This window comes from Musa acuminata, chromosome BXJ3-4 (genome assembly GCF_036884655.1).
Source record: "Musa acuminata AAA Group cultivar baxijiao chromosome BXJ3-4, Cavendish_Baxijiao_AAA, whole genome shotgun sequence".
NCBI lineage: Eukaryota > Viridiplantae > Streptophyta > Magnoliopsida > Zingiberales > Musaceae > Musa > Musa acuminata.
Genome location: NC_088352.1, coordinates 9,910,335 through 9,981,377, shown reverse-complemented (window position 1 = coordinate 9,981,377; position 71,043 = coordinate 9,910,335). Strand labels below are relative to the sequence as shown.

The following is a 71,043-nucleotide window of genomic DNA, read 5'->3' as shown; positions in this document are numbered from 1 at the left end:
AGCCCATCTTTTAAAGACCGTAAACAGGTTTATGGTAAGGAAATTATTTAGAGGAAATCAGATTACTCTGTTTGATGATTTAGGTCCATATTGTTGGTGAACCCTTACGCTGTTGTGGCTGAGGAATAAGTACGGCTCCGTCTAATCCCGGATGTGCATGGTTGCCCACGCGGAGACTCAGGTAGCAGAAGTGAGTGTCGGGTCAGATTGGGTCATGGTCCTCGTTGCTTGCTTCGTCATTGCCAGCCCCCTGCACTCAGGTCGGGGTCGGGAGAGAGATTTCCCGACTCGACCCCTTCGAAGCTTAAGTTAGAGTTGAGTGGAATAAAAGCGAGTTGAATGTATGAAGTCCTCTCTCATTGGTCAAAGGGTTGACTTTTATATCTGCAAAGGGGGTGGTTAGTCGTACATGGTCCTTTAATGGTTGTCAACTCCTCGGGAGGGTGGCTTGTACCTAGCGGACGGGTGCCGACTAACCCGTATGGGTTGGCGCCGTGTAGTGCCACTCTGAGTTTTGTGGTATGACTCACCGAGCAACACTACTCGAGCACTGGGAACTGGCCTGCCCGAGAAATGTGGCTCGGGCACTGGCTTGGTCGAGCAGCACTACCCGGGCTCTTATTTGGCCGAGTAGTTGCTCTGATAATGATCGAGCCAAGCAACGATGGACTGCACGTGATTGGCCGAGCAACACTGCTTAGGCACTGGCTTGGCCAAGCAACATTACTCGGGCATTGGGAATTGGCCTCGCCGAGCAATGTGGCTTGGGCACTGGCTTAGTCGAGCAACACTACTCGGGCCCCTATTTGGCCGAGCAACACTATCCGAGCACTTGGGACTGGCCTGACCAAGTAATGTGGCTCGGGCAATGGCTTGGTCGAGCAGCTGCTCTGATAATGATCAAAACAAGGACGATGACTGCACTTGACTGGTCGAGCAACACTACTCGAGCACTGGGGACTAGCATAGCAGAGCAATGTGGCTCGGGCACTAGCTTGGCCGAGCAACACTACTCGAGCACTAGGGACTGGCCTGGCTGAGCAATGTGGCTCGGACACTGGCTTGGCCGAACAACACTACTCGGGCACCTAGGACTGGCCTGGCCGAGCAATGTGGCTCGAGCACCGGCTTGACCGAGCAATGTGGCTCGGGCACTGGCTTGGTTGAGCAACACTACTCGGGTACTAGGGACTGGCCTGGCTGAGCAATGTGGCTCGGGCACTGGCTTGGTTGAGCAACACTATTCAGGCCTTTGTTTAGCCAAGCAACTACTCTTATAATGATCGAGCCAAGCGACGATGGACTACACATGTCTGGTTAAGCAACACTACACGACCATTGGCTTAGTCGAGCAACACTACTCGGGCATTGGGGAATGGCTTGACCGAGCAATGTGGCTCGGGCATCGACTTGGCCGAGCAGCACTACTCGGGACCATGTTTGGCATAGCAACTGCTCTGATAATGATCGAGCCAAGCGACGATGGACTATACAATACTAGCCGAGCAACACTACTTAGGCACTAGGGAATGGCATGGCCGAGTAATGTGGCTCGAGCATTGGCTTGGCCAAGCAGCACTACTCGGGCTCCTGTTTGGCCGAGCAACTACTATGATAATGATCGAGCCAAGCGACGATGGACGACACATGATTAGCTGAGCAAAACTGCTCGGGCATTGGCTTGGCCGAGCAGCACTACTCGAACCCCTGTTTGGCTGAGCAACTACTATGATAATGATCGAGCCAAGCGACGATGGACTGCACATGACTGGCCGAGCAACACTTCTCAGGCACTGGCTTGGCCGAGCAACACTACTCGGGCCCCTGTTTGGCCAAGTAGCTACTCTGATAATGATCGAGCCAAGCGACGAAGGACTACAAATGACTGGATGAGCAACACTGCTCGGGCATTGGCTTGGATGAGCGAGGGGAAGGTACCGACCCCTACAAGATGCCTTCGAGCGAGAAATTTTTGATTTTCGGCTTTTTGGGAGACAAAGCGAAAGTTGACTTAGACTTTGGCTTTGGTGGGAATTTTAGTTTTTGACCAAATCTTGGATCTTTTGGGTGGGATTTTTGAGTTTTTTTGCTTATCTTCCCACCGCCATGCTTGAGAGTTTGGGTTTGGGAGTCGACTTGTACAACGCCGAGTAGGATGACGCATTTCCTGTAGACGAGCACCGACCGACCCATACGGGTTTCGATCGTGCGGCGCCATTCAGAACTTTCTGAAATGGATCCGTAGTGTTCAGCTACGACTTGTACGATGCCGAACAACGTGGAGGACGTATGATCGCCTATGCGGATAATGCTAAAATGAGCCATATCTTATATTCGACAATGATTAACTAACGTAGTTGACGAGATAAAAGAAAAAAAAGGATCCCAATTCCACTTTAACAATGCTTTTGCCGTCATCAAACAGCCGAAGACAAAAGGACTTTTGTTTTTGTTTTCCTTTGGAAGCATCATCACAGTTCCGGTGGCTCCATCCAGGTGCGAAATCTCATATGGCAAATTACTAAGAGTGATCCATGCTTCATCGTAATACCATGACAGCAACCATTGATCACCACATTATTAAACTGATAATATAAACAGGAAATAGGAGAATCTTACTGCACACATTTCACGGACATCTGTTATCTTCTGTGATCCATTCTTGATTAACGAAGTGCTTTTCTAATGTAGCTACTGGGCCTCTCCTGCAAGTACTGGTCTCCGAATGAGTGTGCTGTGTTAGAAGTCCATCTCACCAAAGTGTGGGCAAACATGAATTCAACATAGATTTCTTCTCTGTGAAATAAATCAACATTGACTGCATTGTTGATCGATTGTGTTGACCCCCACAAAATATGATTTGACCATGGGTTCGAGAATTGGACATGTTTATTAGGTGTTAGAAGCCCAGCCCAAAGTTGTGCATCGAAGCTTGCTCAACCAAGTCAACCAAGCTTTACGATCTGGGCGGATGAGAAAGGACGGCTTCGATGCGTTTGGGGATTGTTCGAGGAGGATGCAGTCGATCAGTTATACAGATGCCGTTCGTTCGACAAAGCGACGGTTTAGATTTGGGCACGTGGTAAGAATATTTATTTTTAATCCCATATCGGTAATGAGGCGATTGCTTCGCGTATTCTTATACCGCAGAGTTGGCAGTGAGATTGTCTCTTCGGAGACATCCGATAAAATTGGAACGATACAGAGAAGATTAGCATGGCCCCTGCGCAAGGATGACACGCACAAATCGAGAAATGGTCCAAATTTTTTTTCGCTCTCGGCATTCTTTCCTTGTTCGATCGCGATCGGGCTGCTCTTCTTATGCTCTTTTGTTCTTTCTTGCTTCGCGTTCTTCTGCTCTCTCTGTCCCAAAATCTTCATCTTTTTCTCGTTCTTTTCCTTCTTATTTCCTTGATCAAGGCACAGGGAGGAAGAAAGCTGCTTCTTCGGAGTGCGGTCGTGTTCCTTGTCCTCGTTGGTCAGTCCATGGACGCTGGTCCTCTTCCTCGCTCGCTGATCCACACCAATGCGGACGCCTCCGGTGCATTTTTCTCTTTTCTCGATTCATAGAGTTTGATCCTCCGATTCTTCCCTAGTATCCGAGTTAGGGTTAGGTTTAGCGTTTGATGCTGGGTTTGCTTGCCTTATAGTAGAATCAAATCGCATGATGAAAGCGCATGATGTGCTGCCCTTGGTCCGAAGCGCCGCTGCGAGGAAAAAGATTGTCCGACATCACCAACACGGTGAGTTCGGGGACGGCCGGAATGATGGGTGCCGATGTCGATCGAGGTAACTCCAATGTGATTTCTTGCCGGATCTCCAAAGATTGCATCGTCCAGCTCATGAAGGTACCTTTGGAGATTTTCTTTTTGGTCTCCCTTTTTCATCTTTCTTTCATTCTTCATCTGCATTTAGTGTTTGTTTCTAAAAAAGATGTTTGAAAATGCTTTTTTCTTTACATGATCAATATGAATTCCAGGAAAATACTGCCTTGTTGAACCTTCCTGCAGAAAATAAGTATGTAAATTGTAAAACACAAATTACTTCTTGACTGAAAAATAGTCCGTCGAAATTCTTGGACCAGCTATCGATTGATATGGTTTGATCTGTTGTTCGTTTTGGCAGCAAAATCATAGAACTGAGTAGCACTGAGTTGCAAAAACTCCAATTTGAATTGCAGAAAACCAGTCAACAAAACTGGCAATTGGCCCGGGCTAACTCACACATGCTAGGGGTTGATTCCTTGTCCATTTTCTTTATTGTTTCAGTTTGCAAACAAGATGCATTCTTTATCTGTTTCGTCTTTTGATTCGCAGGAGCTCAACTTAGGGAAAGATAGAGTATGTTTTCTTGCCTTATGGTTTGGCTCATTTGTGATTTTCGTTTGCTATAATAGGCGATTTAATTTGATTTACTTTGTGTCAATCGATTGAAGTTGCATGTCAAGTTATTTTGACTGATAATATTTATTTGTTTATTTCATGTTGCAGCTAAAAGTATTAACAACATGAGCTTGGTTGTACCTTATCAATCCTTAAACTAAAGACTTCAGAATTAGAGGTAAGGGGGATTATTATAGTTTCATAATTTGTTTTCTCCTCTCTTAATCTCTATGGTGATATATATTTTTTCTTTACTCTAACTTAGGAGAAAGAAAAATTGATCAAAGATCTCCTTAACAAAATTGGCTCAGAGGTATCCAATGGTTTGTTTTGTTTACATTCAGGCTGCCCTTTTTTTGCTCATACTGTTATTTTTCTTTCTACAAATTGCAAAAGGTAGGAACCACCAAGTGTGAGGAGGTTGAAGCAAATGCAACTCAACTTGCTAATGACAAGAAAATCTGCAATCCCAATAAGAAGCGCAAGTTAAAACCACAGTGTAATTCAACTCACCACTATGAGTGAAATTAGTGGTTCTGCATCTGATTTCAAATCTCTGTGTTTGTTCTTCATTCTTATATCAGTTTTATGGTTCTGCAGCTTTAGGCCCTACCGCTTTGGTTCATCAAGTGGCATCAGAGGGAAAGGTTGATGGTAGAAGGTAATTCATGTTTTGGATAAGCTTTGAATAATTTGTTAATCTTTAACGACAATGTAAATTCTGATGCATTCTAATTAATGAAGAAGGAGGTCCTTACGAACAAAATCCAGTGGCTTGAAGTCTGAATCATGTGAATTTGTGAATGACTTGCTCAAAAGAGATGATGGCGGATCTCCAGTGACCCATCAAGTGGGCCTAGAGGAAAAGGTTGTGGGAAGAAGGTAATGCACATTCTGATTAAGCTATAGGCCCCCCCTTTTTTTTCTCTGGAGAGCATCATTGAACTCATACCTATTTTATTTTTCTAGAAGTTCCTTCCGAACAAGATCCTGTAGTTTGAAATCTGAATCACATGAATCTATGGAGTTGCACAAGATTGATGATGCCATACTTCCAGTGACTTGTCTGGTGCCATCAGAGGAAAAGATTGATGGAAGAAGGTAATCCATGTTTTATATGGCTTTGGAATGGTTCCTGCTTTTTAGTATTTAAAATTTGAGCATTTTTTTCTAAAGCAGAAAATCCTTGCGGAGGAGATCCGATTATTTAAAGTCTGAATCATGTGAGCCTACTGAGAACTCAGTCAAGATGGAGGATGCCAAGTTTTTAGTTTATACGATCAAGAATGAACGAGTAAGCTATTGGTCATGGAGATTGTTATACTTCTTCCGTATCAAATATTTCTGTTGAACGAGTAAAGAATGAGAAGCATAATTCAATTGGGTCTTCAGAACTCGGGAATCGGGAGTGCCAAAGAAGATCCTCTGTTGGAAGGCCATTGCGGAAGGCGGCTGAGAAGGTCGGTTCTTGCAAAGAAATGAATCTGAATGTAAAAATGTGAAGATCATAGTACGATTCTGGGTTATCTGCTTACATCACTAAAATTTCAGATGGTGCTAGCTGAGAGCTGCTGATATTCTTGGATCCACTTAATATATCTGCTAGATGAGAGCTGGACATGCCAATGTTTTCTATGTTCTTGATATTTTGTGTTGACATGGTGAAATGTATTACTGTATTGTAAGATTAATTAGTAGGAACCCATAGCTTAGTTTTGCAGCTTCTTTCCTTTCTTTTAGTTTGCCCTGCACAAAACAGGGATATTTTGAGACAAAATAGTAGTAGCATTATATGTTGTATGATTTGCTACGATTGAGATTTATATTTGTCTCAAGGAAAAAATGGTGCTTTGTTTTTTCTTGTTTAGTGATTTAGTTGTTTGGCATACTACATCCAACATGAGAAGTTTTACATTATGATAAAATATTGATTGATGAACCAATAAAGTTGACTTGTCCCCTGTTGTCTTTGGAATGTTATTGTCTCTAAAATTTGAATGCTCCTTGAGAATATCTAGAAGAGTTTGTCCTTCTTGTTTGGTATCCTCAAGAATTTATTTGTTAGCATATAAAATTAGTTATTTTTAAAATTTTATAAAAAAATATATAAACATGTTTTAATATAAATATCATAATTTAAAAGGAGTTTATGATTTAGATAAGAATATTTATCACTCCTCAATTTATTGATTTAGATAAAAAAAAATCCATAATAAGATAAAAATTATTGAGAGAAAAGAAAAAGCATGCAATTACAACAAATAGTTTATGGAAGTATTGTTTGAGTCGAGACCTAATAAATGATTAATGAATTTTCTCTAAATGTACATTAAAAATATAAATATATTCTCTATATAAACCACGAGTTGCAGTTGTGGTTGTTCTACTGATATGACTATATTGAGGGCACATGACTAACTTAAGGAAAGCACAACAACTTTGAGCCAAACTGCGGTCGCCTTGATGATGTATCGTTAAGTTAGAGAAGCATGGCTAACTTGGAGTTTCAATCGTCATGATGCGATCGACTTGAAAATGCACCTTTTAAAGCCTTGGTTGACCTAGAGTCACAATCATCTTGAGGATTTATAATTGACTCGAGGAAGCAATCGTCTTGAAGAAGCATGATCGACTTCAAGTCAAGACCTCGTCTTATTGACGTGACTTCCTTATGGCTTGACCAACTTAAAAATATGGCAAGTTTGACCAACATAAAGTTGCAACCAACTTAAAGAGGCAATGTCATCTTAGAGTTGTGATTGTCTTGTCGATGTGGCTCTACCATTTTGAGGACACATAACCGACTCGAAGAATCAAAGCGGGCTTGGAGGTTAAGGTGCATATATCTTGATGATGCATGAGAGATTTGATGAAAGAATCAACTTGAAGAAGTATGCCTAACTTGGAGTTGCGGATGCCTTGACAACACGACTGCCTTTAAGGCTCGACCGACTTGAAGATGCAATTGACTTGAAGAAGCATTGCCGACATGAGTTGCAAATAACTTAAGGATACATGATTGACTTGAGGAAACAATTGACTCAAAGAAGCATTACTGACTTGAGGAAACAATTGACTCAAGTCATGGCTATTTTTATGATGTGATTGCCTTGAAGGCTCAACTGACTTGGTCGCATGACTGGCTTAAGAGGCACAGTCGACTTAAGAGGAAAAACCAACTTTAAACTAGGTTAGAAGCATTGTTTAGAGTAGCTCTCAGTTGGGACTTGTAAGGATCTTCTATGAAGCATGACTTCTTATATTCCCCTCACTTTCTAAATCTTATCTAGCAATGGCAATCTTATGCACCTGTTTAAACTAGTACCAGTTATATCTCACTCACCTATGACTTCTTATGAAGTCAAGGATATGAATTCAAAGGACCTTGAGGCTGCTACACATCTTGTATTTTAGTATGGCACACATCAAGGGAGCTAAAGAATAACAGGGTTGAGGCAGTATTTTTCTTCATGTGTGAAGAAGAAGAGAATAATGGAAGAGTAGAGAAGAAGAAAAAGATCTAATTCTGATACAGACTGAGATAGAAGGCCACTTCATTTTTTATATTCTTTGGATGATGCTATGTTTTACTCAGATTTCATCTCCTCTTTCCAATTCTCCCACTCTGAAGTGTAATCTGATCTGAGACATCTGTATCTGCCTATGCCAACCTCCCATATGTTTCTGCAACCTCCCTCCATCAACTAAGCCTGTTTTGGACCAGATATCCTATGATCATGATGAGAAGAACATTAGAAGAATCCTCTCTCCATGTTGCCTCTAGTGAACATTAACAAGACAAGGACATGCATCCAATCCACTGTGACTCATCAATGTGGAAAGCTCTGTTGAGTGCTTTGCTGGATAAGGCCTTGGCTTGGATGGAAAGTTCTCTTTTCTTATTCTGATATGCTTGTATCGCAGGGAATCATCAGCCATTAGCAAATGTTAATAAGACTACTAGAATCTTTAATGCTAGAACTTGGAGGACAACTTGAATGATCTGAAGTTTGCAGGGCCATCTCTAAGTTCAGTTGCTGCACATCTGAAGCTTTGTCTTCTTCATGTCAAGTAAAGTTGCTAATCATAGTGATTTGAGCAGTATAAGCAAAAGAGACATCGGAGCCCATCTTTTAAAGACCGTAAACAGGTTTATGGTAAGGAAATTATTTAGAGGAAATCAGATTACTCTGTTTGATGATTTAGGTCCATATTGTTGGTGAACCCTTACGCTGTTGTGGCTGAGGAATAAGTACGGCTCCGTCTAATCCCGGATGTGCATGGTTGCCCACGCGGAGACTCAGGTAGCAGAAGTGAGTGTCGGGTCAGATTGGGTCATGGTCCTCGTTGCTTGCTTCGTCATTGCCAGCCCCCTGCACTCAGGTCGGGGTCGGGAGAGAGATTTCCCGACTCGACCCCTTCGAAGCTTAAGTTAGAGTTGAGTGGAATAAAAGCGAGTTGAATGTATGAAGTCCTCTCTCATTGGTCAAAGGGTTGACTTTTATATCTGCAAAGGGGGTGGTTAGTCGTACATGGTCCTTTAATGGTTGTCAACTCCTCGGGAGGGTGGCTTGTACCTAGCGGACGGGTGCCGACTAACCCGTATGGGTTGGCGCCGTGTAGTGCCACTCTGAGTTTTGTGGTATGACTCACCGAGCAACACTACTCGAGCACTGGGAACTGGCCTGCCCGAGAAATGTGGCTCGGGCACTGGCTTGGTCGAGCAGCACTACCCGGGCTCTTATTTGGCCGAGTAGTTGCTCTGATAATGATCGAGCCAAGCAACGATGGACTGCACGTGATTGGCCGAGCAACACTGCTTAGGCACTGGCTTGGCCAAGCAACATTACTCGGGCATTGGGAATTGGCCTCGCCGAGCAATGTGGCTTGGGCACTGGCTTAGTCGAGCAACACTACTCGGGCCCCTATTTGGCCGAGCAACACTATCCGAGCACTTGGGACTGGCCTGACCAAGTAATGTGGCTCGGGCAATGGCTTGGTCGAGCAGCTGCTCTGATAATGATCAAAACAAGGACGATGACTGCACTTGACTGGTCGAGCAACACTACTCGAGCACTGGGGACTAGCATAGCAGAGCAATGTGGCTCGGGCACTAGCTTGGCCGAGCAACACTACTCGAGCACTAGGGACTGGCCTGGCTGAGCAATGTGGCTCGGACACTGGCTTGGCCGAACAACACTACTCGGGCACCTAGGACTGGCCTGGCCGAGCAATGTGGCTCGAGCACCGGCTTGACCGAGCAATGTGGCTCGGGCACTGGCTTGGTTGAGCAACACTACTCGGGTACTAGGGACTGGCCTGGCTGAGCAATGTGGCTCGGGCACTGGCTTGGTTGAGCAACACTATTCAGGCCTTTGTTTAGCCAAGCAACTACTCTTATAATGATCGAGCCAAGCGACGATGGACTACACATGTCTGGTTAAGCAACACTACACGACCATTGGCTTAGTCGAGCAACACTACTCGGGCATTGGGGAATGGCTTGACCGAGCAATGTGGCTCGGGCATCGACTTGGCCGAGCAGCACTACTCGGGACCATGTTTGGCATAGCAACTGCTCTGATAATGATCGAGCCAAGCGACGATGGACTATACAATACTAGCCGAGCAACACTACTTAGGCACTAGGGAATGGCATGGCCGAGTAATGTGGCTCGAGCATTGGCTTGGCCAAGCAGCACTACTCGGGCTCCTGTTTGGCCGAGCAACTACTATGATAATGATCGAGCCAAGCGACGATGGACGACACATGATTAGCTGAGCAAAACTGCTCGGGCATTGGCTTGGCCGAGCAGCACTACTCGAACCCCTGTTTGGCTGAGCAACTACTATGATAATGATCGAGCCAAGCGACGATGGACTGCACATGACTGGCCGAGCAACACTTCTCAGGCACTGGCTTGGCCGAGCAACACTACTCGGGCCCCTGTTTGGCCAAGTAGCTACTCTGATAATGATCGAGCCAAGCGACGAAGGACTACAAATGACTGGATGAGCAACACTGCTCGGGCATTGGCTTGGATGAGCGAGGGGAAGGTACCGACCCCTACAAGATGCCTTCGAGCGAGAAATTTTTGATTTTCGGCTTTTTGGGAGACAAAGCGAAAGTTGACTTAGACTTTGGCTTTGGTGGGAATTTTAGTTTTTGACCAAATCTTGGATCTTTTGGGTGGGATTTTTGAGTTTTTTTGCTTATCTTCCCACCGCCATGCTTGAGAGTTTGGGTTTGGGAGTCGACTTGTACAACGCCGAGTAGGATGACGCATTTCCTGTAGACGAGCACCGACCGACCCATACGGGTTTCGATCGTGCGGCGCCATTCAGAACTTTCTGAAATGGATCCGTAGTGTTCAGCTACGACTTGTACGATGCCGAACAACGTGGAGGACGTATGATCGCCTATGCGGATAATGCTAAAATGAGCCATATCTTATATTCGACAATGATTAACTAACGTAGTTGACGAGATAAAAGAAAAAAAAGGATCCCAATTCCACTTTAACAATGCTTTTGCCGTCATCAAACAGCCGAAGACAAAAGGACTTTTGTTTTTGTTTTCCTTTGGAAGCATCATCACAGTTCCGGTGGCTCCATCCAGGTGCGAAATCTCATATGGCAAATTACTAAGAGTGATCCATGCTTCATCGTAATACCATGACAGCAACCATTGATCACCACATTATTAAACTGATAATATAAACAGGAAATAGGAGAATCTTACTGCACACATTTCACGGACATCTGTTATCTTCTGTGATCCATTCTTGATTAACGAAGTGCTTTTCTAATGTAGCTACTGGGCCTCTCCTGCAAGTACTGGTCTCCGAATGAGTGTGCTGTGTTAGAAGTCCATCTCACCAAAGTGTGGGCAAACATGAATTCAACATAGATTTCTTCTCTGTGAAATAAATCAACATTGACTGCATTGTTGATCGATTGTGTTGACCCCCACAAAATATGATTTGACCATGGGTTCGAGAATTGGACATGTTTATTAGGTGTTAGAAGCCCAGCCCAAAGTTGTGCATCGAAGCTTGCTCAACCAAGTCAACCAAGCTTTACGATCTGGGCGGATGAGAAAGGACGGCTTCGATGCGTTTGGGGATTGTTCGAGGAGGATGCAGTCGATCAGTTATACAGATGCCGTTCGTTCGACAAAGCGACGGTTTAGATTTGGGCACGTGGTAAGAATATTTATTTTTAATCCCATATCGGTAATGAGGCGATTGCTTCGCGTATTCTTATACCGCAGAGTTGGCAGTGAGATTGTCTCTTCGGAGACATCCGATAAAATTGGAACGATACAGAGAAGATTAGCATGGCCCCTGCGCAAGGATGACACGCACAAATCGAGAAATGGTCCAAATTTTTTTTCGCTCTCGGCATTCTTTCCTTGTTCGATCGCGATCGGGCTGCTCTTCTTATGCTCTTTTGTTCTTTCTTGCTTCGCGTTCTTCTGCTCTCTCTGTCCCAAAATCTTCATCTTTTTCTCGTTCTTTTCCTTCTTATTTCCTTGATCAAGGCACAGGGAGGAAGAAAGCTGCTTCTTCGGAGTGCGGTCGTGTTCCTTGTCCTCGTTGGTCAGTCCATGGACGCTGGTCCTCTTCCTCGCTCGCTGATCCACACCAATGCGGACGCCTCCGGTGCATTTTTCTCTTTTCTCGATTCATAGAGTTTGATCCTCCGATTCTTCCCTAGTATCCGAGTTAGGGTTAGGTTTAGCGTTTGATGCTGGGTTTGCTTGCCTTATAGTAGAATCAAATCGCATGATGAAAGCGCATGATGTGCTGCCCTTGGTCCGAAGCGCCGCTGCGAGGAAAAAGATTGTCCGACATCACCAACACGGTGAGTTCGGGGACGGCCGGAATGATGGGTGCCGATGTCGATCGAGGTAACTCCAATGTGATTTCTTGCCGGATCTCCAAAGATTGCATCGTCCAGCTCATGAAGGTACCTTTGGAGATTTTCTTTTTGGTCTCCCTTTTTCATCTTTCTTTCATTCTTCATCTGCATTTAGTGTTTGTTTCTAAAAAAGATGTTTGAAAATGCTTTTTTCTTTACATGATCAATATGAATTCCAGGAAAATACTGCCTTGTTGAACCTTCCTGCAGAAAATAAGTATGTAAATTGTAAAACACAAATTACTTCTTGACTGAAAAATAGTCCGTCGAAATTCTTGGACCAGCTATCGATTGATATGGTTTGATCTGTTGTTCGTTTTGGCAGCAAAATCATAGAACTGAGTAGCACTGAGTTGCAAAAACTCCAATTTGAATTGCAGAAAACCAGTCAACAAAACTGGCAATTGGCCCGGGCTAACTCACACATGCTAGGGGTTGATTCCTTGTCCATTTTCTTTATTGTTTCAGTTTGCAAACAAGATGCATTCTTTATCTGTTTCGTCTTTTGATTCGCAGGAGCTCAACTTAGGGAAAGATAGAGTATGTTTTCTTGCCTTATGGTTTGGCTCATTTGTGATTTTCGTTTGCTATAATAGGCGATTTAATTTGATTTACTTTGTGTCAATCGATTGAAGTTGCATGTCAAGTTATTTTGACTGATAATATTTATTTGTTTATTTCATGTTGCAGCTAAAAGTATTAACAACATGAGCTTGGTTGTACCTTATCAATCCTTAAACTAAAGACTTCAGAATTAGAGGTAAGGGGGATTATTATAGTTTCATAATTTGTTTTCTCCTCTCTTAATCTCTATGGTGATATATATTTTTTCTTTACTCTAACTTAGGAGAAAGAAAAATTGATCAAAGATCTCCTTAACAAAATTGGCTCAGAGGTATCCAATGGTTTGTTTTGTTTACATTCAGGCTGCCCTTTTTTTGCTCATACTGTTATTTTTCTTTCTACAAATTGCAAAAGGTAGGAACCACCAAGTGTGAGGAGGTTGAAGCAAATGCAACTCAACTTGCTAATGACAAGAAAATCTGCAATCCCAATAAGAAGCGCAAGTTAAAACCACAGTGTAATTCAACTCACCACTATGAGTGAAATTAGTGGTTCTGCATCTGATTTCAAATCTCTGTGTTTGTTCTTCATTCTTATATCAGTTTTATGGTTCTGCAGCTTTAGGCCCTACCGCTTTGGTTCATCAAGTGGCATCAGAGGGAAAGGTTGATGGTAGAAGGTAATTCATGTTTTGGATAAGCTTTGAATAATTTGTTAATCTTTAACGACAATGTAAATTCTGATGCATTCTAATTAATGAAGAAGGAGGTCCTTACGAACAAAATCCAGTGGCTTGAAGTCTGAATCATGTGAATTTGTGAATGACTTGCTCAAAAGAGATGATGGCGGATCTCCAGTGACCCATCAAGTGGGCCTAGAGGAAAAGGTTGTGGGAAGAAGGTAATGCACATTCTGATTAAGCTATAGGCCCCCCCTTTTTTTTCTCTGGAGAGCATCATTGAACTCATACCTATTTTATTTTTCTAGAAGTTCCTTCCGAACAAGATCCTGTAGTTTGAAATCTGAATCACATGAATCTATGGAGTTGCACAAGATTGATGATGCCATACTTCCAGTGACTTGTCTGGTGCCATCAGAGGAAAAGATTGATGGAAGAAGGTAATCCATGTTTTATATGGCTTTGGAATGGTTCCTGCTTTTTAGTATTTAAAATTTGAGCATTTTTTTCTAAAGCAGAAAATCCTTGCGGAGGAGATCCGGTTATTTAAAGTCTGAATCATGTGAGCCTACTGAGAACTCAGTCAAGATGGAGGATGCCAAGTTTTTAGTTTATACGATCAAGAATGAACGAGTAAGCTATTGGTCATGGAGATTGTTATACTTCTTCCGTATCAAATATTTCTGTTGAACGAGTAAAGAATGAGAAGCATAATTCAATTGGGTCTTCAGAACTCGGGAATCGGGAGTGCCAAAGAAGATCCTCTGTTGGAAGGCCATTGCGGAAGGCGGCTGAGAAGGTCGGTTCTTGCAAAGAAATGAATCTGAATGTAAAAATGTGAAGATCATAGTACGATTCTGGGTTATCTGCTTACATCACTAAAATTTCAGATGGTGCTAGCTGAGAGCTGCTGATATTCTTGGATCCACTTAATATATCTGCTAGATGAGAGCTGGACATGCCAATGTTTTCTATGTTCTTGATATTTTGTGTTGACATGGTGAAATGTATTACTGTATTGTAAGATTAATTAGTAGGAACCCATAGCTTAGTTTTGCAGCTTCTTTCCTTTCTTTTAGTTTGCCCTGCACAAAACAGGGATATTTTGAGACAAAATAGTAGTAGCATTATATGTTGTATGATTTGCTACGATTGAAATTTATATTTGTCTCAAGGAAAAAATGGTGCTTTGTTTTTTCTTGTTTAGTGATTTAGTTGTTTGGCATACTACATCCAACATGAGAAGTTTTACATTATGATAAAATATTGATTGATGAACCAATAAAGTTGACTTGTCCCCTGTTGTCTTTGGAATGTTATTGTCTCTAAAATTTGAATGCTCCTTGAGAATATCTAGAAGAGTTTGTCCTTCTTGTTTGGTATCCTCAAGAATTTATTTGTTAGCATATAAAATTAGTTATTTTTAAAATTTTATAAAAAAATATATAAACATGTTTTAATATAAATATCATAATTTAAAAGGAGTTTATGATTTAGATAAGAATATTTATCACTCCTCAATTTATTGATTTAGATAAAAAAAAATCCATAATAAGATAAAAATTATTGAGAGAAAAGAAAAAGCATGCAATTACAACAAATAGTTTATGGAAGTATTGTTTGAGTCGAGACCTAATAAATGATTAATGAATTTTCTCTAAATGTACATTAAAAATATAAATATATTCTCTATATAAACCACGAGTTGCAGTTGTGGTTGTTCTACTGATATGACTATATTGAGGGCACATGACTAACTTAAGGAAAGCACAACAACTTTGAGCCAAACTGCGGTCGCCTTGATGATGTATCGTTAAGTTAGAGAAGCATGGCTAACTTGGAGTTTCAATCGTCATGATGCGATCGACTTGAAAATGCACCTTTTAAAGCCTTGGTTGACCTAGAGTCACAATCATCTTGAGGATTTATAATTGACTCGAGGAAGCAATCGTCTTGAAGAAGCATGATCGACTTCAAGTCAAGACCTCGTCTTATTGACGTGACTTCCTTATGGCTTGACCAACTTAAAAATATGGCAAGTTTGACCAACATAAAGTTGCAACCAACTTAAAGAGGCAATGTCATCTTAGAGTTGTGATTGTCTTGTCGATGTGGCTCTACCATTTTGAGGACACATAACCGACTCGAAGAATCAAAGCGGGCTTGGAGGTTAAGGTGCATATATCTTGATGATGCATGAGAGATTTGATGAAAGAATCAACTTGAAGAAGTATGCCTAACTTGGAGTTGCGGATGCCTTGACAACACGACTGCCTTTAAGGCTCGACCGACTTGAAGATGCAATTGACTTGAAGAAGCATTGCCGACATGAGTTGCAAATAACTTAAGGATACATGATTGACTTGAGGAAACAATTGACCCAAAGAAGCATTACTGACTTGAGGAAACAATTGACTCAAGTCATGGCTATTTTTATGATGTGATTGCCTTGAAGGCTCAACTGACTTGGTCGCATGACTGGCTTAAGAGGCACAGTCGACTTAAGAGGAAAAACCAACTTTAAACTAGGTTAGAAGCATTGTTTAGAGTAGCTCTCAGTTGGGACTTGTAAGGATCTTCTATGAAGCATGACTTCTTATATTCCCCTCACTTTCTAAATCTTATCTAGCAATGGCAATCTTATGCACCTGTTTAAACTAGTACCAGTTATATCTCACTCACCTATGACTTCTTATGAAGTCAAGGATATGAATTCAAAGGACCTTGAGGCTGCTACACATCTTGTATTTTAGTATGGCACACATCAAGGGAGCTAAAGAATAACAGGGTTGAGGCAGTATTTTTCTTCATGTGTGAAGAAGAAGAGAATAATGGAAGAGTAGAGAAGAAGAAAAAGATCTAATTCTGATACAGACTGAGATAGAAGGCCACTTCATTTTTTATATTCTTTGGATGATGCTATGTTTTACTCAGATTTCATCTCCTCTTTCCAATTCTCCCACTCTGAAGTGTAATCTGATCTGAGACATCTGTATCTGCCTATGCCAACCTCCCATATGTTTCTGCAACCTCCCTCCATCAACTAAGCCTGTTTTGGACCAGATATCCTATGATCATGATGAGAAGAACATTAGAAGAATCCTCTCTCCATGTTGCCTCTAGTGAACATTAACAAGACAAGGACATGCATCCAATCCACTGTGACTCATCAATGTGGAAAGCTCTGTTGAGTGCTTTGCTGGATAAGGCCTTGGCTTGGATGGAAAGTTCTCTTTTCTTATTCTGATATGCTTGTATCGCAGGGAATCATCAGCCATTAGCAAATGTTAATAAGACTACTAGAATCTTTAATGCTAGAACTTGGAGGACAACTTGAATGATCTGAAGTTTGCAGGGCCATCTCTAAGTTCAGTTGCTGCACATCTGAAGCTTTGTCTTCTTCATGTCAAGTAAAGTTGCTAATCATAGTGATTTGAGCAGTATAAGCAAAAGAGACATCGGAGCCCATCTTTTAAAGACCGTAAACAGGTTTATGGTAAGGAAATTATTTAGAGGAAATCAGATTACTCTGTTTGATGATTTAGGTCCATATTGTTGGTGAACCCTTACGCTGTTGTGGCTGAGGAATAAGTACGGCTCCGTCTAATCCCGGATGTGCATGGTTGCCCACGCGGAGACTCAGGTAGCAGAAGTGAGTGTCGGGTCAGATTGGGTCATGGTCCTCGTTGCTTGCTTCGTCATTGCCAGCCCCCTGCACTCAGGTCGGGGTCGGGAGAGAGATTTCCCGACTCGACCCCTTCGAAGCTTAAGTTAGAGTTGAGTGGAATAAAAGCGAGTTGAATGTATGAAGTCCTCTCTCATTGGTCAAAGGGTTGACTTTTATATCTGCAAAGGGGGTGGTTAGTCGTACATGGTCCTTTAATGGTTGTCAACTCCTCGGGAGGGTGGCTTGTACCTAGCGGACGGGTGCCGACTAACCCGTATGGGTTGGCGCCGTGTAGTGCCACTCTGAGTTTTGTGGTATGACTCACCGAGCAACACTACTCGAGCACTGGGAACTGGCCTGCCCGAGAAATGTGGCTCGGGCACTGGCTTGGTCGAGCAGCACTACCCGGGCTCTTATTTGGCCGAGTAGTTGCTCTGATAATGATCGAGCCAAGCAACGATGGACTGCACGTGATTGGCCGAGCAACACTGCTTAGGCACTGGCTTGGCCAAGCAACATTACTCGGGCATTGGGAATTGGCCTCGCCGAGCAATGTGGCTTGGGCACTGGCTTAGTCGAGCAACACTACTCGGGCCCCTATTTGGCCGAGCAACACTATCCGAGCACTTGGGACTGGCCTGACCAAGTAATGTGGCTCGGGCAATGGCTTGGTCGAGCAGCTGCTCTGATAATGATCAAAACAAGGACGATGACTGCACTTGACTGGTCGAGCAACACTACTCGAGCACTGGGGACTAGCATAGCAGAGCAATGTGGCTCGGGCACTAGCTTGGCCGAGCAACACTACTCGAGCACTAGGGACTGGCCTGGCTGAGCAATGTGGCTCGGACACTGGCTTGGCCGAACAACACTACTCGGGCACCTAGGACTGGCCTGGCCGAGCAATGTGGCTCGAGCACCGGCTTGACCGAGCAATGTGGCTCGGGCACTGGCTTGGTTGAGCAACACTACTCGGGTACTAGGGACTGGCCTGGCTGAGCAATGTGGCTCGGGCACTGGCTTGGTTGAGCAACACTATTCAGGCCTTTGTTTAGCCAAGCAACTACTCTTATAATGATCGAGCCAAGCGACGATGGACTACACATGTCTGGTTAAGCAACACTACACGACCATTGGCTTAGTCGAGCAACACTACTCGGGCATTGGGGAATGGCTTGACCGAGCAATGTGGCTCGGGCATCGACTTGGCCGAGCAGCACTACTCGGGACCATGTTTGGCATAGCAACTGCTCTGATAATGATCGAGCCAAGCGACGATGGACTATACAATACTAGCCGAGCAACACTACTTAGGCACTAGGGAATGGCATGGCCGAGTAATGTGGCTCGAGCATTGGCTTGGCCAAGCAGCACTACTCGGGCTCCTGTTTGGCCGAGCAACTACTATGATAATGATCGAGCCAAGCGACGATGGACGACACATGATTAGCTGAGCAAAACTGCTCGGGCATTGGCTTGGCCGAGCAGCACTACTCGAACCCCTGTTTGGCTGAGCAACTACTATGATAATGATCGAGCCAAGCGACGATGGACTGCACATGACTGGCCGAGCAACACTTCTCAGGCACTGGCTTGGCCGAGCAACACTACTCGGGCCCCTGTTTGGCCAAGTAGCTACTCTGATAATGATCGAGCCAAGCGACGAAGGACTACAAATGACTGGATGAGCAACACTGCTCGGGCATTGGCTTGGATGAGCGAGGGGAAGGTACCGACCCCTACAAGATGCCTTCGAGCGAGAAATTTTTGATTTTCGGCTTTTTGGGAGACAAAGCGAAAGTTGACTTAGACTTTGGCTTTGGTGGGAATTTTAGTTTTTGACCAAATCTTGGATCTTTTGGGTGGGATTTTTGAGTTTTTTTGCTTATCTTCCCACCGCCATGCTTGAGAGTTTGGGTTTGGGAGTCGACTTGTACAACGCCGAGTAGGATGACGCATTTCCTGTAGACGAGCACCGACCGACCCATACGGGTTTCGATCGTGCGGCGCCATTCAGAACTTTCTGAAATGGATCCGTAGTGTTCAGCTACGACTTGTACGATGCCGAACAACGTGGAGGACGTATGATCGCCTATGCGGATAATGCTAAAATGAGCCATATCTTATATTCGACAATGATTAACTAACGTAGTTGACGAGATAAAAGAAAAAAAAGGATCCCAATTCCACTTTAACAATGCTTTTGCCGTCATCAAACAGCCGAAGACAAAAGGACTTTTGTTTTTGTTTTCCTTTGGAAGCATCATCACAGTTCCGGTGGCTCCATCCAGGTGCGAAATCTCATATGGCAAATTACTAAGAGTGATCCATGCTTCATCGTAATACCATGACAGCAACCATTGATCACCACATTATTAAACTGATAATATAAACAGGAAATAGGAGAATCTTACTGCACACATTTCACGGACATCTGTTATCTTCTGTGATCCATTCTTGATTAACGAAGTGCTTTTCTAATGTAGCTACTGGGCCTCTCCTGCAAGTACTGGTCTCCGAATGAGTGTGCTGTGTTAGAAGTCCATCTCACCAAAGTGTGGGCAAACATGAATTCAACATAGATTTCTTCTCTGTGAAATAAATCAACATTGACTGCATTGTTGATCGATTGTGTTGACCCCCACAAAATATGATTTGACCATGGGTTCGAGAATTGGACATGTTTATTAGGTGTTAGAAGCCCAGCCCAAAGTTGTGCATCGAAGCTTGCTCAACCAAATCTACCAAGCTTTACGATCTGGGCGGATGAGAAAGGACGGCTTCGATGCGTTTGGGGATTGTTCGAGGAGGATGCAGTCGATCAGTTATACAGATGCCGTTCGTTCGACAAAGCGACGGTTTAGATTTGGGCACGTGGTAAGAATATTTATTTTTAATCCCATATCGGTAATGAGGCGATTGCTTCGCGTATTCTTATACCGCAGAGTTGGCAGTGAGGTTGTCTCTTCGGAGACATCCGATAAAATTGGAACGATACAGAGAAGATTAGCATGGCCCCTGCGCAAGGATGACACGCACAAATCGAGAAATGGTCCAAATTTTTTTTCGCTCTCGGCATTCTTTCCTTGTTCGATCGCGATCGGGCTGCTCTTCTTATGCTCTTTTGTTCTTTCTTGCTTCGCGTTCTTCTGCTCTCTCTGTCCCAAAATCTTCATCTTTTTCTCGTTCTTTTCCTTCTTATTTCCTTGATCAAGGCACAGGGAGGAAGAAAGCTGCTTCTTCGGAGTGCGGTCGTGTTCCTTGTCCTCGTTGGTCAGTCCATGGACGCTGGTCCTCTTCCTCGCTCGCTGATCCACACCAATGCGGACGCCTCCGGTGCATTTTTCTCTTTTCTCGATTCATAGAGTTTGATCCTCCGATTCTTCCCTAGTATCCGAGTTAGGGTTAGGTTTAGCGTTTGATGCTGGGTTTGCTTGCCTTATAGTAGAATCAAATCGCATGATGAAAGCGCATGATGTGCTGCCCTTGGTCCGAAGCGCCGCTGCGAGGAAAAAGATTGTCCGACATCACCAACACGGTGAGTTCGGGGACGGCCGGAATGATGGGTGCCGATGTCGATCGAGGTAACTCCAATGTGATTTCTTGCCGGATCTCCAAAGATTGCATCGTCCAGCTCATGAAGGTACCTTTGGAGATTTTCTTTTTGGTCTCCCTTTTTCATCTTTCTTTCATTCTTCATCTGCATTTAGTGTTTGTTTCTAAAAAAGATGTTTGAAAATGCTTTTTTCTTTACATGATCAATATGAATTCCAGGAAAATACTGCCTTGTTGAACCTTCCTGCAGAAAATAAGTATGTAAATTGTAAAACACAAATTACTTCTTGACTGAAAAATAGTCCGTCGAAATTCTTGGACCAGCTATCGATTGATATGGTTTGATCTGTTGTTCGTTTTGGCAGCAAAATCATAGAACTGAGTAGCACTGAGTTGCAAAAACTCCAATTTGAATTGCAGAAAACCAGTCAACAAAACTGGCAATTGGCCCGGGCTAACTCACACATGCTAGGGGTTGATTCCTTGTCCATTTTCTTTATTGTTTCAGTTTGCAAACAAGATGCATTCTTTATCTGTTTCGTCTTTTGATTCGCAGGAGCTCAACTTAGGGAAAGATAGAGTATGTTTTCTTGCCTTATGGTTTGGCTCATTTGTGATTTTCGTTTGCTATAATAGGCGATTTAATTTGATTTACTTTGTGTCAATCGATTGAAGTTGCATGTCAAGTTATTTTGACTGATAATATTTATTTGTTTATTTCATGTTGCAGCTAAAAGTATTAACAACATGAGCTTGGTTGTACCTTATCAATCCTTAAACTAAAGACTTCAGAATTAGAGGTAAGGGGGATTATTATAGTTTCATAATTTGTTTTCTCCTCTCTTAATCTCTATGGTGATATATATTTTTTCTTTACTCTAACTTAGGAGAAAGAAAAATTGATCAAAGATCTCCTTAACAAAATTGGCTCAGAGGTATCCAATGGTTTGTTTTGTTTACATTCAGGCTGCCCTTTTTTTGCTCATACTGTTATTTTTCTTTCTACAAATTGCAAAAGGTAGGAACCACCAAGTGTGAGGAGGTTGAAGCAAATGCAACTCAACTTGCTAATGACAAGAAAATCTGCAATCCCAATAAGAAGCGCAAGTTAAAACCACAGTGTAATTCAACTCACCACTATGAGTGAAATTAGTGGTTCTGCATCTGATTTCAAATCTCTGTGTTTGTTCTTCATTCTTATATCAGTTTTATGGTTCTGCAGCTTTAGGCCCTACCGCTTTGGTTCATCAAGTGGCATCAGAGGGAAAGGTTGATGGTAGAAGGTAATTCATGTTTTGGATAAGCTTTGAATAATTTGTTAATCTTTAACGACAATGTAAATTCTGATGCATTCTAATTAATGAAGAAGGAGGTCCTTACGAACAAAATCCAGTGGCTTGAAGTCTGAATCATGTGAATTTGTGAATGACTTGCTCAAAAGAGATGATGGCGGATCTCCAGTGACCCATCAAGTGGGCCTAGAGGAAAAGGTTGTGGGAAGAAGGTAATGCACATTCTGATTAAGCTATAGGCCCCCCCTTTTTTTTCTCTGGAGAGCATCATTGAACTCATACCTATTTTATTTTTCTAGAAGTTCCTTCCGAACAAGATCCTGTAGTTTGAAATCTGAATCACATGAATCTATGGAGTTGCACAAGATTGATGATGCCATACTTCCAGTGACTTGTCTGGTGCCATCAGAGGAAAAGATTGATGGAAGAAGGTAATCCATGTTTTATATGGCTTTGGAATGGTTCCTGCTTTTTAGTATTTAAAATTTGAGCATTTTTTTCTAAAGCAGAAAATCCTTGCGGAGGAGATCCGGTTATTTAAAGTCTGAATCATGTGAGCCTACTGAGAACTCAGTCAAGATGGAGGATGCCAAGTTTTTAGTTTATACGATCAAGAATGAACGAGTAAGCTATTGGTCATGGAGATTGTTATACTTCTTCCGTATCAAATATTTCTGTTGAACGAGTAAAGAATGAGAAGCATAATTCAATTGGGTCTTCAGAACTCGGGAATCGGGAGTGCCAAAGAAGATCCTCTGTTGGAAGGCCATTGCGGAAGGCGGCTGAGAAGGTCGGTTCTTGCAAAGAAATGAATCTGAATGTAAAAATGTGAAGATCATAGTACGATTCTGGGTTATCTGCTTACATCACTAAAATTTCAGATGGTGCTAGCTGAGAGCTGCTGATATTCTTGGATCCACTTAATATATCTGCTAGATGAGAGCTGGACATGCCAATGTTTTCTATGTTCTTGATATTTTGTGTTGACATGGTGAAATGTATTACTGTATTGTAAGATTAATTAGTAGGAACCCATAGCTTAGTTTTGCAGCTTCTTTCCTTTCTTTTAGTTTGCCCTGCACAAAACAGGGATATTTTGAGACAAAATAGTAGTAGCATTATATGTTGTATGATTTGCTACGATTGAAATTTATATTTGTCTCAAGGAAAAAATGGTGCTTTGTTTTTTCTTGTTTATTGATTTAGTTGTTTGGCATACTACATCCAACATGAGAAGTTTTACATTATGATAAAATATTGATTGATGAACCAATAAAGTTGACTTGTCCCCTGTTGTCTTTGGAATGTTATTGTCTCTAAAATTTGAATGCTCCTTGAGAATATCTAGAAGAGTTTGTCCTTCTTGTTTGGTATCCTCAAGAATTTATTTGTTAGCATATAAAATTAGTTATTTTTAAAATTTTATAAAAAAATATATAAACATGTTTTAATATAAATATCATAATTTAAAAGGAGTTTATGATTTAGATAAGAATATTTATCACTCCTCAATTTATTGATTTAGATAAAAAAAAATCCATAATAAGATAAAAATTATTGAGAGAAAAGAAAAAGCATGCAATTACAACAAATAGTTTATGGAAGTATTGTTTGAGTCGAGACCTAATAAATGATTAATGAATTTTCTCTAAATGTACATTAAAAATATAAATATATTCTCTATATAAACCACGAGTTGCAGTTGTGGTTGTTCTACTGATATGACTATATTGAGGGCACATGACTAACTTAAGGAAAGCACAACAACTTTGAGCCAAACTGCGGTCGCCTTGATGATGTATCGTTAAGTTAGAGAAGCATGGCTAACTTGGAGTTTCAATCGTCATGATGCGATCGACTTGAAAATGCACCTTTTAAAGCCTTGGTTGACCTAGAGTCACAATCATCTTGAGGATTTATAATTGACTCGAGGAAGCAATCGTCTTGAAGAAGCATGATCGACTTCAAGTCAAGACCTCGTCTTATTGACGTGACTTCCTTATGGCTTGACCAACTTAAAAATATGGCAAGTTTGACCAACATAAAGTTGCAACCAACTTAAAGAGGCAATGTCATCTTAGAGTTGTGATTGTCTTGTCGATGTGGCTCTACCATTTTGAGGACACATAACCGACTCGAAGAATCAAAGCGGGCTTGGAGGTTAAGGTGCATATATCTTGATGATGCATGAGAGATTTGATGAAAGAATCAACTTGAAGAAGTATGCCTAACTTGGAGTTGCGGATGCCTTGACAACACGACTGCCTTTAAGGCTCGACCGACTTGAAGATGCAATTGACTTGAAGAAGCATTGCCGACATGAGTTGCAAATAACTTAAGGATACATGATTGACTTGAGGAAACAATTGACTCAAAGAAGCATTACTGACTTGAGGAAACAATTGACTCAAGTCATGGCTATTTTTATGATGTGATTGCCTTGAAGGCTCAACTGACTTGGTCGCATGACTGGCTTAAGAGGCACAGTCGACTTAAGAGGAAAAACCAACTTTAAACTAGGTTAGAAGCATTGTTTAGAGTAGCTCTCAGTTGGGACTTGTAAGGATCTTCTATGAAGCATGACTTCTTATATTCCCCTCACTTTCTAAATCTTATCTAGCAATGGCAATCTTATGCACCTGTTTAAACTAGTACCAGTTATATCTCACTCACCTATGACTTCTTATGAAGTCAAGGATATGAATTCAAAGGACCTTGAGGCTGCTACACATCTTGTATTTTAGTATGGCACACATCAAGGGAGCTAAAGAATAACAGGGTTGAGGCAGTATTTTTCTTCATGTGTGAAGAAGAAGAGAATAATGGAAGAGTAGAGAAGAAGAAAAAGATCTAATTCTGATACAGACTGAGATAGAAGGCCACTTCATTTTTTATATTCTTTGGATGATGCTATGTTTTACTCAGATTTCATCTCCTCTTTCCAATTCTCCCACTCTGAAGTGTAATCTGATCTGAGACATCTGTATCTGCCTATGCCAACCTCCCATATGTTTCTGCAACCTCCCTCCATCAACTAAGCCTGTTTTGGACCAGATATCCTATGATCATGATGAGAAGAACATTAGAAGAATCCTCTCTCCATGTTGCCTCTAGTGAACATTAACAAGACAAGGACATGCATCCAATCCACTGTGACTCATCAATGTGGAAAGCTCTGTTGAGTGCTTTGCTGGATAAGGCCTTGGCTTGGATGGAAAGTTCTCTTTTCTTATTCTGATATGCTTGTATCGCAGGGAATCATCAGCCATTAGCAAATGTTAATAAGACTACTAGAATCTTTAATGCTAGAACTTGGAGGACAACTTGAATGATCTGAAGTTTGCAGGGCCATCTCTAAGTTCAGTTGCTGCACATCTGAAGCTTTGTCTTCTTCATGTCAAGTAAAGTTGCTAATCATAGTGATTTGAGCAGTATAAGCAAAAGAGACATCGGAGCCCATCTTTTAAAGACCGTAAACAGGTTTATGGTAAGGAAATTATTTAGAGGAAATCAGATTACTCTGTTTGATGATTTAGGTCCATATTGTTGGTGAACCCTTACGCTGTTGTGGCTGAGGAATAAGTACGGCTCCGTCTAATCCCGGATGTGCATGGTTGCCCACGCGGAGACTCAGGTAGCAGAAGTGAGTGTCGGGTCAGATTGGGTCATGGTCCTCGTTGCTTGCTTCGTCATTGCCAGCCCCCTGCACTCAGGTCGGGGTCGGGAGAGAGATTTCCCGACTCGACCCCTTCGAAGCTTAAGTTAGAGTTGAGTGGAATAAAAGCGAGTTGAATGTATGAAGTCCTCTCTCATTGGTCAAAGGGTTGACTTTTATATCTGCAAAGGGGGTGGTTAGTCGTACATGGTCCTTTAATGGTTGTCAACTCCTCGGGAGGGTGGCTTGTACCTAGCGGACGGGTGCCGACTAACCCGTATGGGTTGGCGCCGTGTAGTGCCACTCTGAGTTTTGTGGTATGACTCACCGAGCAACACTACTCGAGCACTGGGAACTGGCCTGCCCGAGAAATGTGGCTCGGGCACTGGCTTGGTCGAGCAGCACTACCCGGGCTCTTATTTGGCCGAGTAGTTGCTCTGATAATGATCGAGCCAAGCAACGATGGACTGCACGTGATTGGCCGAGCAACACTGCTTAGGCACTGGCTTGGCCAAGCAACATTACTCGGGCATTGGGAATTGGCCTCGCCGAGCAATGTGGCTTGGGCACTGGCTTAGTCGAGCAACACTACTCGGGCCCCTATTTGGCCGAGCAACACTATCCGAGCACTTGGGACTGGCCTGACCAAGTAATGTGGCTCGGGCAATGGCTTGGTCGAGCAGCTGCTCTGATAATGATCAAAACAAGGACGATGACTGCACTTGACTGGTCGAGCAACACTACTCGAGCACTGGGGACTAGCATAGCAGAGCAATGTGGCTCGGGCACTAGCTTGGCCGAGCAACACTACTCGAGCACTAGGGACTGGCCTGGCTGAGCAATGTGGCTCGGACACTGGCTTGGCCGAACAACACTACTCGGGCACCTAGGACTGGCCTGGCCGAGCAATGTGGCTCGAGCACCGGCTTGACCGAGCAATGTGGCTCGGGCACTGGCTTGGTTGAGCAACACTACTCGGGTACTAGGGACTGGCCTGGCTGAGCAATGTGGCTCGGGCACTGGCTTGGTTGAGCAACACTATTCAGGCCTTTGTTTAGCCAAGCAACTACTCTTATAATGATCGAGCCAAGCGACGATGGACTACACATGTCTGGTTAAGCAACACTACACGACCATTGGCTTAGTCGAGCAACACTACTCGGGCATTGGGGAATGGCTTGACCGAGCAATGTGGCTCGGGCATCGACTTGGCCGAGCAGCACTACTCGGGACCATGTTTGGCATAGCAACTGCTCTGATAATGATCGAGCCAAGCGACGATGGACTATACAATACTAGCCGAGCAACACTACTTAGGCACTAGGGAATGGCATGGCCGAGTAATGTGGCTCGAGCATTGGCTTGGCCAAGCAGCACTACTCGGGCTCCTGTTTGGCCGAGCAACTACTATGATAATGATCGAGCCAAGCGACGATGGACGACACATGATTAGCTGAGCAAAACTGCTCGGGCATTGGCTTGGCCGAGCAGCACTACTCGAACCCCTGTTTGGCTGAGCAACTACTATGATAATGATCGAGCCAAGCGACGATGGACTGCACATGACTGGCCGAGCAACACTTCTCAGGCACTGGCTTGGCCGAGCAACACTACTCGGGCCCCTGTTTGGCCAAGTAGCTACTCTGATAATGATCGAGCCAAGCGACGAAGGACTACAAATGACTGGATGAGCAACACTGCTCGGGCATTGGCTTGGATGAGCGAGGGGAAGGTACCGACCCCTACAAGATGCCTTCGAGCGAGAAATTTTTGATTTTCGGCTTTTTGGGAGACAAAGCGAAAGTTGACTTAGACTTTGGCTTTGGTGGGAATTTTAGTTTTTGACCAAATCTTGGATCTTTTGGGTGGGATTTTTGAGTTTTTTTGCTTATCTTCCCACCGCCATGCTTGAGAGTTTGGGTTTGGGAGTCGACTTGTACAACGCCGAGTAGGATGATGCATTTCCTGTAGACGAGCACCGACCGACCCATACGGGTTTCGATCGTGCGGCGCCATTCAGAACTTTCTGAAATGGATCCGTAGTGTTCAGCTACGACTTGTACGACGCCGAACAACGTGGAGGACGTATGATCGCCTATGCGGATAATGCTAAAATGAGCCATATCTTATATTCGACAATGATTAACTAACGTAGTTGACGAGATAAAAGAAAAAAAAGGATCCCAATTCCACTTTAACAATGCTTTTGCCGTCATCAAACAGCCGAAGACAAAAGGACTTTTGTTTTTGTTTTCCTTTGGAAGCATCATCACAGTTCCGGTGGCTCCATCCAGGTGCGAAATCTCATATGGCAAATTACTAAGAGTGATCCATGCTTCATCGTAATACCATGACAGCAACCATTGATCACCACATTATTAAACTGATAATATAAACAGGAAATAGGAGAATCTTACTGCACACATTTCACGGACATCTGTTATCTTCTGTGATCCATTCTTGATTAACGAAGTGCTTTTCTAATGTAGCTACTGGGCCTCTCCTGCAAGTACTGGTCTCCGAATGAGTGTGCTGTGTTAGAAGTCCATCTCACCAAAGTGTGGGCAAACATGAATTCAACATAGATTTCTTCTCTGTGAAATAAATCAACATTGACTGCATTGTTGATCGATTGTGTTGACCCCCACAAAATATGATTTGACCATGGGTTCGAGAATTGGACATGTTTATTAGGTGTTAGAAGCCCAGCCCAAAGTTGTGCATCGAAGCTTGCTCAACCAAGTCAACCAAGCTTTACGATCTGGGCGGATGAGAAAGGACGGCTTCGATGCGTTTGGGGATTGTTCGAGGAGGATGCAGTCGATCAGTTATACAGATGCCGTTCGTTCGACAAAGCGACGGTTTAGATTTGGGCACGTGGTAAGAATATTTATTTTTAATCCCATATCGGTAATGAGGCGATTGCTTCGCGTATTCTTATACCGCAGAGTTGGCAGTGAGATTGTCTCTTCGGAGACATCCGATAAAATTGGAACGATACAGAGAAGATTAGCATGGCCCCTGCCCAAGGATGACACGCACAAATCGAGAAATGGTCCAAATTTTTTTTCGCTCTCGGCATTCTTTCCTTGTTCGATCGCGATCGGGCTGCTCTTCTTATGCTCTTTTGTTCTTTCTTGCTTCGCGTTCTTCTGCTCTCTCTGTCCCAAAATCTTCATCTTTTTCTCGTTCTTTTCCTTCTTATTTCCTTGATCAAGGCACAGGGAGGAAGAAAGCTGCTTCTTCGGAGTGCGGTCGTGTTCCTTGTCCTCGTTGGTCAGTCCATGGACGCTGGTCCTCTTCCTCGCTCGCTGATCCACACCAATGCGGACGCCTCCGGTGCATTTTTCTCTCTTCTCGATTCATAGAGTTTGATCCTCCGATTCTTCCCTAGTATCCGAGTTAGGGTTAGGTTTAGCGTTTGATGCTGGGTTTGCTTGCCTTATAGTAGAATCAAATCGCATGATGAAAGCGCATGATGTGCTGCCCTTGGTCCGAAGCGCCGCTGCGAGGAAAAAGATTGTCCGACATCACCAACACGGTGAGTTCGGGGACGGCCGGAATGATGGGTGCCGATGTCGATCGAGGTAACTCCAATGTGATTTCTTGCCCGATCTCCAAAGATTGCATCGTCCAGCTCATGAAGGTACCTTTGGAGATTTTCTTTTTGGTCTCCCTTTTTCATCTTTCTTTCATTCTTCATCTGCATTTAGTGTTTGTTTCTAAAAAAGATGTTTGAAAATGCTTTTTTCTTTACATGATCAATATGAATTCCAGGAAAATACTGCCTTGTTGAACCTTCTTGCAGAAAATAAGTATGTAAATTGTAGGAGGCACCAGTGATGCAGAGGTGACCAAGAAGAAGGAAATAATTTGGGCCCAACATGAAGTGATCTTGAGTTGGATCCTTACAGCCTGCTCAAGAGAAAGTTGCAAGAGATCCTTGAATTCTTCAGGCCATTAGCACTACTTGATGGTTCCTTCAGAGGGATACCACCAATATCTGAAAGGGATCTTCGATTGAGAAATATATACAGACAAACACACAAATGTATACATTAATATTAGGAAAAATAAAACAGAGACAGGGATGGAGAAGAATGGTTCTGCAATCTGCAAGCAAGTTTCTCAAAAGCAAACCAAAATTAGAACTTATGATGAGCTGAGTTGTTTCAATCTATCCAGGGAGAATCAGATTGTGGCCCAATTCTAAAAGTAAGCCTTTTCTTTCTCTCTTTGTCATTCTTGTGAGAACACCAAAGATCATAATGATGATTGAAAGTTGCAGTATAGCTGGAATCAACCCCATTCATTTTTAGCTCCCACTAAATTGCATAGATTAGCATAAACTTTTCAGTGTTAACAATGATGGCAACATTGTCAGGATTTAGAGAATACACTTGTGTTAAGCAAACATGCTGAAATGCTAAGAACATGCTTGTGTTTTTCCTACAACTGTTTTCTGCATGAAACAAGAATCTAGAAACATTTCCATACTGTAGATTAGGCATTGATCCACATTTGTTATGGCCAGAAGACCTCAGCTTGACACAGAAAGAGGGTCAAAGTACCTATAATCTGAGACAGGAAGTATATTATTCATGCAGGGCAAGACAAATGGTGGTGTTTCATGCCCCAACAATGGCGGTCGTCATTAGATCGAGTGTGATGCTGAATGGTTGAAATGTTGGAGTCATCGAACAGCACTACACACCCATGCTAACTAGAAGTTCTTGTCACCAGCAGATTCAGGTACTAACTATGAACTAATTGAGGTGGAGAGTGTGCATCTTAGGAGTTAGCACATGCATGGCTATGATACCATGAGACTTCATTCGAAAGCCATGCCTAAATCCTTCATAATCAAGATCATATCCTGTAATTGTCAGTCCATTGAAGTGTTCCTTCAGCAACTGTGATTACTTCTGAGGCTGGCAAATTCCACTGGATCGAACAGTTTTCACTGTGACAAAAGCAGATCAAGGCTTGAAGATTGCATCTCAAGAAATCTTTTTCTTTTGATAGCTTTAAAGGTCTTAATCCTAAAGACTGGTCTTCAAGCAGCAATGTGATTGATTCTCTATGTTTGTTGGAAGGCTTGCATCTCAGAAAAAGACTGAAAGAGGCTGCCTCCTTTTATTCCTTGATCTCATTAAAGGCGCATTATACTTGCTGCATTGGTTTTCCTTCAGTCAAACCCTATCTATGACAGCTGAACCATCACTCACAAAGCCCATCATGAGCATGGCAATCAGAGGTATCTGCTGCAAAATGAATGAATGAATGTTATCCATCTACTGTTATCTAGAAAACATGATCGAATTAAGAGGACATTGTTATGTTTTGGTACTGATTGCTGATTACTCTAATCGAACTTATAATAAAGTATTGATCCTAACAACTAAAATAAGTTGATTCTCTCTCAATCTTTCTCATGAAACAGCAACCATCTAATAACTTAATCGAGGATTTTGGTGCGCCGACGTTGCCATTTGTCGTCCACAAGTTGAGCTTAACCACTGATCAGACTTTGCAAGGAGGAAAGCACTGCACAGTAGCAGAAACACATATTTCCATCCATACATGAGTGAGGAGGAATCAACCCGAGATCTTTGCTTCCTATATTTCACAGTTTCAAGTGGCTCCTCTGATGCTAATCCTGATAGAGATGCTCCACTGAAAAGAAGAAACCACTGTAAATTTTCAGGATATTAATCACATTATTCCTTGCATAGGGAGAATATAACACTATTGAGGAGTTGGTAGACACTACGATCTTAACACCGATAAGGAGATCGATTCAACTCAACGAGATTCATCGTACGACTCCACGATTAGGTGGTTCGCATATTCATTTTAAATTTAACAATCATTTATCATATTTTATAAAAATCTAATTATATTTTTAAATTTATATTAATTTAAGTGTCAGAGAGATAGTATATTTTGATATAGTTTTACAGATTCCTAACATATCAACCTAGTGAGATAAACTTGAAAGTAGTGATTTTGATTCACTCATCACATCAAACAATAAAAATCTGTCCTAATATATAACTGACAAATGAACTCATGAGGTTTGGGTTGATAAAGCCCTTCACAGTTTCAAGTGAAACATGATCAATGCTCGAGAAGATGGTTTCTGTAGCCAAGCTTTGTCCAGAAACGAAGACAACTTATCTCGATACATACTATACGAGGCCATCCAACGTATCATCATCTCTTGCACGTACAAAGTGACATTATGATTGGCAGTCAGAGAGAGAGAGAGAGAGAGAGAGAGAGAGTCCTCGCATCATCACATGCAGTAAAAGAGTGTTCACGTTATAATAATGTATGTCAAAGGTGGGAGGACAACGTAGAGAAGCCCACAACAACGAAGCCACGTGAGGGTGGGGCCACCCTCACTGTCGGCTGACCCCACCGACCCCACCCATCTCCTCCTGCCCTTTTGGCTTCTTCGCTTCTCCTGTGGCTCGGAAACGTAAGAGAGGAGAAGGTGGTGTCTTCACAGGACATCGATCGGTCCTCCTCCTGGTTGAACGCTTACCGTTACTTCTTACTAAGCAAATCTAACTTTGATATCAGCAGGATTTTGTGAAGACAAGATTCTTCTTATTGGATTTAAGTCGGATTCATGGTGAATCCGAATCATCCACCTAACTCACGCCCACATCCTGAAATCTACCAACCCTTGTCGGTCTCTAAGCTTTAGACGTTGTCGAGACAGCAACAAAAAGGGTTACATGACAAAAGTCCTCGAGGAATCTGCACACTCACATGTCGATGATTCACTTGCTGTGACAACAACAAGGAAAGACATTACGACAAAAGAGCGAGGAAGAATCACGGGCGTACCAGAGAGATTTCTATTCCTTGTATCACTTGTGTTGCTTCTTCCATGGAGGATGTATAGCTCAGAAAGCTCTGAGTAGCCCACACCTTGTTAGATCTTGGATCCTCTCTCTCTCTCTCTCTCTCTCTCTCTCTCTCTATCTCTCTCTCTCTCTCTCTCTCTCTTACCTACATTTGTAAGGTGTCAAGTTGATGCTGTGTTAGGCCAGTGATAACATCAAGACTGTGGCAGAATATAACATGAAACATGAAGTAGGAATATTCTACCAAGGAATTAAGCCAACATTAGTTCACTGAATCTTCAAGTTCATAACTTGTATAACCAGGAATATATGAACTGAATTGTTCATATTAGCTTGAACAAATGATGCAATCTTGTGTTTCCCAAGTCAACAACTCATCTCTACTCACCAACCTACTTGACTATAAAATATTATCTTGGTCAAAAGCTTGAGCATCACCTCTATAAGGATTGATTAGAACCTCAGAACTAACCACAACTCCTATCACTATATAGCTTGAGTTTGTTGATGTATGAAAGGTAGCAAAACCTTTGATTAGTGCTACATCATATCTTAATTAATTGATGATGTCTGTGCTCTCTGATTCATTTCTTTCACAACCAAGCCAAGCCAAGCCAAGCCAGCCATATGCTCATACACCTTTTCATTCCTTGGTGAATCCCTAATGACTACATGAGCTAAGAAGGATTCGGAATAATAGTAATTACCCAAAGCCAAAAGAGAACACATGGATATGATCACCATGAAAAGCTGAACCCTTCAGAACTCTTTGCCAAGGATATGATCACTCCATGTACCCACCATGCATGCCTTGCACCTACAACAACTTGCTCCCTGGTTTCTTGTTGAAGAAAGGGAGGCATCCGATCCTCATGCGGGAGATGTTTAAGTATGTTGGCTTTCGTAGCTTTTCCTTCAAACATGTCCTCATGAAGCAGTCAGTGGTCAGTACTGCTCCTCCCCCTTACTGCGTGCTTGCTTTTATCTTGCATGTGATGTGGAGGAACCCACGGAGGACTACCAACAGGTATGTTATTTGGAGTGAGAGGAAGGTGCCTTTCTTCACTTGACAAAGCTATCCCAGCTCTCTACCAGAGTAGAATAATGATCACTTCAAGGTGTTCTGAATGGGTGTAGCTGCCCCATGCAATAAAGAAAGGAGGAGGACAAGGAGAATGCCTAGTGCCACTGCTCATGACTTTTTCTCAGAATGCATGGATCAGATGGGTGGAACACTCATTGAAAGCAAACATGAATCCTTAATTTGCATCTTTAGTTGTAACATTTCAAAGAGAGGGCAAACGAATAAAGAAAACTCAAGATCTGCACCACATTGTTTCTATATCATCATTTATATTGAATCTTGTCATGGTCATACATTCATCCAGTTATTTGGAATTGCTTTTATATCCAGTTTATTGATTTATTATGATGGTCAGAGATTTATTATGTTCTTGGAACCAAAATATCAATATGAAGATTCACTTATTAGATAAATAAATTAGGATTCAAAATTACACCCAAATAAAAATAAGACTGCACTTTTGTGTCTCCACACCATAGAACAAATTAAATGCCTGGGGCCACTTCCTCACCTAACAAACACCACTGTCATTAACTTACCATGCTAAACTAAATTAATATCACCTCTTTCAATGTCATCAAACACTTGTCACAGGGTTGGTAAGTACACAATAATATCACCAAGGTAGATGCCATGTCCCTGTAACATAACAGTTGTGATAAACACCAAAAGGATGATCTCATTCTTTACCCCCACAAATTATTTTTGTGATTTAAATTCTCACCCTCTTTTTAAATAAAAATATTAAACTTGATAAGACATGTTTTACCCCCGAGACACGCTGATGCCACACGCCACGTCAGAACTCGTACCCCCAAGACACTGTTAGACACGCATAGTCCCGGCAACCCCGGGACAGTAACACCCCGCACACCAATCCAGAATCCGTACTGATATCGTGTTGTGTCCACCACGTCAATCCACGTACGACCGATCCTCTTACAGTAATATAAAAACCTCTATCTCGACCTCTAAAAGAAAAGAAGGAGAAAAATGGATACTACTGACTTGCTCATCAGAAGGGCCAAAGTTAAGGATCACCCGACAAAGATCATTTTTGCAGAAAGACAGCCCAACCTCAGGAGTCGTGGATCAACGCTCCCATGGCGAGTCATCGACCAACCCACCCCCGACTCGAGGATCTAATCGACTTCGACAACTAGCTCAACCGAAAGGAGGCTCCCGACATCGACCCGTGGACCAAACCGTGCTAACTCATCAGTTACGGTACATTCATTCCCCGATAATAAGTATACTTTATATATAAGGGCTTACGTATGTATCGATCATATAGATATACTATTTGGTTTATTCTGATATATATATTGATAAATCATTCGATCGTGAATTATCACTTGTACATATTATATTGAGTTGATATTATAAACCTCGATGATAATAAAGACTTGATATCTTAAATCCAAATTCAATATTATAAGCTTCTAGCTTCACTAATATATATATATATATATATATATTGACATGATCTCTCATTGGTATAAGTAAATTATTTTTACTTGGATTTTCATAGAATTTGATAGATGTTGATACCATTAATCACAACTCGATTGCTTGAGATAGATGTCTGACTAATTAATTTGATCAGTCAAATTCACTGATCCAAAAATGTTAGAGGTGGCTATGAGGAGAATTTGAGAAATAACACTTCAATTTTCCATGGAGTGTAGCCATCACCATCACATCGGAGGAATGGCGCAAGAGAGAGGGGCATTTTGGGAAGCAGCGGTCCTTTCCTGTTAACGATAGCCATCACAGACACCCCTTCAGTGAGCATTCCCACGTCAGAAGGGGAGGAGGAAAGCAAGCGACCTGAGGAGGGCAATTTGGGAAGCAGCCGCGCCTCAAGATTTGTCACCTTCAACCACCACCTTCGCGCACACCCACCACCACCACCACCACCACTTCCGACGGAAGGCTCCCTGCCTCTCTGCGCGCAGCACTCGATTTCGCTTTTGAGAGGGCTTTGCAGTGAAGCTCACGAAAGTATGATAGCGGTTGTTGTTGCTGCTGCTGTTGCTGTCTCTCCATCTCTTTCATACCCGTAGCAGCTGCATCCACACATTACCCACGTCCGCACACTGTGTGTCGCTCTTGCTCCTACCCAATTTGGCCTTTTTCTTGCGTTTCTGCCCCTTCCCTGTAGGTTCTACTTGAAATCTTCCCGATTGCAGGCGATCTGGTCGTCGCCCGTTCGCATTGGCCTCTGATACATGATCTCGGGTGCGTGATCGTGTGCCGGCTTCTTGACGAGGGATGACCATGGAGAACGGGGAGGATTGCTGCGTGAAGGTGGCCGTCCACATCAGGCCCCTCATCGGCGACGAGCGGCTGCAGGGCTGCAAGGATTGCGTCACCGTCGTCCCCCGCAAGCCACAGGTTCTTGTTTTCCTTACTTTCCTACTGAATTCTGACATTAGATGAGGTTTATGATGTTGTCGGTCGACTATCGATTAAACAAAGAGAAAAAAAAGATTATCTTTTTTGTGCTTCGTCATCAATTGCTCATTGTTATCGAGTGAACTGGGGCAGAGATCTAACTCTTCTATTTTTCTTGTGTTGGTAAAACAGTACTTAACTTTCCTCCCCATATCTTTGTTTCTGTTATGTGAGGATCAAGTGCGATGCATGTCAATTGACTGCTCCGTTCTTTTTTCTTGGGTTTATAATTGATCAATATCTTGATATAGTGGCGGCATCACTGAAACGTTCCTTATGACTTTCTAAGTACCACTTATTAACTATTTGTTGGTTTGATAATGTAAAAAGTAAAGCAATTTAGAAATTTTTATCTCTGCTTAAATTGTTTTACTCCTGTTCTGAATTAAAGTCTATGCTGTTTCCCTTTCATAACATTTCTTTTAGATGAAAACAGCATTTGACTATGCTGAAGTCATAGTATGATCTGTGTTCTCCATAATTTTCATTAACTATTCTCATTTTTAAGGAACATGACTGAATTTTTTTCTTTTAATGTACATTCACAGAAGGTTAATTTGAAACTCTCTTTTCTCTTTACTCACTGATGTGATCCAAGAGAAGTTAAGTCTTCTTAGGTCTTTGATGGAGTCAAATTAGGTTTTGCTTGAGTTTCAATAAAGTTTTCATGCTTTTAGGTATGTTTGGAGGGATTGCACTGTGATTTGCTGGTACAGTAGGTTGAATACCTTGATTTAGACTATTTTTAGTCTGTAGCAGTCCTTCAAAGAAGTTATGAAATTCAAAGAGAAAACATCTCTTTATTGCTGTCAAGCAATTCTCTTTTTCTACTAAATGTATCCTTTTCCCTAATTCACCTGGGACTTATTACTTGCTCTCAGACCTTAGATTTAGCTTCATAATACTACTTAAATTGAAAAAAAAACTGAAATTTTTTTCTGTTTTAGTTTATGTTAGTGTTCTGGTTCATTTTGGAGAGGCTACTGATATCCCAAAAACTTCATCAATATTTTGAAGATTGTGCTAATAATAACAAAGTGATAGACATTGAAAAATTGATTGATATTAAACAAAAAGAGGAAACAGGTATTGGTTGAAGAGTACTCTGTATATCGTCTCAGCTCAGGCACTCCAATATAAGCATCCATAAAATTTTTTAGCTAATTCTGATGATATGATTATACTTATTTTAGGAAAGATTAAGTGCTTGAGAATGATGATTTATTCATAATCCTGAAGACATGATAAAATTTTTAATTCCCAAAAAACTTCCTGAACGTCACTTGCTCGTTGAACATATTCCATGGATCTGTTTTTGGACAGAGTCTATATCTTAGTAACATGTTTGAAGCATCTATTTCTTGGTTAAGGAAGCAATTATTTGTCATGTTCCACACTGTAGAGCCTAAATTTGTTAATATTTGTCTTTTGAGTGTTTTTATAATTTTTTATAGGAAAAACTAATATTTAAAATTTTCATAGTTCCCGTGGTCCTATGTTTCCTTGGGAAAATATTTGGTCTCTAGCTTTATTGTGGTGACAAGTTGTCCAAAACATTTTGGTGCTTCTACTCATCATGTTTGTTCATTGTCTCAAAATCATGCTTATATTCTGATTGTCTCCTAGCACTTTTAAAGTGTTTAAATTAGTCTAACTCCATCATATATCATGTGTAACCATGTAAAAATCCACTTTTTAAATCTGTTTGGTAAGTACCACTGTCACCCAAAGTAATTCACATAAGCAACACCAAGGTTTGCTAATTATAATACTTGTATATGCGCTTCTTTTCATGTGTGTGTGTTGTAATTGGGAGAGATTGCAGTTTGGATTGTGCTAGACAAGACTGCAATCATTATTCGGTATCATGCTTAACTGTATAAACTGGAAGAAACTGGCTTGTTGCTGGACTAAACATGGAGGAGTGGTACATTTTGATAATCTTTTCTACTGTTGTGGAGACTTAAAGATGTTGGATGTTTTATGACTGCTGTAGTTTGTAGAAAACAAATTCACCTTTTTTTTGTTATCCAGGAAAGACCAAACTAATTGCAGCCTTCAACTAATTTTCTTGACTTCATAAATCATAAATATGCATGCAATGTTTCTGATGTGCAGGTGCAAATTGGCACCCACTCATTTACTTTCGATCATGTGTATGGGAGTACAGCTTCTCCATCATCTCTCATGTTTGATGAATGTGTTGCTCCACTTGTTGATGGTTTGTTCCAAGGATACAATGCCACTGTTCTTGCATATGGTCAGGTTAAGTAGCACAATCCAATGCTAAATATCAATGAAATCTTTGTGCAATATATCGTGAAATTTTTAAAGCATCTGACAACTTGATGTGCACAGACGGGTTCAGGAAAGACATACACCATGGGAACTGGATGTAAGGATGATTCTCAAACTGGGCTTATCCCTCAGGTTATGAATGCCTTATTTAGCAAGATTGAGACTCTGAGAAATCAAGCTGAATTCCAGTTGCGTGTCTCATTCATCGAGGTATTAAAAAATTACTGTTGACTATATCTTTGCTACCTTGTTTTGGAATTAATTTCTAAAGTTTTCAGTTTCTTTCCCAAGTTTTCTAAAGATATTTTTTTGGCATTAGTGAGATGCATCATTCACCTTTAGTAATGCTGTGCTAATCCACTGTCTTGGTGATCACGTTAAAGATGGCCCAGAGCTAGATGTAGTACTTGTCTGCTCGAGCTATTTTTGCTGTGGCCAACATCTTTAAGTGCATTGAAGCAATCAACTAGCTTTAATTTCTATTTTACATGCCCATTGTTATAATTCATCTTTAGTAATGCTGTGCTAATTCACTGTCTTGGTGATCACGTTAAAGATGACCCAGAGCTAGATGTAGTACTTGTCTGCTTGAGCTATTTTTGCAGTGGCCAACATCTTTAAGTGCATTGAAGCAATCAACTAGCTTTAATTTCTATTTTACATGCCCATTAATAACAATTTTAGATAGTATTTTATAGTCCTTCATGAATCTTGAGAGCAGAATTTTCGACATACTCGCTTTTTTTTTCCCCCTTCCTCCCTCCACCTTCACTAAGATGAAAGATACAAAAAGAACAAAATCAACTAGTTGTATTCATTTGTAAGTTATAACACTCAAACTTGAAGCTACAAGAACAATCTTACTTGTCCAGGCTATATGTTTAACATTCTATGGATTATTGCAGTAATAAAAGAACCAAGTGCTAAACTTGCTAGGTTACTAATTTATATAAGATGCAGACTAAATTATTCCACCTGATTTGGTTCGCTAGTCACTCTGGAGGAACCACATGTGGTTTATACTTTATATACAATTTCTTTCGTGGTTTACCTTTATATTATAATGTTACATACAAAAGTATTCATATTTATTTTGTGTGCTTCTCTTTGATAACAGCATGATCACATGATAAAATGGGTTAAGCCATACATATAGTGGATGCTTTCACATATACTTAATTGATTGTTCAATTATGCCTGATTCCTTAGTTCATTAGATACAAATGCTTCTTGTATGGCAGCTATATATTTTAAGGCCCTTTGCTGGTAATTCTTAGTGAACTTCATTGCCATGGCATGCAAAATTGAAAGCCTATGCTCATTTTAGTATGATGGAAAGATTTCCATTCGAAAAATATCAGTGATGCATCATTCTTCTGTATACAATCTTATGTAAGGCTAAATTGGGTACTAGTAGAAGCTAACACGATGTAATTTCCTCCGGTTCTTCGCAAATTCAAGCTTGCTTAGTTAAGTTTTCATAAATGGTGCTTTATGTATGCATAGGACTTACAAAGAAAAACCCTTGTAACTTAAAATAGTACATAATTAGTTACAGGGTATTTATTGGACTGACTGCCACTTGCGAATATTTTTGTCGGCACTGCTCTTGGTTGAGGCACTGTTGTTAAGAAATGGAGTATCTGAGCCAATATCTCTAGACATTTAACTGCCAACATATAAAATTTAAAATACACTTATGCGTGTCAGAATTTGAATTCCTTCCTTTCGGCAATAGTATCCATTATCTTTAGCTAAATTTTAAAATTGCAATCTTGGTGGCAGGAACATCCACTACCTTTAGTTAAATTCTAAAACTGCAATTTGAGAGCATCAATATTGAATTGGACCATTTTTAATCTGCCACAATCTTGTCATAAACCTCTGTTGTAATCTGATACTGAGAATTTGTCTTGGATTATGAAGATTTTGAAGGAAGAAGTGAGAGATCTGTTGGATAGTTCATCTGTTAGCAAATTGGACGTTACCAGTGGCCAAGTTGGGAAGATGACAGTCCCTGGGAAACCTCCAGTACAGATACGTGAGGCATCAAATGGGGTAATAACGCTTGCTGGATCAACTGAGGTTTCTGTTAGCATTCAAAAGGAGATGGCTGCATGTCTAGAGCAAGGTTCACTGAATCGTGCAACTGGAAGTACAAACATGAACAACCAGTCCAGGTTAAGATGACATTTTATTCTCTCACTATCCCCCTTTTTCTTTCTGAAAATGTAAAATTACTAATTTTAATAGGATCTAGTTTTTGAATGTCATACTTGTGGTGTCCTTGTTGCACTCCTTTTCTTGCATCTATCGTTAAGAATACAGAAATTAGCAACTCCTGCTGTTATTTGTTCATCCTCTGTAACGAGGCATGATTTGTTCTTCTTGTCTGCATTATTAGATTAGCAAAGAGAAATAACTTATAACCACTTATGCTTGCTTCAGACAATCACTTTATGCTCTAACTTGTTTATTGGCAAAAAGCTGCAACTATACTTGAATACGGTAAACACTTGCTTTCGCAATGCTGCCTTTTGTGTGAAATACAAAAAAATATTATTAGTGGTACAAGGAGAGCTAGAAGAAGACCTAAACAAACCTTACTAGAAACTATAAATAAAGATTTGAATATTCTTAATTTAATTGAGGATATGGTTTTCTGTAGAGTTCAATGGTAACAAAAGATCCATGTAATCAATCTTGGAACATCATAGCTTTATTGTAATTGTACAAACCATCGAAACATAACATTAATGTATAATTGTTTATACTTTATACTTCCTGCAAATTTACTTATTGAAAAATAACATGCCAAATCTTTGTTCATCAACTTCTGCAGACTTTTTTAGTTACCATTTTCAGGCAAGAATATTGTTTTCTTACTCTCATGGTACTCTTGGTGATCTCTTTTTTAATCTTCTGACTATCATCATTCAGTAAATTGGCAAAATTTTCACAGCCACTGAATCTTTTGAGACTGTGGATCATCATATGCCACTTAAGCCTAATTATTTTTCTCTCCATTGATATCGCCTGCCATCTCTGAAATTTAACTTTCTTTATCGGGTATGGTAGTTCAAGTTTTGACTCTGATGTCAGTTTTATGTTCATTCATTGATTCAATATTTGCTCATGCATAAACTGGCAAGAAAACTATGAATCATGAGAATTCTTTAGTAAACAACAGCATCTAAAAGCAAAAGTTACCATCAATAGAAGAAATACAAAAGACGAGATAAAGATAGTTGAATCCTGTGGTGGAATGAAACATTTATTTTTGTTCAATGGAAGTGCTTTTTTTCACTTTATTGAACCAATCTTGAAATTGATATATTATTCTTGTGTTGTAATCCTCCACACTGTTCTTAATTACGTTCTTTTATTATTTTCCTTATGTAATAGCCGTTCCCATGCTATCTTCACAATCATGTTGGAGCAGATGCGCAAACATGGTCCAATTGTCAGTACTGAAGGTGTCCAAATTGAGGATGTAAATGAGGATTATCTATGTGCAAAGTTCCACCTAGTTGATCTTGCTGGATCAGAACGAGCTAAGAGAACAGGTTCAGATGGTCTCCGCTTCAAGGAAGGTATTTCACCTGGTCCCTTAATGGATATGACCACCTTTTGAATTAAATAAGGTTTCTTAAGTTCATCTGCTTGCTTGTTTAAGGGGTTCATATTAACAAGGGGCTTTTAGCTCTTGGAAATGTCATAAGTGCTCTTGGAGATGAGAAAAAGCGTAAGGAAGGTGCCCATGTTCCATACCGTGATAGCAAACTTACTCGGCTCTTACAGGTTTGCTGGCAGTCTCTCTATTGACATTTGTAATAGTCAATGCATTTCCCCCTTTTATGAAATTGAAAATAACTGCACAATCAAACATGTTCATAAGATCTTCTACTTGGTTCTTACTGTGGTTATGAAATTGAAAATTTGAAGTTTGTGTAGTTGTTCGAGACAAGGAATAAAGTTTCCACTATACTGGTAGAATCAATTTTTACAGGTCCAACAGATGGCCAATATACGAACAGGGTAATTTCACCTGGTCCAATAAAAACCAAGCTTACTATGCAGTATGACCACTGTACCAGGCTTGCTGGATAGTAAGCTAAATGATACCAAGTTGTACTAGACGGTAAGTCTATCACCTAGTATCAATACCTGCTGAACATTCTTTAACCCTTTTATTTTTCTTTTCTTCTTCTTCTCCTATTCTGTTACTCCACTGCTGCTCCTTGTCTTCTTTCTCCTTCCTCCTCTTCTTCTTCTTGTCTGCACCACATCATCCTACTCCTCCTCTCTTCCTCTGCTGCTCCTCCTTGTCGTCCTCTTCCTTTTCCTCCTTGTCTCATCATCATTTGTGTCACCGAGTGACTGCCTCTTCCTTACTGCTGTCATTGCTCCACTGCTCAGCCTTATTGCTCCCCAGTGCATAGTGCTCTCTCTCTCTCTCTCTCATTTGGCTCCTACTGATCTGTACCATACATGGTACAGTGTATGACTGTATGGTACTGGTACCATACAGGTCTGGTAGCCGATCGACATCAGTACCCAACCGAGATTTTAAATTACTTGGTCTGAATTATGATCTTAATTTTTTAAATTATTGTGGTTATGATGGACTATTACAATATTTATTAGAAAGTAAAATTATAGTATGTTCATTGGTACGTATTCCAAGTTAGTTCCTGGTACTATTTCATTAAATGTTGTTTGTCTCATTTTCGTCGATTCATAATCAAGCCTTGACAAAAGTTTCAAGTAGTGTGTTTGGATTTGAAGTGCATAAGTATCTCATCCTTCTGAATTTGAAAGGTTCTTTGTAGTCTGAATGACCATGGTAAAGAAATTTCTTTTGATTCTCTTTAATTTTGTGCAGGATTCACTTGGCGGGAATAGCAGGACTGTAATGATAGGTAAAATTAACTATTGTCCTCAATGTTGTGTTCACTATTTTAAGCTCAGCTGCAGATTGGTAACTTGGGGCTCTCAAATAAATGTTACGTTATTTGATACATCTCTCTGTTAAAGAGACTCCAGAATCAAGAACTGTTCTCTGATGATTTTATTATATGTTCTAGCACAGATATTAGTGGAAACACAGGTATCCTGTCTTAGTGCCTAACAATTGAATGATTTTGATATTTTTCTGCAATATCTTGCTTTGAATTGGATATCGTCTCTTGCATGATTTGCTTGCCTCAACAACAAATAAAAATATTAGATACTTGATTCATACGGATTTTTTCAAGATTACTGGAATCTCCTTGCATAAATGCAGTAGAAGTGCAATAACCAAGATCTCACTATTGCAAGCTGCAATTACTTCTGTGGATTGTGGTTTGTCCAGTTTTGAAATTCAGGAAGGAGAAACAAAGTTACTGCTATTACTGAAATAGGTAATAAACTTCCTGCACTTGCAGGAAGAGCTGTCAAACGTATTGGATGTTGTGGAGGCTTATATCCTCCTTGACCACCAATGAGGTTGGGAGTTCCCGTATTTATTTAAATTAACAAAATTGTATTCAATCGTAGTTTTTACATAGTATCGATGGTTCTGATGCGGATGAATATGAAATTATAATTTTTTTCATAGTACAAATGGTGAGGATGCTGTATTCACAATACTGAACATGAACATATTCTTTCGAAATCCTAGAATTATTTGTCTAACTTCTATTTTCTTGCCTTCTTCCAGCCTGTATCAGCCCTGCTGATATTAATGCAGAGGAAACTCTTAACACACTAAAGTATGCTAATCGAGCTCGCAACATCCAGAATAAACCCATTGTGAGTTCATGGCTTTGTTGATATTTTTGTGAATTAATGGTCATCATTCAGCAGAAATATTGTTTTTATTCTCTGCTTATGAACTGATTTTTTTCTCATTTCTTGGAATCTTTCCAGGTTAACAGAAATCCAATATCAGAAGAGATTCAGAGAATGCGCCAACATATTGAATACTTGCAGGCTCAACTAGCTTGTTATCGTGGAGAAGGAGCATCTGATGAAATTCAGGTAATAGTTTCCTTATCTGATCTGTTGTAACTGTGTGTTCCCTACCTCCCTCCCAGTTTGCATGTGCTTATGCACACGCAAGTTTGCACAAAAGCTTTCATGATTTTCATTTCCTTTTACCTACTTAAATTAGATTTTCTGTGGACCATAGCCTAAATTGAAAATGCTATGCAAGTGAGATTGTAATATTTACTAGAAATCAAAGTAAATATTTCTAGTAATATTTACTAGAAATCCAATATCAGAAGAGATTCAGAGAATGCGCCAACATATTGAATACTTGCAGGCTCAACTAGCTTGTTATCGTGGAGAAGGAGCATCTGATGAAATTCAGGTAATAGTTTCCTTATCTGATCTGTTGTAACTGTGTGTTCCCTACCTCCCTCCCAGTTTGCATGTGCTTATGCACACGCAAGTTTGCACAAAAGCTTTCATGATTTTCATTTCCTTTTACCTACTTAAATTAGATTTTCTGTGGACCATAGCCTAAATTGAAAATGCTATGCAAGTGAGATTGTAATATTTACTAGAAATCAAAGTATCTGCCAGTCTTTAAAATTTAGCTCCACTTTTGTGGCAATAATGATGATTAAACCAATTGGCAAGGTAGACATTTGCATTTCACATGGTTAAACCAATTAGCAGACTTAACTCTATTAATCAACAGCTGATACTTCTGTATATGTTTTTGGGTCGATATCTACTAGCTATTAAGTACTTTGTTTTGTAATATTTGTATCTGTGTATGTCTTCGTATACAGGCACTCAAGGAGAAAGTCTCTTGGCTAGAAGCTACCAACGAAGATCTTTGTAGAGAACTCTATGAATACCGGAGTCAATCCTCTCAGAATGAACATTTTGACATTGATTCTCAAGTATATTAATCAGCACCTTCTGTTTCCTTATTGTTTTAAGTTTTGTGGTTATGGTTCAACTTAGTCGATTACACAAATATCAGTATACTAAATGGCATAGCACACGACAAGTAAGGGGCTTCTAAGAAGAATAAGGGTGTGTCAAAACTTCAATAAGAGGTTGCCAGTAGACAAACTGACAAAGATTTCAATGTAAAAAGAAAGTTTAATAAATGAACCAAGCACTGATAGACTGGGGGGCTGAATTTTAGGTCTGCATTGAATCTATCATATCAATGGTAGTAGGATCTCATGTGCAGCTTAGAATTTAATGCTAACTTCATACGAATGAAATTTTGCATAAAATCAACAATAGAACACTTGGCTATAATTTGGAATGTGGATATATTTTAGGAACTCTAGTTGGGGTTTAAAATGTTTGTTGTTCTTTGCTGGAAATCAAGAGGAAACAATAAGAAAAAAGGTAGTCAATAATATGCTGATTAAGAGTTGAATATCCCTACTTGAAGCAGAAATTAAGAAAAAATATAATTAACAAAGAAATATGATATTGAAGTCCACTCCATATGTACACATATTTAGCTCAAGATGAGTGCTTGATCCCACAACAAAGCATGGTCTGCAGTACCGGATTGTACCGCCCGGTATGGGTGGTACGTACCGGTCCGACAGGCTTCCGGTACACGGACCACCTGTTACCGGTAGAAGCACTGTAGCAGCACTGTACTTCAGTTGTCTGCAATACCGCAGCATAACTACAGTGCTCGGCATGCCTGAATATACCGCTCGGTACACCTGGGTGTACCACTCGGTATACCGTACCGTACCGGTACCGAGCCCAGGTCGAAACTCCGGTACGGTACGGTATTGCGGACCTTGCAACAAAGCCCCATCCAAATTTTGGGTTCGTTTGGAATTTTTTAACATACATCTGAACCAAGCCTAGAGCACACTTTCTGTAATAAACCATTTTAGCTTGGATCATGTTGTGCTAGCATGGCACCTGAATTTCAGCGGCACTCTTCCCTCCAACCATCCACATCTGTTGATCACGTTTCAACCTTTAAAGTTTGAACGGGAGTAGACACCAGAAACCACCAATCTTTTGAATTTCTGATGCATTGGTATCTTTTATTTGTGCTTCTGCATCAACTAGTAGTTTGTGTTTTATAGATTCATCAGTTGGATAAATAGGAAATTCTCACTGTTTTATACTTGAAATTGCAGAAATCTGGAATGTTTTTTCTGAAAGCAGAAGGTCTAAAGAGAAGCCTCCACACCACAGAAGGATTTGATTATCAGATGACTGAGACACTAAGAGGCATTTCCCTTGTCACACTTGATCAATCAAACAATTTTCTCTTTTTTTTTTCTTAATTTCTTAAGCATGTAACCACTAAAACTTCTGTCATACTGTATTCTCTGGTAATCCCTCACAACTTTTCAGTTTGCTTCCTAATGTAACACCGCATGAGCAGGTAATTCTAGGGAAATAGATGAAGAAGTAGCCAAAGAGTGGGAACACACAGTCTTGCAAGATTCTATGGGCAAGGAGTTGAATGAGTTAAATAGGCGATTGGAGCAGAAAGAGGTGAATAAATAATTTTATTAAATTCCTTATGGTAATTGCTTGCTTTATGAACTAATTAACTAGGTTAACTAAATATTTCTTTTCCAGGTATTCAACATGTAAAATATGATAAGAATGTGTAACTGAACTTCATCTGGAATATTACCATATTACAGCTAACTAAATATTCCTTACGGTAATTGCTTGCTTGATGAACTGATTAACTAAGCTAACTAAATATTTCTTTTCCAGGTATTCAACATGTAAAATCTGATAAGAATGTGTAACTGAACTTCATCTGGAATATTACCATATTACCTGCATCCTATATGCATTCTTGTTTGAGCTTGAATATATGCATATAATGAGCGCTTGACAGATTCTAGCTTTATCTGGTCTTAGTGTTGCTCATTCTGAGAAATCCACAGATTCTAGCTTTGGTCCATGTCATTTCTTTCAACTATCAAATCATTCAAGTTTTCACATTTCTCTGCCAACTTTTCTGCAAAAATATAGTGATTCTTGAAAAATCCGAATGTGGCTACTTTTTCACCTAGAAAAAAAGACATTCTTGTTTAATTGGATGTCATCATACTTATTCATTTTGTAATTCATGATTATAGAATAGAGGCATATTGTGTATCATTAGATGTTATATTAGGATATTGTAAAATTCATTTGTTCATCTAACTTTTAGAATTTCTATTTTGTGCATACAGTATTGATTACAGTATTATGTTTATGTTTTTCATTAGTCTTCATTATCGGCAATATGTAGGTTGTTAAAATTGACTAATTAGAGGGCTATCCTTGGTACCATAGTAAGGTTTCTCCTTGATCTGGACACTAAGGTCCATCACTGTAAACAGTATGTACATGCATAGAAGGGTAAAACTGTATACATTGTCCTTCCCTAGAACCTGCCTTTGTGGGAGTTTTTGTGCACTGGGCCATCCTTTTAGTCTAAGAGCTTGGATATGATTCATTGAATCTGCACAAAGTCGTCTTCTTTCAAGTATTCATTGTTTTCCAGTAAGCCTTTGGTTTCTCACTTGATATTGTTCTCCCTATAAAACATGTACTTCCTAATTCATTATACTTTGAAGATTTTCAATAAAATGCAGCATAGCAATGAAGCCAACAAGCCAATATTTTAGCTAGTTGATAACCATGATTTCTCAATCTGCAGTCCGAGATGAAAACATTTGGCGGATTTGACACACTTGCTCTTAAGCAACACTTCAAAAAGAAACTCATGGAGCTTGAGGATGAGAAAAGAGCAGTGCAGGTTGGTTAGTAGTTATTTGACCTTTCTTTCATTTCTCTGAATTTCCTTTAACTCATGTCCTTCTGTGAAATAATATTGCAGCAAGAGAGAGATAGATTGTTGGCTGAAGTGGAAAACCTTGCTGCCGCCACGGATGGGCAAGTGCAGAAGCTGCCAGACAACCACTTGCAGAAATTGAAAGATCTTGAAGCACAGGTTAAGTACTTATGCCTTTAATTCTTCTATGGCTTAGTAGCAACAATACAACTTTCAGATGATTATTACTAAAGTTGATGTTTTCAGATTTTGGATCTTAAAAAGAAACAAGAGAGCCAGGTTCAATTGTTAAAGCAAAAACAAAGGAGCGAGGAAGCAGCAAAGAAGCTGCAAGAAGAAATACAATATATTAAGGCACAAAAGGTTGTTGCTTCTGCTGAATATATGCTTCCACTGTCACTCTCATCTTCTACTTTCCTGTCTGTCTGAATCTTTTTCATCGTCTCTATTCTTCAGGTTCAATTGCATCACAAGATTAAGCAAGAGGCAGAGCAGTTCCGCCAGTGGAAGGCTTCTCGTGAGAAGGAATTACTTCAGGTGCATCATCTGTCATGGATTATCTTGTGAAGGATCCGTAAAAAAACCATGAATTGGCTCACGAAGTTTTATTAATTGCAATATAATAAATTTTAACAAGTTGGAGTTTAATTTCTTCTATGGATAATTGTTTTCTCATAAAGCTTCTGTACGACACCAGTGACTTATTTATATATGATATTCAATATCATCACGCCCCATCATACGGTCCATCAACAATATTTCTTGAGGATTACTGAGCTGCTTGTTAGGCATATGTCATTCCTAGGTTGGCAGGGTAAATGCTTCTTCTTGATTGGCAACGCCTGTTACATGTTCTAATGCAAGGTTTTACATTGGCTTGAAATGTAAACTTGTTTCCACTTCTTTTTTTTTTATTTTTCTGATTCTGTTATAGTAGTCCTTGATCTCATTTTGCCTCAGTATATGTCTATTTGGCTTTAGCCCATAACTATTTTTCCATCCAGTTGTGTAGCTGTGTTTTGGCCTATGTCATAGTGTAGGATGGCATCATGTATGTTTTGTCATTGCTCTTGCCTCTTAGTACTTTTGTTGTTGCTATTATGAAATATGACAGTTTCTATTCTGTACATAAATGGTTTTTATTCTGTACATGATATGGTGGTTTCTACTCTATACATCATTAGACATTTGTGTAGAAAAATATGTAAAAAGTTAGATTCCTGATGTCCCATAAATTTTAATTTGATTTCATGTATCTGCCCTCTCAGTTGAGGAAGGAGGGGAGAAGAAATGAGTATGAGCGTCACAAACTTCAGGCATTGAATCAACGACAGAAATTGGTATTTAATTGAAACTTTCTCTTAAAAAATTTCTTAGTGTGTGTATTTCTTTTTCTTAAGTTTTATCATTGAATAATGTTTCTTTGGTTGCTTCCAACAAGGTGTTTGTGTATGTATGTATATATACATAGTTACATACACACAAACATATATATATATATATATATATATATATATATATGTTTGTGTGTATGTATGTATTTTATGTTATACTAATAGTTATTATTCTGCTATATTTAATTAAATATTTTATGTAATATTTTTGATGGAGATGGTTTGTTAGCTTATATGGATATATAGGAAGCTTATATTCTATTGTTCATGTTATTTGCATCTCAAATGGCAATATATATGTACGAGGACCCCATTTGCAGCATCCTTATATACTGTGCCACTCTTTTTTTCCTTAAATTGTATTAGATGCTCTGGAAAACATGAAAGTAGGCACACAAGTGTGCTGTCTGATGGTATTCCCTGTTAGAATGAAAACATGAAAACATATACCAATACCTGTGTTTCCCTGTTAGAATGATGGGTCATTAAATTGTGTCTGGTTCATAGAATGGACAGTCTTGGGGAAGGTGGTCAGGCTTTTCTTTGTTCAGTAAGGAATTACTTCATTTGATGCATATCGGTATATGAAAAACGGTCTTCAGAGTTCAGAATATGTCTAGATTGGAGCATTTGGTACAAAACTTCATCTGGGTATGAAACCTTACATTTACAGGTTCTTCAGAGGAAGTCAGAGGAGGCTGCAATGGCTACAAAGAAGCTGAAAGAGTTGCTAGAAACTCGAAAATCCTCAGCAGGTGGGAATTTTGGTTTGTTGCATTTGAAAATACAAAATACACTTTAGTCTTCAGTTGTCCTTTTCTGAATATTTTTTCCCTTCTCCAGTTATTACAAATGGCCATTTATCAGGTGTTCAGGTAAAGATCTATATGTTATTTTCTATTTTCTTAGTATGATCTTGGTCAAAATGGCAGTCAAAATAATAACTCTAAACAAAACCTTCAGTTCAATGAAAAGTCTCTGCAATGTTGGCTGGACCATGAGCTTGAAGTTATGGTGCATGTGCATGAAGTTCGGAAGGAATATGAGAAACAAAGTCAAATGTAAATTACTTAAATTTATTTCTTTCTTCTAATCCAGGATACAGGAAATTGTTTGTTTATTGTCCTAATTGTCTATCCTTTTCATTTAGACGTGCTGCCTTGGCTGAGGAGCTTGCCATTCTGAAACATGAGGAGGCTTTATCAATCAGCGGTAATCCACCAAGAGTAAAGAATGGACACTCCAGGTAGCTAATACTTCTCAATGTTAATTATCTTATTATGATTCTATGTGTTTCAGAAAGTCTTATTTGTAGATATCAATGACAAAATTATTATCATTTTAAATTTGTGGAAATCAAGCAAAGGTTATTTCAAAGGTCCAGTTTATTTTTCAAACCTTGTGCAGAGTATCCCCTTTGTCCCCAAATGCACGATTAGCAAGAATTGCATCATTGGAAAACATGGTGAGCATATCATCAAACATGCTTGTGGCAATGGCTTCCCAGCTTTCAGAGGCAGAGGAGCGTGAGCGTGCATTCGCAGGACATGGAAGGTGGAATCAGCTGCGGTCCATGGGAGAAGCAAAGAGCTTGCTTCACTATGTGTTTAATGTTGCTGCAGATGCGAGGTTCTACTCCAACTATTTTTGAAATATTTGCTTTCATGAACAATATCGTCATAAGATTTGCTGGTTTATTCTAACAAAATGTTCACTTAACTGTTTTAACAGGTCTATTCATTGTCACTAGACTCACTACCATGCTCTATTCTGAGTTTTTTATAATTTGCAAGGACTAGAAAATGGAAAAGAGGAAATATCATATCTTATATTGCTTGAATTGATTATAATTTTTATACTGATTATATAGCAGTAAAAATAAGGAAGGCAGATTATATTCTCAGCTTTTTTTATATATAAAGGTGATTTAGTAGTCAGTTCAAGACTGCTGATAATTGCAAATTGCAATGTCAATGCATAAAACTTACATGTTAGGAGGCCTTTTAGTCTCTAGGGCCAAATTCTGAACTATGTCCCATTTTATTTGACTTCATTACATTTTTGCTTGATCCACATGCACTAAACATTATATATATATGGAACAGGTGCAAGTTGAGGGAGAAGGAAATTGATATTAAGGAACTAAAGGAGCAACTGAATGAACTTGTGAGTCTTCTTCGACTCAGTGAAGCACGGAGGAAAGAAATGGAGAAGCAAAAAATGTTTGAAGAGCAAGCTGTTGCAACAGCATTAGCCACATCTCATTCGGTGAGCTAATATTCAGTCTTTATGGTAATAAATAGCATAGATAAAGTTCTTGTATCTTGTTGTAAACCATGAAGATTAAGTTCTTGCAAATTTTAAATTTGCAGTCAAGTATAAATTAGAATCTGAACTAAGGCCCAATACTTAGTAGAGAATGCAGAGCACTTAGGCACTGAAAAGGTACTGTAACCTTGAAATTTGTAAGCTTAATAGTAGAAAGTTAATAACTATAAAAAGATAAAGAATTTTCGGATTTATTTGCCATGTGTGTAAAGCAAAATAACAATACAAGCAATAGGATCTCAAAAAAATAATAATAATACAAGAGAAGGATTCAAAAACGGTCTGGGTTATATAGAATAACAAGCAACAAGATATCAGTAAAATAGAACAGTGAAAGGGTAGGACTTAGAAATGATATGGGTTATAGAGGTTTTTCTAAGAATAGATTGAAGTCCTTCTGGTACACAAGGTTTTTCCATGTCCTCCTTATGACACAGAAAAGAATGTATCCACCAGCAATAATCTAGTGTGCACAGGAATACGTCAGTGAATTCTTCAAACTGAATGTCTAAACTTGCCCGACAACTCCTAATGATACATTTGAGATGAAAATTTATGCAACAAAAATCATGTGCAAACATGTACCAGGTTGAGGTCACACTTGCAATATCTTCTGTGAAGTTATAAACCACAAGGCCTGTTTATTTATGGCACATTGCCTAGTCTGTGTGTGAAAAGATGGTTTTTACCATGGATCCTGAGATCCAGTTTAGATCAAGAGAGTACTAGGAGAAGTCATGGATGGGCCGATAAGAGAATTGGATTCAGTCCAATACAAAGCCAGAAAGAAGATACAAGAAATAAATCATAAGTAAAAGCCATGTTGGAAGAGCCCAGCCATTCATTGGCTTTTATATCTTTTCTAGGAAGTTGGTACATGAGACACACTAAGTATATGCCTACTTGCACAAACATATGAATGGATTTGTTGTCATGGACATGATAGCCAATGTACTACTGATTAGGCCTGCAATATATCCTCTGAAACTCTTCATGTCATAAATTCCAGGTGAGCTCAAATGGTTCTCAGAAGCACTGTGCTGATGAAACCAGTGACCCATCGTCTCCGGTAGCAGTACCAGCACAGAAACAACTGAAGTACACTGCTGGTATTGTTAATAGCCCAAGCAAAGGGACTGCAGCTTTTGACCATCGGCCCCTGAAGGTTCGCTCCATGCTCTTAACAAAGATAAACTCCAAGTCTTTTCTCAATTTGGTTACTGAAGCGGTCTTCTCTGACTGCAGATGGTGCCGATCACACAACTGCCCTTGGCAAAGAAACTAGCAATAGTAGGCCAGGGAGGCAAGCTCTGGAGATGGAAAAGAAGCCACCATCAGTGGTTACTACAGTTCAAATGGAAATGGCAGAAACCATGGAAACTCTCTGAGTCAATCCGGCATAGTGATGAAACATTCAAGCGGGCAAAACGTAGAACCCTGCCTCTTCGGGACATTTTGTGATACAAAGTATACTAGTGCAACTCAACCTGTTCCCAAACAGGTTGTTAGTTGCATAGAAACTGTTTACAGCAAATCGAAATGCAAGTAAGCCTTGACAACCCCTTCTTTGGTTTTTTAGTTGATGGAGAAATTAACTTTGTATATGTTTACAGGATGATGTTTCTTCGTAAGTAAACCACATACATATAGGTAAGCATATTATAAGAAAAATACTATCAGCCGCATGCTCATGTTTGCCTTCACCAATAATGAGACGCCAAATAGTTGGTCTGGAATGTAAAGATCTTCTCTTTGTTGGTAAGATAAGTGCATCCTCGTGGAGCCTCCGAAGTCACTTGTAAAGTGCGACAACCCTTCAAGAGAAAATGCTGCTTATGAACTGGGATGGAGAATGAAGCTGGACATTGCTACTTGGTAGTTGTATTGTTTGTTCTTTACCTAAGTGTGTTACTACTAAAAGTGGAGATCTGAGAAGGTTTTGGCCATTTAGCCTGGCATAATCTTGTTGTAATTTTTTGTATTTTGTTTATAGTGGTGGAGAGATATTTCCAGGTCCCATGTATTAATTCATTCACAGTGTGATGAAAACTTTTCCCCATGCTTCTCTATTGTTATTGTGAGGTAACAATCTGTGATTGAAGTTTCTTTTCACTGTCCAGTGATATGTAAAAGAGAGTTCTTGTTTCTTCCCACAACACAAATGAAGCTGAAATATTTTTTTGTCTGTAAAGGGTACAACAGAAGATGTTGTGTGGTACACATCTATTATTACAGAAGCTTGAATGTCTTTCATCTGTATAAACCACGAAAGGAGTTAGAGCAGAAAGATTGTTGTTTTAAATATCGGTCTCGATCGATTTTGATCGGGCAATATATTGTTCTAAATTGTAAGAGGTGTTTTGCATGTAAGCTTGATGAATGTGACACTTGAATTAGACCAGGCATGCATTTGAATTAGTAGCATGGTGTTAGCATGAGTCAATAGTTTATGTAGGTTGAGAGATGATGTAAAGACCAAGAAGACATGATGGAACTGTTGCCTAGTTTTCCATGAAATTGGAAGTTAATTCTCACTGTCATATTTGACTGCAAGACAACAATTCCATTTTGTAGTACCAACTCATAATCTTTAGCATGAATGAGAAGAAGTTGCTGTCCCACAAGACATGTTAGTATCAGTTACAGATACTCCATTTTTAAGGTGATGCTTTTCTTGCAACAAAAGAAGAAAATAAAGGGAGATGCAGCACATCTTCCCAGACCTAAGCACACAGTTCTTTACGTGGGATCTCATAACGAGGAAGACCAACAGCGGCCTCGATGAACGCAAAGGTCGGACGGCCTTCATCACTGGCCAAGTGTTGCTGCTATTGAAGGAGTCGTCATGAGCGTGGAGTGCGAGGAGCCAACGATTGTGTGCATGCAGGGACGGTCACATGCATGGATTCCCCCTCTCTCTCTCTCTCTCTCTACGTACCGTCTCCTCTGGCCATAGGCCAAACACACACACAGTCTCTCTCTCTCTCTCTCTCTCTCTCTCTCTCTCTCTCTCTACTATTCTTCTTCTCTCCCATAGGAGTGGCAGTGCCAAACCTGAAACGTGGAAAGAAAAGGTAAATTTAGCCTGGAATTAAAATTGAATCCTTAAGGGTCAGTTATGAAATCTGAATCATGTATCGATCGATTCCCAAAATCAAGAATTAGAATCGAACCGATAAAAGTCCGGAATCAAAATCGAAATCGACGATTCTGGTTTCGGTTCATGCGTTTCTGGTTTAAACATTCTTTTTTTTTTTCCTTTTTTTTAATTAAAAATTTTAATATATATAATTATTTTTTTAATTAAAAAATAATTTAAATTTATTTGATTCGAAATTTCAAACCTAAGAATCGGAACCGAATCACCCAGGCTAATTCCGATTCAGTCTGAAACCGACAAACCATCTAGGACTAGTTCCGATTTGGTTTGGAACCGACGAATCATCGAGTTATTTCAGTTTTGGCCTAATATGGTCTTGATTCGAATCAAATCGTGGTAAAACTTAGGTAAATTCTAAAAGAATTTATTATTTTGATTTTTTTTTTCTCATGAGCATATTTTTTTATTTATTTGTTAAGAGCTTCTTATATTTTCTAAAAGATAAAACTATCCTTAGCCTTTATCCGTGGATTGTTGCCTCCACCTCCATAGTCGTCTTTGTTCTATCGTAAGGTCTCGTCACTCTCGTCTTCTCTTATTTTTTTTCTATAATCCTTTTTTTTATGTCATCTTGGTCATCATATTCTTTCACCATCGTTCGTCTTTTCTTCTCTATCAGTGCAATCATTGTAGCCCTCACCTCTTCTTTTTTCATCTACGATTACAAACTCGAGAGAGCTAGTGGTTCTAATAAAAAAAATGACATACCAAAAAAGAGGAGATACTAAGAGAATGAGGTAAGCGACGGAGGTGAACCAATAATAAAGAAGACAGGGAAGAAGGTAAAATTTTCATAAATTAAAAAATAAAGAATACTTTGCGACAGTAAATGAAATAATAATAATAATAATAATAATAATAATAATAATAATAATAATAATAATAAAGGGTGAGGTGAACCACCATGATAATAAGGACTCAGAACGTTGGACATCAGACGGCTAATGTGTTTGGGGATTCTCATCAGGCCAAAATGGAAGGCTGGCATATAGAGAAGGGGATTGAGCAAAAAGGTCTTGTCATGTCACTTGATCTTGTCCATTTCTTTGGTTTCAAGTGGCCAAGCATCCTCCTCCTGTCCTAGAGAGAGAGAGAGAGAGAGAGAGAGAGAGCGTCTGTGAGTCATGTGTATTCAGCAGACACACATACATCAGCCTCTAAGAGAGAGAGAGAGTGACTGGTACAACCTCCACATGTGATAAAGTTGGTGTATGCACGAGGAGTTCGACCAACGACTAAAATCATGATCATTCATTCAACTCGCAAAGGAACCCCATATTAATATTATTATTATCATCATGATATCAAATCTCGCCTTTTTATACATCACATTGATGATCCTTGTCATTGTTTAACTCCACTCGATGCTTATCAGACTCATTCTCTATTCAATATAAATATTTTCATTTCAACATCCCAATACAACAAAATTCTAAATTAAGTTCGATGATTCCACAACACCTCTCTCTCTCTCTCTCTCAAGTCTGAACAAAGAAAGTGCACAGCAAAAGGCAAGAAGAAAGATAGACAGACATATAAATGTGTGTGTGGAATCAACCTTTCTCTTTCATCTCTATGTCTGGGTCAAGTTACTACCATGATGCACTGAAAAGGAAAGCCAGGGAGAGCAGCAGACAAGTACAAGATTCACATGAAAAGCTGAAGACCACTGTAGATTGCATGGGAGCAATAATATCTAGTGAATTATTATAGGGTTGGAAGATGAAGTACCGGAGGAGTTTTAACTGAGGGGGGAGAAAGAAAGCATCTCCCTCGCTGCCGCTGCCGCTGCAAATGCCCATCTAACCCGTAGTAGGACCACTGCAACAGCTGAATGCCAACCACTACATGTCAAAACAAGCAACTCCAACTCAGATTGCTGCAACACCATCTCCTTCCTTTGCTATTGGTTTTGTAGGTGTGTGTGTGTGTGTGTGTGAGAGAGAGAGAGAGATGAAACAGCAGAGTGCCAACTACTACAGGTCAAGAGCAGGAACCCGAACTTGGTATGGGAGCTGAAACCCAGTGCACCCCATTCATGCCACAGACTTTGAGAGAGAGAGAGAGAGAGAGAGAGAGCAGAGCTTATGCAAACCCACAAGGTAACTAACTAACTCTGGTCAGCTTACATCTTGATCAGATTACACACACTTAATTGTACAATATTGAGCATATTTTTGGTTTTATTTTCTTCCTTCTCTTTCATTGCTTGTCTACATTCTAAATATGAAGTATTGACTCTGTTGAAAGAGTAATCTCTTTTGCTTCTTTGAGTCCTCTTGAAGTTTACATGAAACATCATGCTCACATTCAACTCAGAAAGAAAGAAGCAGATGACCAAACTAAGAAGATGCAACACAATCTCTTTTACTGATCCAGAGGACCACATACTGTTTCCATTGGAGCTCTCACATATGACCACCATTTTGCTTAACATTAATAACCCTCTTAACTCCTTTATAAAGCCATAGTTCACTCTCCAGAATTCAACTTATTGGTCAACTAGAACAAAATACAGCGACAAACAGATAAATGAAGACCCAAAGCTTTCGACATTTTGATCGGTGAGCCAAAAGAAGCCAATTTGATCCATCCATCCATCCCACACACACTCTAAGCTCCTCGATCCCGTGCCGATTACACACAAAAGGAGTCTCAAAGGTTTGATGAGGTGCTGTGGTTTTCTGAGGTGAGAGCTGAAACAAAACAAAGACAGGGTGGGTCCTTCTGTGCCAAAGACAATTGATAGCATCGTTGAATGCTGTTCCATTTCGACCAGGTTGGATGGAAATCTAGATGCCATTTCTTGTTTTGCACATTGGGAGGGTGAGTTTGCTATCTGTGGTGGGAATCCTGATGATGCTGCAAAATTAGTGGTGACAAACGATTGAGGTGATGGCATTGCGAACCATAGCTAATCTCCATGCCTTGTCCCCAGCACGGGTGCCGCAGATGTTGCTCACCACCACTAGATAATGAAAGCCATTTTCCGGATCTTTCCCCATCGCTGCTGCCAGGACACTGTACCAGGAAACAAGCAGGAGAACCCTAAGATCAGTTTATAGTGAATCAAGGAAGAAGATGGTAGATGAACTCAATTTGATGGGGAGGCTACAAACTTGGTAAAAACTAGATGGATTCAATTGTTGTGGAATGATCTGGAACATCGGGGACGTGTTGATGTTCATTTGGACTGGTGCACAGTTGAACACCTCGTTCGCCTTAAAAAGGCTTGGAGACTGAACGAAGCCATTAACATGGTGAAAGCCACTTCTGCTGTCTTTTCCATCAGGCAGCTTATGCTTGCCATCAAACTAGTGGGAAACAGACATGAGTTGCGGAGACCAAACTTGCAAAACCTATTTGATTCGATGTTTTCTGGGAGCAGCAGTAAAAGATTTGGCTCAAGAATTATACCTTGGGTATCATGTTGCGGTTCCACTCCGAATCAGAGGCCATGTGCTGTAGTTGATCAACAATGTTTGTGCCTTCATCATCGATTGTTTCAACGTAATTCCTTTTGGAGCCTGATCCGCCCAAGCTTAGGTTGAGATTATGTTCAGGAGGCTCATCTGAAAGAGGTTTTTCTCACACGGTTAGATGAACGACATCGTAGATTAAAGGAGACTACGAAGCGAATACTTTCTCACTTTGAATATCAAGTTCTTTCTTATATATCTTGGGATCGAAGTTTGTTATCGCGTCCTTCCCATTGAACTTGATTGCAGCCTTGTCATAAGCTCTGAAAACTCCAACATGGAATTAACTGAGATCAATATATTCTCGAGATACTCAACGAGTACAATCTGAAATATCGATGGCTTAACATACTGAGCAGCTTCAATTTCAGTTTCGAAGAGTCCCAGGTACACATATCTGTTAAGACGTAAAGACGGCACACATTAGACAACCGGAACGACCGTGCTACAACCCAAATCCTTATAATGATTCGGAAAACACGGTAGAAATCATAGAATTCAAGAAAAGGTATACTTTTTACTAAAAAACTGCCCCATTCTGGCCTCCCACCTCCCGCACTTGTGCAAAGTGACTCCCCTGTACTTGGAGCTCCCTCTGGGATACCCGGTACTTTGGCGGCGAAGCACTTGAACGAACTCCTCCTTCGTGACATTGCCCATCTGCTACAAGCCATCAACCCGCTTTGTCTAATTATAATTCATCCTTGCGCACCGACACAAAGCAAAACGGGATCCAAACAACAAACAAAGAATAGATGCATGATTTGCCATCTTCCCTACCATTACCTGCTTTATGTCCTCTTCGTAGTCATCCAAGCTAAAATTAATATCGGCATCCAATCCCCGAAACTTGATTGCAGCTCGGTCATAAGCTCTGCTTGGAGAATCTCTTGAAACTTAGAGTTCTTGTTGCACAAAGAATTAATCGAAAATTGAATGAAGTCAACTGTAAGACATAGTGATGGACAGACCTTGCTGCGGCATATGCAGTGTCAAATCCACCTACAAACACAGTGACATGGCAAGCAATCAACAAAAGTTCATTTCTAACTCAATCAAGAACAAAATCAAATCTTTCAATAGCTTCGGAATTTTGACGAAATCTTGGCTCATACATACCCAGATAAACTTGCTTTCCGCAGTCCCTGCAAATAAGATGGGAGAGATTTTGACAAGAAACTCACAAATCCAGAGTTCGTTTCTATGTACTTTTAAGCTTTGAAGAGAGAGGAGGAAGAAGAAGTGAAGCTGACCAGATATGGGATTCCCACCGCCCGGTCCTCCGGTAGAAGGTCACGCCCCGGTACTGGGAACTCCTCGACCTCGGACCTCGCCGGCTCTTCTTCACCGGCGGAGGCGCCTCCGTCACCATTCCGGCCACCATCGGCTCCGAGGAGTGGCAGACCTTGACCCCTGTCCAGTGGGCGCGAGTAGCCGGCGCAGCCCCCGAGCTTTTGCCGGCCCGAGCCTCCTCCACGTCGTCGAAAGGAAAGAACTGGTGAGTCACGACGGCGGGCGCGCTCTCCGCGGAGGTTTGCTCGCCGCGGAGGCCGGAGATGGAGAACCCGAAGATTCTCCCGGCGCCGCTGTCGTCCTCCCGCTCCTCCGACGCCTCGATGACGACGACGGAGGATCCGGAGTCGTCGTTCTCCGCCTCAGCCAAGGTGGCTCCGGCGGCCTTCCCCTTCTCGTCCTCCTCGTCCGACGCCGCATCGTTGAGATCCCACGCGCCTTCCATCCAAAACAACGAACTTTAGCTCTCTGGCTCGGTAAAATCGCACCTTTTCCACTCACGAAGATCCAATCTTTCCTTTCTCCTCCTCCTGTCGACGCCACACTATGTTCTTTTCGGAGCCAACACCTCGCTACCTGAACAAGTCTATATCAACGATCCACACATCCCCTCTCCCCGCTGCTTGCTACCTCTCCTAACTACGAAACAAAGGTCAGGGGAGACTGATGTGAGTAAAAAGCCGCAGAGGAGGGGAAGATTGATGCCCAAAAGGCAACAGCTTGACAGAGCTTACAGCCCCAAAGGTAGGCATCAGCTGAAAGATACTGCATAAAAACAAGGAGCTTTCACCAGTCCGTGTTGTATGAATTGACAGGAAGAGATTTATCCTACTATTTCTTTTGCCTTTTCTTGGAGGCAATCTTGGCGAATGATATCCCCCTTCTGTGCCTACCACTCACCCTCTCTCCTCTTTCCTCTCTCCTCTCTCCTCTCTCCTCTCTCCGCTCTCGTGTCTCTCTGTTTGTCCCAGTCCACTCACTCACTCATGTCATGTTGGAGCTGCTGCTCCCATTCACTCCAACACCACCTTCTTTTATTGCTGCAGGTGTAGAAAACAGGAAACAATCCCTTCCTTCCTTGCTCTGCTCCCCCACGTTAACCAAATCGAAAAAGAAAGCATACAGTCTGATTTCCCACACCAAAAACAGGTTAAAAATACTACTGTTAAGAGTGTCTCATCACTCCCCCCCCCCCTAATATTCTTTGTTTTTGATCTCATCTGATGAGCTTCAAAAAGCAATACCACATTTAATTCCATCGAAAGAAAGATTCTAACTGCTGATATTGATCTTTATCAGTACGATATTTTAATTCAAGATTACGAGTTTGAGCTATGTTTGATCTGTATTAGCATTTCCACTATATTGTCCTATGTTTTGTGGAAAGTAATGCTTGAAAACTAAGTTAGAGGTGCCACAATAAACATATGTTGTGATGGTGCATTAGCAACATCATATAACTCATACTATTCTTTTTAGAAGAAGCATATTAAATACATGATCACAACATCACAACTTTCAGTATATATAGCCTAATGAATCTGGTCAAAGATATTGATTCTTTATTTCCCTATTTGTATGCTTATTTTGACATGGAACATAGGTTTAATATTTTTTTAAAAATTATATATAACATAATTATATTGAAAGAGATTGATAGAGGAGGGGGAGGTGGAGAGGATGAGAGAATAATAAATATAAGAGGATTTAAAGATATTTCTATTGGTAACCTTTTTTACTAATTATAATTTTATTTTATAAGTTTTTAATATTTTGAAGATATCCCTCCAGTACCGATGGATGAATGTAAATACCCTTTTTTGAAACGTGACATCAAGTGACAAGTGGCCTTTGTAACAAGCGATGTCTGATGAGTGATGTCAGGTATCAAGCGATCGAGCAAGTAGTGGTAAGCAACCAAGCAACAATGAGTAGTGTTGAGCAACGAGCAATTAGGTAACGATAAGCGACAAAAAGTGTCGAGTAATGAGCGATCGAGTGGCATCAACATCGAGCGGTACCTTCCTCTTGATCGAGCATCGAGTGGCGTTAGATGGCAAAGTGACATCAATGCAATTAGGGTTTCAACATCGACACTGATCGGAATGATTGACCGGTAGATGAAATAAAGGGTTATGAGAAATAACAAAATGATCGATAATTGAGAGGTTGAGTTTAGTATAATTATATTTTATTATTTTTAAAAATGGTTGCCTATAATAAGGGGTTACCAATAGCAACCTTTCCATTTTATTTTAGGAATCGTAAAAAAATAAATATATTTAATAAGATAAATAAAAAATATTGTAATATTTTTAAAAACTCAATTAATTTAATTAGTGAATTGAACAAATCGAGAGCTTGATTTTTTTTTTGTTTCGTTTGGAGTTTTATAACTATGATCTTGTGGGTAAAGATTGCTTTTCTTTCTTCTTAATTTTTTTATATAAATATTTTGAAACTCTCATACCCATACATGGCATTTTATATCTTGTAGATGAAAGCATGATGACAATAGATCATCAATATTAATAATAATAATAATAATAATAAAATAAATAAATAAATAAATAAATAAAGAAAAGAGAGTTGTAGGCTTCACAAAACGAGTCACATAAGAATCGAAGAGGAACAACGGATGGAGATGAAAAGAGGAAGAGAGGGAGGGAGGAGAAGAAGGGGGTGTTTGCTTCCACAAAAATCCAATTCAGGCGTACGACGGAGGCCCACGTTTCCTCCTTTTGGCAATGTCAAGAGGGCCACTCACCGTGCCCTCAGCCCACCAGCAGCAGGAGGTAGAGAGGAGCCACCGCTGCTGCTGCCGCTGCTGCTGCTGCTGCTGCAGTAGTACCTCGTATTCAATTGCCCACCCAGAAACAGAGGACGAAAAGACATGAGGATGCAAAGCAGAGGAGGAGGAGGAGGAGGAAGATGATGGGAAGAGAGAGAAAGGAAGGAAGGAGGCAACGGGACAAAGGCTCTCACAGTGTGGAGCCACGCCACTGTAGCGTGTCTTCTTGTGTTTGGTGCCATTGCCCTCGAAGCATTCCCCCCTGGAGACGGTGGCACAGTGGCCGGCCATGGCTGTGCCTCGGAATCCCAGTGGATCTTCTTCCTCATGTTTTGTTTTCTCGCCAGTAATTTCTGTACTATCTAATTTTCTTTTCGAAAAAACATAGATTTTCGAGACACACACAATTCAGACTCGTTCGAGAATAAATTCTTTTGAGAATGCTAAATCTATTCTCTTAGAAGGTGATGATCAAACTGTTGTTAAGATTATCTAAGCGGATTCCTATTGCTGAGATACTCTTATAAAGATTCGATTCAGGCAGGATAAGTTTGGATGGCAGAATAGTTGGAATTTATGTGTTGTCATTCTCCCGCTTACAAAGCACTGTGAACGATTACTAAGCTACACCAACATACAAAATGCATGTGAGAGAAAGTACACGACAGGGAGACACCAACCTCTATCTCCTCCGAGATTTTGTCAACCCAAAGTCTTCTCTGCCCTCAACAAATATCTGTGTTGGATCGTACCACCAATCAATGTTTTCCAAGTGCTGATGAATAGTGATTCAATTCTTTAAACATGTACAAGTGATTCCAACACGAAATAATAAATAGATCACACTGTGAATGATTACTTTATGCTGTCCAATTCACCAGCCACATCATTTAACAGGATTTCTTCTGTATATGTATATATATATATATACATTAACATAATGTGTTGATGACATTGCCAAGTTGGAGAGCACACAATGAAAGTACAAGATGCCTAATAGATGAACACATGAGCGACATGTTGGGTGGACAAATGCAACCAAAGAGCCTAATAATTTATGACACCATGTTTTGCTTGTTTATTATTGTATGACACACTTAATGCTTGGTTAATGAAAGGTCATACTTCTTTTCCCAAATAAGAGGGACAATGGATCCACAAGATGACAAAATGATGGTGTCCAATTGTAGTTTAAGATAACTTCAACAATATATATATATATATATATATATATATATATATATATATATATATATCTCTCTCTCTGTCATGCAGACACTCATTGAACCAACTTTTTTAGTTGTCAATGTGATTGAGTAGGTGGGAAGTTGGTCTTTTGAGACCAAGACAAGAAGATCAACATCTTGCAATATAAGTGGGGATGCACTGGGATCCATTTACCACATGATTTAGGTGTGTATGATGTATGTGAAACAGGTTGAGTCACATTGTAACTTTCCCATCCATGGACTAATTTTACCATGAGATGAGGTGTATATATATATATATGTATGTATAATGCATCCATAGAACTTTTGTCCATCATAAGGTGTCAATGGTTGTGTTGTCCAAGTTCCAAAATTAATTTCAAAGGAAGCATCCTCATGTGGAGTCATACTGTCTCTTGTCTTGGATGATAGAGCAACTCATCTCTTTTTTTCAGCAAAACATATGGAATTCAACCCCTATTTTATGCAAACAATATATATAAGTATTTTTATTCTTTTCATCATTAACTTAATATATTTTTGTGCTGTATACTTGAATTGATCTAATGGATGTTGATTCATGTTTATCAAACCTTATGAGCTAAATTGTGGAGCCCATTGTTTCTTCTAAATGAAGAAATTCAAATGTTATTATTATTATTATTATTATTTTCTTTGTTTTCTCTGAGATAAAGAGATCGTTTCTTTGTGTGGGATGTGCCTTGAGATTCCCAAAAAAACCCTAGTATTCATCATTGAGATTCTCACAGAGATAAATCCTAAAAACTTTGGTACACATATGATTCCATACATCCACATAGCATTTCTCATATCCAATTTTCTACAACAGGAGCTATATATAATTTTGGAGCTTATTTTCCCTAAGCAAATTGTATAGTTTCAAGAATGTCAATCATGTTAATCTTAATTGATAGGTTTTCCTGTCTCATAAAATAATTGAAGATACATGTTTTATCCAACTAAAATTTACATAGATCAAATCTTTTCACATAAATTCACAATTGATATGGACATTTGGATGATTCAAGCTCGTCCAATGATAATTAATTACCATTTTATCTCATTATTTGGTGTATTTAATTCGGATGGATGTATGCCCATACATATTTACTAGTCCGAACATCAACCGTATCTTTCTTTTAGAATGGTCGAGATATATAACTAGTATATCACTTTGATAAATCATGTGAATCTTATTTATGACTTAAACTTTTTTTTTATATCTATAATCTTAATAAAAATCATATTATCCCATATGTACCGACTTTCTTTGTGTCGCTTATTGTCATCGGTCTACTCATCCAATAGTTCCTTGCATTTTTTTTTCTTTTTTTTTATCTCCTCTTCTTTTTATCCTTAGTAAATAATATTGGCACAAACGAGAAAAATATGGGTCAAATAACCAAAATAATGAATCACGATTTGGAGTATGTGGTTGAAGCCTTTTTTTTTTGTTGTTGTAGCATTATAGTAACTAATGAAGTGGATGATTTGAAAAATCTAAGAACTTTTGTTGGGTAGCCAAATATTAAAAAAATAAATATTTTAATTTTTAATCTAATAATATAATTTTATTGATTGGGTTGTTCTAATTGCATGAAGAGGATGGCTCAACCTAACTTGTCTACTAAAGAAATTAGAGAGTCATACATACTAGCATATATGTAATGTTCAATATATCTATCTACCTGTCAATGCAAAAACTTGATTTTGTTTTAAATGTTTCATACTTGCCTTTTACCTACCAAGAAAAAACATGATTGATATATACTGAATTAGTGTTAACTATTTCATAGTAGTATTATCATCTTATATTCTTAATTCATTCTCAGCCATACAAACCTAAAGTCCAATTCAAATTCATACTCAATCATGTGTTTCCATTCAAACAAACAATTATGAGTGCAAATTAATAGGAATAAACTAATGTATTTACATCATTAGAATGGATCTAACCACATCCAATGCAATCATTGCCTGGCCATGATGATGAGTTTGACCTCCTTACATTTGATGACAAATTGCACTCAACCAGAATCACCCCTTTGTTGTAAGTGTATGGATCATTTTGTGCAGGAATTCCTGGAAAGAGATGTGTTTGGCATCTTGGATGTCATTGTCCAAGCCATGAAGATGGATCTCACAAGAACAGCACTGTGGTGAGGCCTTTATCTCATGGCATCCATTTTTATTCAAACATAAAAAGTAGAGAATCTTCATTCTCTTGATTCATTATTCAATTTAACTATAAAAAGTTTACTTGCATGGATCTTTGAGTGAATGCTAAGTATATAATTTGATTCTTTCCTAACAGCTTAAACCTTAATGGTAATATAATTTAATCTTTAAAATTATACTAGAGTAAGTCATGAGTTTGAATCCTATATTTTTTTCTTTTTTTTATATCTAATTAAAAAATATTTGTATAGTATTCATTCTTCGTTTAGATTTATATTATACACTCTGATTTCAATTTACGCATGAGAGGATGTTTATATATATATATATATATATATATATATATATATATATATATATATATATATATATATCGACAATAAATAAGTGAAATAATATCTAACCAGTTTGATCGTCATACGCAGCACAATACTACCCAAAACTTCTGCTACCATCGCACCGATGATCATTATAATTGTGACACAGGAAAGATCACATCATATGCACGTACATTGATGCATTGAGGCTGACATGTCCTTTACGTAACACCTTTATAATATAGCGAGGCAGAGAAGAGAGAGAGAGAGAGAGAGAGAGAGCTGCACTCATAATTGTTGGTGTCATGTCAGTGTAACGATGCGAGACACAACTATTCCGGCTAGTTTGGCGAAGCGGAGTTGATGGGGTCAGAAGTGAAGTCGAGCTGAGCTAAAATCCTACTGTGGCTGCTTCTTATAGAACAACAACGTCTCCTTCTTGAAGTATGCTGGTCCTTTTAAGACCACTCAACAGCTTCTTCTTGGAGTATGCTGGTCCTTCTTGAGCTCAGCTCAAGTACATCAATCATATGCAAACCGGCGTCTTGTATCGTGGTTGTGGCGCGCCCGAGAGAGAGAGAGAGAGAGAGAGAGAGAGATGAGGAATGTGACGGAAGGGAGCGACAGAACCTCCCACGACTTCCACCACCATTTGTGCTTCTTCTTTGAATCGCTATGGTCCGTCCGTTTGGTTGGAGGCGCGCCGCTCACATGTCGCAGCTTAATTCGCGCTTTGGGTTCATCAACGGGAAGGCAGCTCTGAGTAGAGTCCTCCCCGCTTAATTCGGATTAATTACATCGTAGACCTATTTAGTATCCCAATTTCAGTTAAAAAAATTATATTTAAATTATATAGTTATAAAAACAAAACATCTAATTTTATTTATTTTAAGGCTATAAATTTGATCGATGAAAGTACGAAAATGAAAGACAAAAGGATAATTTCAACATCTCAGTTATGTTTTCAGTGGTGACGGACAATAGCGTCACTGGGGGTCATGACAATTGCATTTGTGTCGATGTAGATTTAGAGCAGTGCTGACGTAGATGTCGAACAGTTCTTTCGTCGTTCTGCATTTGTGACGACACCAACGCAGTCGTTGAGTGACACCGACGTAGGTGTAGATTGATGCCGATACAAATGCAAAGCGGTCCTTTTGTCACTCTACATCAGCATCGACATCAACATAGTTATCGAGCAACACCGACACAAATGTAGAATAACGAAAGGGTCACTTAGTATCTGCATTAGTGTTGACCCAGATGCAGAGTGACGAAAGGTTGATAGTCTACTACGAGTCGGATGCGACCTTCCTTTATTGGGCTTATGAGGCGTCTATTTATGGCGCCAACTTCCTCGTGGCTTGTCATATCTGCTAGGTCACTTATGTCACTTATCACTTCCTCAATGCTAGCTATGGTGTCTCCGGCGTAGGTTCGCAATGAGTTTGCCCCCTCTGCACTTCTTGTGATTTTGATTTGTTGCCTCCCCTTCGCACTTTGTGGCCTTATTGTCCTCTAGCTCTTGCCTCTTCAGCTTTGAGTTCACAACAATGCCTCGGGCAAAGAAGCTTGCATATCCTTGACGAACGACCATGAAGCAGTGGCACAAGACAGTTGAGGAGAGGGTGGAAGCCATCACGCTAGGTTGGAGCCGAAGGATGGGGTTGCGGAGCAAATGACAATGCATGGAAGCGATGACCCATGTGGTTGGCCTACACTAGGAAATGACTGCGGCCCTTGCAATTGTGTTGTGGTTCACCATCAAGTTCCGATAGTAGGATGAAGCAACGAAAAGGGGCAGTTGAGCGATGCTCCGACGACTAAAGGCCAGCTTTGAGTTCACAACGATGCCACGGGCAAAGAAGCTTGTATATCATTGATGAACGACCATGAAGCAGTGGCACAGGACAGTTGAGGAGAGGGTGGAAGCCATCACGCTAGGTTGGAGCCGAAGGATGGGGTTGCGGAGCAAATGACAATGCATGGAAGCGATGGCCCATGTGGTTGGCCTACACTAGGAAATGACTGCGGCCCTCGCAATTGTGTTGTGGTTCACCATCAAGCTTCGAGAGTAGGATGCAGCAATGGAAAGAGGCAGTTGAGCGATGCTCCGATGACTAAAGGCATACTCCGAAGTACCTGCGAGGCTAGTCATCACCGTCACGTTGCGAATCGCCTGAGTTGCCGAGCGCGAAGCCCGAGAAGCCGACATAATTGTTGAGTGATGTTGATGCAAATGTAGAATATTGACATATGCGTTGTCCTCTTCCTCCTCTCATTTTGCCTTAAATCTTACCATCACTCTCCCTCCTCATCCGCAATAACCACCCGCGGTTTCTAGCGATGTTGTCATCTATTCTATCACCACCGAAAACATAATTATGATGATGAAATTATCTTTTTACCCATCGTTTTTGTATTTTTATAAGTAAAATTGATATCATGGGATGCATAATTCAATGTTTTATTTTCATAACCATAGAGATTCTCATATTAATTTTTTAATTGGATCATAATGTTAAAAAATATAACTACACTGAATAATATCGTATAATTAGCCTACTTAATTTAATACCTAAAAAAATATAACAACACTGAATAATATTGTGTAATTAGCCTACTTAATTTAATACCTCAAAAGGGGCGACCAACCCACCCCCACGAATGGTACCACGAGTTTTGCTTCTTCTTCGGAATGTTATAGTCCTGTCTGTTTGGTTGGAGGAGCACCCTCACATGTCCAAACCTAATTTGCGATTCGATATCTCAATAGGGACGATGGCATGAGTTGGGTCACAACACCGCCTCTCTTTGTAGAGGAAGATCTATTTATGTAATGTTGGTATTTATAGTATTCTGAAACATTTCTTGGATCAATGACAGACATATATTATACCTTTTATCATCAAATTATTATTTTTTGGGTTACATTACATATTTAATAATTGATTCAGTTGAATTCCGGCTAAGTCTATCTATCTAATTTTTTTTACACTCTTGTAATCTTTATTAAATTTAGTATAATTTTAAGGTGTCAAACACTTCGTAAAATTAAGGCAATAATAATAAAATCATAGAATCATCATTGAGTTGTGTAAAAAAAATCATATCTTAATATTTATAATTTTTAATAAAATCTTTTAAGATCTTTATATTTCTTGTATTATTAATAATGATTATTTCACATCTTTGTGTATATACCTCCCTATCAAGAGTAGTTTTCAAATTAGCATATGTAATAACATTTTGCAATGTGTGATATTAGAGACACACCATTGTAAAAGAACATGAAATGCATTGCACAGGATAGCCTTCCCTAAGAAATTCATCTCATCCAAATCCTTGGATTCATTTGATCAAAGCACTCCTTCACCTGGATAGAGGGGACATGCTCCTATTTCAACAATTATTTAGATAAGTCAATGCGATAACAGATGATATACCGACCAGTACCATTGAATATCATTAAAAAAATAATATATCGATACGATCCAGTACTGAGATGGTTCACAAAGCTTAAGAATAATCAACTTTGAAAAGATTTCATGAAAGAATGAGGAAAAATGTTATCCATCATTGTAGTAATTTAGTATGGAGAAAGACCCATCTTACTTTTCATGCTCACTCCTTCCTCGTAGTTGGAGATGGATGGACTGAGTCCCGCTCCTCTTTCAGGTACTCAGAGCAGTTGTTTTACAGATGGGACACAAATTCTTTATCAGTAGCCATTGTTTGATGCAGGCTGTGTGGAAATCATGGCCGCAATCCAGCCGGCCCAGCTCCTCCCCTTCGAGGTAATCTTCCTGCCACCGGTGGAAACCAAAAAAAATTCCTTAGCTAACAGATCCCTGGTTCAGCCACTACAAAAAAAGGCAACCCCAAGGACCCGAAAATGGCTCACCCGACATATGCAGCATGGTTCAACCTCCTCTTCTGATGGTTCTGCGGCAATAGATACATACTTCCATTGCCGTAGGCTGCTAAGAATCTTTTCCTCAGTGAGTCCAGTGTTAACAGTACCTATTCTTTCTCCCAATGCCAATAGTTCCTGCAAGTACAATACAGTTTTGTCGTAATCTTAAAGGATCCTACTCGAAAGAAGGCCGAAGGAAAGTTTATTACCTCATAGGACATGTTATCCACATCCATCCGCATATCTCTATGCCTGTCATGCAAATTGGCACCACGAGGGAATACTGACTGCTCAAATAATAGTACGTCCTGTTCAAATATCACCAGCATAAGTCAAGTCACTTCATAATAGAACCAGTCTACAATGATGTTAATATTATAGATCATTGCTGGCATCATATGAAACACTGGCTTCCGATTATCTTAGCCTATTTACATCTGTAGGGAAAATTATAGGATTGCAGCATGGTTGCTTGATGTTGGATTACACAAATACAAATGTAGGTCATCCTACAACCAGTTTCCCTATTGAGATTCACAGGAAACTCCTCTCTTCTTAAAGGATGTCTTGATTTTCAAACACAAAGACTCAGAGGATTTCACAAAAGATGAGAGTCCAGTGTTAGAAGTTCCACAATAAATTTTAAGCCCAAATGAATCAGGAATCTGGTTGGTCGAATGCAACATAAGTTTACGATTCAAGACAGACTCCCAGACCAAAGTAGAAAGAGG

At 40.0% G+C, this 71,043-nt stretch overlaps 3 protein-coding genes, 1 long non-coding RNA gene and 4 other non-coding genes across 18 annotated transcripts in view; 6 read left to right on the top strand and 2 right to left on the bottom strand.

Moving 5' to 3' along the window:
* The first annotated feature begins 3,166 nt into the window (after positions 1–3,166).
* Positions 3,167–3,269, top strand: LOC135637428 (U6 spliceosomal RNA). The gene has a single exon (XR_010496276.1). It is a non-coding gene; the product is annotated as a U6 spliceosomal RNA (small nuclear RNA).
* Positions 3,270–11,671: 8,402 nt separating this feature from the next.
* On the top strand, positions 11,672–11,774 carry LOC135637427 (U6 spliceosomal RNA). Its single transcript, XR_010496275.1, has one exon. It is a non-coding gene; the product is annotated as a U6 spliceosomal RNA (small nuclear RNA).
* An 8,402-nt stretch (positions 11,775–20,176) lies between these two features.
* LOC135637426 (U6 spliceosomal RNA) lies at positions 20,177–20,279 on the top strand. Its single transcript, XR_010496274.1, has one exon. It is a non-coding gene; the product is annotated as a U6 spliceosomal RNA (small nuclear RNA).
* An 8,402-nt stretch (positions 20,280–28,681) lies between these two features.
* LOC135637434 (U6 spliceosomal RNA) lies at positions 28,682–28,784 on the top strand. Its single transcript, XR_010496280.1, has one exon. It is a non-coding gene; the product is annotated as a U6 spliceosomal RNA (small nuclear RNA).
* Positions 28,708–30,908, top strand: LOC135636249 (uncharacterized). 4 transcript variants are annotated; one of them, XR_010495847.1, is made up of 4 exons: positions 28,708–29,056; positions 29,166–29,363; positions 29,495–29,932; positions 30,325–30,908. It is a non-coding gene; the product is annotated as an uncharacterized LOC135636249 (long non-coding RNA). The 4 variants fall into 4 exon arrangements; XR_010495849.1 differs by having other exon boundaries at positions 28,710–29,056; positions 29,169–29,363; positions 29,548–29,932; XR_010495848.1 differs by having other exon boundaries at positions 28,710–29,056; positions 29,169–29,363; positions 29,526–29,932.
* Positions 30,909–35,470: 4,562 nt separating this feature from the next.
* Positions 35,471–54,008, top strand: LOC135636991 (kinesin-like protein KIN-4A). 5 transcript variants are annotated; one of them, XM_065149267.1, is made up of 29 exons: positions 35,471–35,780; positions 35,872–36,076; positions 38,255–38,401; positions 38,495–38,644; positions 40,361–40,614; positions 41,840–42,027; positions 42,111–42,235; positions 43,320–43,356; positions 44,139–44,230; positions 44,348–44,458; positions 44,745–44,792; positions 45,220–45,333; positions 46,561–46,654; positions 46,812–46,924; positions 48,093–48,191; positions 48,273–48,386; positions 48,474–48,590; positions 48,684–48,764; positions 49,496–49,567; positions 50,295–50,376; positions 50,465–50,496; positions 50,585–50,682; positions 50,772–50,867; positions 51,029–51,250; positions 51,727–51,889; positions 52,959–53,114; positions 53,195–53,490; positions 53,563–53,599; positions 53,713–54,008. In XM_065149267.1, exons 2-27 carry the CDS (start codon positions 35,954–35,956, stop codon positions 53,408–53,410), a joined length of 3,144 nt encoding a protein of 1,047 aa, XP_065005339.1. In that variant the 5' UTR covers positions 35,471–35,780; positions 35,872–35,953; the 3' UTR covers positions 53,411–53,490; positions 53,563–53,599; positions 53,713–54,008. The 5 variants fall into 5 exon arrangements, with proteins under 5 accessions (XP_065005339.1, XP_065005337.1, XP_065005338.1 ...); XM_065149265.1 differs by having other exon boundaries at positions 53,195–53,494; XM_065149266.1 differs by having other exon boundaries at positions 53,563–54,008.
* Positions 54,009–57,452: 3,444 nt separating this feature from the next.
* Positions 57,453–60,834, bottom strand: LOC135583448 (AP2-like ethylene-responsive transcription factor TOE3). 2 transcript variants are annotated; one of them, XM_065146021.1, is made up of 10 exons: positions 59,842–60,834; positions 59,708–59,733; positions 59,560–59,590; positions 59,375–59,462; positions 59,103–59,251; positions 58,941–58,985; positions 58,760–58,851; positions 58,527–58,681; positions 58,229–58,423; positions 57,453–58,130 (listed from the first exon to the last, which is right to left on the bottom strand). In XM_065146021.1, the coding sequence occupies exons 1-10, from the start codon at positions 60,324–60,326 to the stop codon at positions 57,945–57,947; spliced, it is 1,452 nt and encodes a 483-aa protein (XP_065002093.1). In that variant the 5' UTR covers positions 60,327–60,834; the 3' UTR covers positions 57,453–57,944. The 2 variants fall into 2 exon arrangements, with proteins under 2 accessions (XP_065002093.1, XP_065002094.1); XM_065146022.1 differs by having other exon boundaries at positions 59,103–59,248; positions 59,842–60,832.
* A 9,005-nt stretch (positions 60,835–69,839) lies between these two features.
* Positions 69,840–71,043, bottom strand: part of LOC135636695 (probable E3 ubiquitin-protein ligase HIP1) — a 9,539-nt gene continuing 8,335 nt past the window's right edge. For all 3 annotated transcript variants that reach the window (XM_065148600.1, XM_065148602.1, XM_065148603.1), the window contains 3 exons: positions 70,522–70,620; positions 70,301–70,447; positions 69,840–70,202 (listed from right to left, as the gene is read on the bottom strand). In XM_065148600.1, coding sequence (XP_065004672.1) covers positions 70,071–70,202; positions 70,301–70,447; positions 70,522–70,620 — 378 coding nt within the window. In that variant the 3' untranslated portion in view covers positions 69,840–70,070. The remainder of the gene's footprint in view (positions 70,203–70,300; positions 70,448–70,521; positions 70,621–71,043) is intronic.

What these genes read in the sequence shown, in the direction of transcription:
- LOC135636991 (XM_065149267.1), top strand. Translation starts at nt 35,954, where the DNA reads ATGACCATGGAGAACGGGGAGGATTGCTGCGTGAAGGTGGCCGTCCAC. An exon ending in TGGTCTCCGCTTCAAGGAAG is followed by an intron (nt 42,028 to 42,110) that starts GTATTTCACCTG and finishes TGCTTGTTTAAG; the next exon opens with GGGTTCATATTAACAAGGGG. An exon ending in AACTCGAAAATCCTCAGCAG is followed by an intron (nt 50,377 to 50,464) that starts GTGGGAATTTTG and finishes TCCCTTCTCCAG; the next exon opens with TTATTACAAATGGCCATTTA.
- LOC135583448 (XM_065146021.1), bottom strand. Translation starts at nt 60,326, where the DNA reads ATGGAAGGCGCGTGGGATCTCAACGATGCGGCGTCGGACGAGGAGGAC. An exon ending in CGGTGGGAATCCCATATCTG is followed by an intron (nt 59,734 to 59,841) that starts GTCAGCTTCACT and finishes TCTTATTTGCAG; the next exon opens with GGACTGCGGAAAGCAAGTTT. An exon ending in ACGAAGAGGACATAAAGCAG is followed by an intron (nt 59,252 to 59,374) that starts GTAATGGTAGGG and finishes GATGGCTTGTAG; the next exon opens with CAGATGGGCAATGTCACGAA.